General features: G+C 41.6%; 1 protein-coding gene across 1 annotated transcript; it reads right to left on the reverse strand.

The window, feature by feature from the left end:
* Positions 1–24,812: 24,812 nt before the first annotated feature.
* On the reverse strand, positions 24,813–43,227 carry URH1 (uridine-ribohydrolase 1). Its single transcript, XM_087397619.1, has 9 exons — positions 42,384–43,227; positions 42,018–42,133; positions 41,870–41,929; positions 41,444–41,626; positions 41,004–41,108; positions 26,332–26,428; positions 26,079–26,186; positions 25,800–25,935; positions 24,813–25,499 (listed from the first exon to the last, which is right to left on the reverse strand). Exons 1-9 carry the CDS (start codon positions 42,514–42,516, stop codon positions 25,391–25,393), a joined length of 1,047 nt encoding a protein of 348 aa, XP_087253745.1. The 5' UTR covers positions 42,517–43,227; the 3' UTR covers positions 24,813–25,390.
* Between the last annotated feature and the right edge of the window lie 28,862 nt (positions 43,228–72,089).

Raw genomic sequence — 72,089 nt, forward strand, 5'->3', positions numbered from 1 at the left:
ACCATGTAAATTTCCTCATGCAAATCCCCATGCAAGAAAGCTGTCTTGAAATCCATCTGCATAAGCTCCATATCCTCTACTGCCACTAGTCCAAGCATGCATCTAAGTGTGGTCATCTTCACAACCGAAGAGAATATCTCATCAAAGTACACACCCTTCTCTTGCTTGAACCCTTTAGCAACCAAACGGGCCTTGTACCTAGGCACATCATCAACTGTGACCTTCATTTTGTAGACCCATTTACATGGCAATGCTTTCTTTCCATGTGGCAAAGAAACCAAGTCCCAAGTCTTATTCTTCATAAGTGAACTCATCTCTGATTGCATAGCATACTCCCACTTGCGTTGATCCTCACACATCATAGCCTCTCTGTAGCAAGAAGGCTCCCCGCAATCAGTAAGCATCACATAGTCTACCCAACAAACTTATCAGGTGGTCTAGACACTCTAGATGATCTTCTCAAGGGCATTTCAGCTTGCTGTCCCACCTGCATATCAGCCACATTTGGCTCGTCATTTCCACCAATAGATGATCCATCATCTACCCTTGATTGTATACCTGTGGGAGTACATGGTGGTACCATTTCTTGCACATTTGGTGCATGGACAGCTTGCTCTCTATCAACATATGTAGGTGGATTCACATCCTCGAAAGTGATTCTCCTCATTTCCACATCCCTCTGTTGAGATATCAAGCTCTACCCCCGATATATCTCCTGGATGACTATCATTTATGTCACCGCCTATGTTAGTTGTACTCGTGGTGTAGTTAGACTACCACGTATGTTTTTGGTTTGGGTTCACATATGAACCATGTATTCTAGGGTTTGACATATAGGGTATTTCCCTCTTCTATTGTATCGTTGTTGTGTGCAAAAGTGAAGAAAGGCTTCACCCTCCAACCTTGTGTCCTCTCTCTTTTGTGTGTTGTGAAGAAAGCTGAACTTGAGTCTCCTATCTCTCTCCCTTATTCTTTACATGGTATCAGAGCCTTGTTCGTGGTAAGGAGCTCAAGAAAGCAAGCCAAGTTTGTGGTGTCCTGGTAAGAGGACCAGTGTTGCTTTCCTATTTCGAGTTTGGGGAGCAAATCTCTGCAGGTAGCACAGCCAGAAGTGCAGGAGTGCACTGTTTCAGATTGAGAGGCCCTTCGCGGTGTGGCGAGAGCGCAAAGCCCTTGGTGACTTTATTTTTTTGATTTGAGGCCGTTTCGGGGCCCGTTTTGAAGGCGGAAGTTCTTCGCAGGCACTCAGAAAAAGGCCCTGTTTTTCGCTGTGCGACCACTGCGCGGCTAGTCGGTGGAAAGGTGCCACAGAAATTGCATCGTATGCCTGTGTGTAGAGATATTGGGAGTTGCAGATTCATGCCTGTTGCCTGTTGATGCAAAATCGTCACTAGGAAGTGACTGTGTGGTGAAATACCACTTTCGTCAGTGTTGCAGATCTGCCCCTGTGAGGCTTTTTGCAGAAGTTTTGCTATTTGCCCTTGTGAGGCATTTGCTGTGTTTACAGGTTGTTGTTGCAATTCGTGATTTGTAAAATGTCTGAGAATCTGTCTACCATTGTCAGTGAGAAGCTTGACAAGAACAACTTCCAAGCATGGAAGTTCAGGATGACAAACTTCCTTATGGGAAAGGGAGTTTGGGAGTACATCAGTGGTGAAACTGCAGAACCAGTTTTGGGTGCTGCTCCCACTCCTGCTGAATTGAAGGCCTTTAAAGAATGGCATGAAAAAGCCAGAAAATGCCTGTATTGGCTGTCTGTTAGCATTTCAGATTCTATGATTAAGATCACAATTGTGTCTAGAAACTCCTCTGCTAAATCTAATTGAACACAAATCTTGGGGTTACCTTAGGATTAATGAACTGCCCCCTTTCTACACTGAGTACCTCCCCTAAGCTACTACAAATTGAAGCTGCTTGGTTACACAAAGAGAAGGGCAAATCAAGGAGCTCTACCCAAACTGGAAGAATAGTTGACCGTGGGTTATCAGGGCTGAAGTAGGGAGACCACCTATCCAGATAAAGTGGTTGGTTGTAGACTGTCCAGAGACCATGAAGAAGCACTCTCGCTAAACAATTGCAACCGTCACTGATTGAAGGGTTGCAGGCCACTTGCGCCCCTTGGGATCTACGTTAACCCCAAAGGCTATTAGTGCCTTAACACATGGCACTTATGGTGGACTGTACAAATCCAATCTAACAACTAAGCTTAATAGAAGTTAGATTAGTGCGATGCAAATTGCATAACAATCATTTCGGGCCTATGCCAAGCAGAGAACCTATGCAAGTAGACATCCGTTGAATCCATAAACCATAGTTGATGATCCATCCCAAATAAGAAAGTATGTTCATTTTATCTGGATCCAAATAAGAAAGTACATTCATTTGATGATTGCATCAGGATTGGCACTCCCTGGTTCTGATACCCCCACTGCAACCAATAAAACAATGGTTATATTGTCTCCACTTATAGGCTTGACCTATAGAAATTCGTCATTTCCTTCACCACTCGCACCACATACTGCTTTCCTCTATCTCTCACCATCTTAATCGGATAGCCAAACCATCCAAACACTTCCTTGTATAAACACTTGGTTGTGGAGCATGCGGTGTTGTCCTGTAGTGCCCAGGATTCCACCCATTTGGTGCAGTAATCTATGGTGGCTACCAACACATAGCAATTTCGAGTTCATGCAGTTGTAGGCTTAAAAGGACCCATGAAGTCCAAACCCCATTTTTGGAAAAGGACCAAAGAAAGCACTAGTTGCATCAGCACATGCGGTCCCAGTTCAAAGGCTATCCTAGCCATTGACATAGATCGCACCGCAGCATGAACAGGCAGGCATCCTTTTGTAATGTCGGCCAACACAACCCTGCTTGCAGCACCTTCTTGGTTGTAATAGCTCCCGCAAAGTGACCACTTGCCACTCTACAATGCGCCTTTGTGAGGACCGATGCTTGGCACATATTGGAACAGAACATTGGTCAAGTGTCTCCGGTAGAGTTGATCGACCACTACCTCAAATAAGTGGCTTCTAAGTGATAACCGCTTTTGTTGATCCCTATGTTGAGAGTTCACGCTCAACATCATGTGATCATGTGTGCATAGCACCATCACGTGATCATATGTGCATAGCCCTAACCTTATAGAGTGCTATAAAATAAAGGGTTAGATCCCCTAACCCTAACCCTTAAAGGGTTTGTATATATTCTCTTTTTTCAACTAAATCTAGTGTACAGTTAGTCATTTGTGGTGTTGCTCTCTAGCTATGCCCTCTCTCCTCATCTCTACTCTTCTCCTCTCCCTCTTCATATTTTATCATGGTATCAAAGCTCCCTTGCCTTCCGCTGAGGCATTGTGATTCTTGAGAGTTTGAGAGAGATTGAGTGATTCATTCTCTTCCATTGAGAGAAAATTCCATCCATTGGAAGAAGATTCTCGTTCATTCTTCCATAAGAGCATGATTGAGTCATTATCCATATTATAAGAGAGAGATGTCTAGTGTTCTTCTTCTTCAAGAGAAAGAGAGAAAGATTTCAATTGTTGTGAGGATTGAGAATTCATTTCTTTTGAGTGATTGTGAGATCTTCGACTCCTTGTGAGAGTTTTTCTGAAGACCTCGAGATCTGTTTTCTGAGAGAGATAGATAGACAGCTTTGATTATTCCTATTCTTGTTTAAGAGAGAGAGACCCTTCACAAAGTAGGCTTGCCTAAAGCTCAAGAGGCAACCTCTACAATCCAAAGCCGACCAAACAAGCCCTTCAACGTCTTTAACCACACAACGGTGGCTCCTTCACGGCTGGCAATAGCCCTATAGCTCCCTTCAACACTCAGCTGTCGAGGTAGCTTCAATGAACGGCGGGTAGCTCCATTGCCAAGCTTCAGCCCACCATCACCACATGTAGAATTGACTATCTCCAAATTATCAACAACGATGACTAGTGAGCATCCAAGGCTCCAACTGTAGCTACCCTTTAATAGCGCAATACCACAACAGCTTTATCAAGTTCTACCTACGGCCAACGACCTTCTGTAGACTATCGGCCAATGACCTCCAACTGGCTGCATGCAACACACCACCGAGCTCCCAATGCCTCCATCAAACTGACAAAACAGCATTAACTTGTAGACTTCAAGGCATATACACATTTGAAGAAGTTATGGGAGCGAGAAGCGGGGTTTTTTGGGCCCAAGCGCCAGTGAGGGGAATAAGAATGTGCAAGCGAGGAGCGCAAGGGAAGGCTGAGTCTTGCTGTGCATAAGATGAAGCAGCCGTGCAACCTTCAAAAGCATCTACCGGCTCAGCAAGCCTACACAATGAGGGCTCCAACGGCTACAAGGCCAGCCAGCCTCAACGTCCATGACCCAAAGTGCAACTCTATGAGAAGACAATAGCCTCAGCTCAGGAGCTCTCTACATCCCTCGCCAGCACATGCCTCGCACCCAGTCGACTAGCCAGCAACAAGATGAGCTACAACCCATTAGCTGCAACACAACCTCTCCAATAGCTCCAAGCACATAGCCCACGAGTAAGCGACCTCCAAAAGAACGCTGCTCCAACACAGATAGAATCTTTGAAGATTTCATTGGAATCCCACAAAGATTTCAATCTATCTCCTCCTAACATGTGGTAGATTTGAGGATAGGGATAGTTAGAAAAACCTCGAGTTAGTTGAGTTAACCACAGTTTGGGCCACCACAGTCTAGCAAGACACACATGGCACATCCTGCTCATCTTATCCTCAGGGTCACCACTCACCCCAAGAGTGGTTTGCAAGTTAACACGTGGCAGCTTATCCACTGCCACATCAGTAAGTGCCACATCAGCCTCATCTGGCCCATCATCTGGCCACATCACTTGCCATATCACCAGTGACATGTACCTACCACATCATCAGGGACACATCATTAGTGCCACATCATCTACTGACATCATCATTTGGGCCACCTCAGCTGTCCAGTCAGCACTGACCTCTACATGCACACATAGTGCTCCACAGTCACTTCATGTGACCACTCCTACCACCTCAACATAGGCTTCACTAGCACACCTCTTGCTAGGCACAGTGCCACATCATCACTGCACGTGACTCACAGTGACCCATCATCATTGAGCACATTTGCACTCCTTTTGCCCCTCCACCTAGATCAAGACGTATCTCTTGATCCAGGAAGAATTTGAGGGCGCTCCAAAAAAAAAAATTGCTCATTTTTTTGTGCTCTATGCGCTCATCACATCATGCACACATTTCGGTGCAAGTTATACTCACATTTGAGCCTCACCGACAAAACCACTTCCTTCACGCACATTTGCCTCTACATCGATGCATCTGACCTAGCACTTAAAAAGAATAAAAGAAAAGGAATTATTTGATGTTCTTTCATTGATCGACATTTGGTATAGATCTAGATTAGAGTAGACTAGATCGCCATAGAGGGGATGCTTTGAATTTCCCCAAGTTGCCAATCTAAGCCATGCCCAAAATTCTTGACTAATACCTACTCGGAGTCAGTCCATATGCTCACATACGGTTTCACATCATTACATTACCTAAAACCTTACGTTCATCAGTTCAGTGAGTAGACTTCAGAGTTCAAAGGCATTGCAGATTGTTTCAGTGGGCAGATAGCATTTGATTTCACACACACGTGCCACCATTGTAAAGCCTATTTGGCTATCTCACGGCATCATGCACATCATTTCAACCTTGTAAACCCTCTTGGCTATTCCCGGCATCATTGCCACAAGCCTTGTAATACAGATCAGATTTTATATATTGCAGTTCTATCTTCACTGACGGTACAGAGATTTCACTTGGCATAGTCAATGTATTTGTAGTTGATTCATATAGAGATTTTCATGACACTTTTGAGTACATTTCTTGCACCATGTCGACTAGCAACCTCAATCTGGAGGCATATGCTAAGTTATACAACTCCAATTACGGTACATGGAAATACCAAATGGGGAGCATTCTTGTACTTCAAGACAAAGGGAGTATGTCGATGGGTCTACACCTAGACCATTGGACAATCCAAGCACTAGTAGCTCTACTCCATCTGTTGTCACAGCACCAGCAATGGGATCTACAATGGCATCTACAGCTACACAAACAGTTTTTGCACCAGTAGTAGATCCTGCCATTGCCCAAGCTCAAGCAGAATGGGATAAGAAAGACAAGTATGCCTATCCCCTGATCAAGCAGAATGTGCAAGATGTTATGCTAGGACAGCTCAACACAGTGAAGACATCGAAAGAAGCATGGGATATGTTCGCAACTCTCTACAAGTCCAAGAACACATCCAAGATTCTCACCTTGAGAAACCAGATCAACCAAAGTTTTCGCAACAACAGTGAAACCGGTCATGCTTATATACTCCACATAAAAGACTACAACAATTAACTTGCAGCAGCAGGAGAGACTATGAACCCGCAAAAATGGTTCAAGTCATTCTGAATGGACTAGGAGAGGGATACGAGAATCTAGTCTAGAGTATTGCCATTCGACAGCAAATTCCAACACTGGAAGAAATTTAGTAAGTGGAGAAGAACTCACGACTTAGGCCATTCAAGCACGTAAAGGTCATTCTAATGATCAGGCATTCACAGCTTCAGATAGAAGCAGAGGTAGAGGAAAAGGCAGAGGTAGAGCATATCAGAAAAGTGGTCATCATCAGCAACAAAATCAAAGGCCGCATCAACATCATCCTTAGCAACATCAGAATCAACAAAGAGGAAATTATTCCAACCTAGTAAGATTCCAAGGACGAGGGAATGCATCCACCAATGTGTAAAACATTCAGTGCAACTACTGTAACAAGTTTGGACACTATGAAAGAGATTGCCACAAGAAGCAGTATGACCAAGGCAGTCAATCCAGCAGAGGGAATTCTGAAGGTAGAGGAAATCATTGTGGTGGACACTCTAGTCACAGTCATTTTGCAAATGAACATGGTAATATGTTTCTTGCAAGCGAGAAAATGCATCAGACTAATACAGTGTACCTAGACAAGTGTACCTAGACACTGATTTCAATCCCAAAGAGGATTTTAGCTATCAAGTCGACCAATTGGAACAGGATCCTTGGTACATCAATAGCGGTGCATCATCTCCAAGACAAATCATCAAGAATGGTTCACAAAAATCAAACCATTAGAAGGACAAAAAAGTGTCATCTACACAGCAGATAATACATCGAATCTAATTCAAGGGATAGGCGTTATCCCTATGAACAATTTCACTGGTACGAAAGGATTAGTAAAATATGTGCTATATGTTCCGAAGCTCAACAAGAACCTTTTGTCAGTAGGTCAAATGACGGATCACAATTGCAAAGTCATCTTTGACGGTGATGAATGCACTATCAGAGATAAATCCAAAAGATGTCAGCTAGTAGCAAAAGGTGTTAAGGAAGGACACTTATACAGAATGCTAGCTACACTACCAGATAAGCATGCCATCTTAGCTCAACCGCAACAAATGCCACTATCTACAAAATGGCACAAGAGATATGGTCATGTCAACTTCAAGTACTTGTTAGATCTCAGGAATCATAATATGGTAATTGGGATTCCGAAGCTACAGTTTCTTGGAAAAGTTTGTGAAGCATGCTACTTCGGCAAACAAAAGCGAACCAACTTTGTCATAAGTACCTCTCGTGCATGAGGTATTCTTGATTTGATACATACAGATGTATGGGGTTATGCCCAGTCCTGTAGCATCAATGGTTCACTTTATTACTTAACTTTCATCGATGACTACAGCAGATATTGTTGGGTCTACTTTCTGAAAGAGAAATCTGAAGTGTTTTCTAGATTTCAAGAATTCAAAGCCATGGTAGAAAACCAAACAGGCAAAAAGATCAAGGTCATGAGATCAGATAGAGGAGGTGAATACATGTCTTTAGCATTCATGAACTTTTGCAAAAATCACGGCATTCGAAGACAATTCACATGTGTAAATACTCCTCAGCAGAATGCAAGAGCTGAAAGGAAGAATGGGACTTTAGCAGACAGTGCTAGAGCAATGCTTAGTGAAAAGCATCTTTCGAATTAGTATTGGGCAAAAGCAATAGCCATAGCAAACTATTTGCTTAATCGACTTCCTACCGAACCGATACAGGGTATGACTCCTTATGAAGCATTCACTGGACACAAGCCACACATTGGGCATCTCCACATATTTGGTTGCATAGCATATGCCCACATACATGATGATCATCGCAAGAAATTGGATGCGAAGTCATGCAAATGCATCATGGTTGGCTACAATGAAGAAAGCAAAGCATACAAATTGTATGATCCCATCAACCACAAAGTCATTATCTCCAGAGATGTAATCTTTGATGAGAAATTATAATGGAAAACCTCACCTACACAGGAGATAGAAGCATCGACTTCACACTCATCTACAGAACAGGTTGATGAAGAAGAGCAAGAATTGCCAGCAACACCCCAAGCAAAGCCACAACAGCTCAGACGGTCTACTAGGGAAAGCAAACCTCTGGTTACCTAGATGAGGAAGTCTACATGCAACAACCAGAAGGTTATGTTAAACCAGGAAAAGAGAATAAGGTTTGCCATCTCAAGAAAAGTCTCTACGGCTTAAAACAAGCACCCAAAAGTTGGTATAGCAGAATCAACGAGTATTTTGCTGATTTGGGATACATGAAGTCCAATGCAGATCATACTCTCTACTACAAAAAGTTCAAGGGGAAGACATTACTATTGCACTTTTGTACATAGATGATCTGATTGTGATAGGAAGCAAGGATAGCTTCATCAGAAAACTGAAACAAGACTTATCTACAGAGTTTGACATGAAAGATCTTGGACTTATGCACTATTGTCTTGGAATTGAGTTCTGGAGAGATTTAGATAGCACATTCATGAGTCAGCTCAAGTATGTTGACAGTCTCTTGAAGAAGTTTCATATGGCAGATTGCAAGATTGCAGCCACTCCCATGGAACGGAGTTTGAAACTTACTAAAGATTCAGAAAAGCCTATAGTCAATGACAGATACTATAGGCAGCTCATCGGATCTCTTATATATCTGATGATCACATGGCTAGATATTTGTTATGCAGTAAGCTCACTAGAACAGTTTATGGTAAATCCAAAATAGTCTCACTGGAATGCAGCCAAAAGAGTCTTGAGATACATCAGAGGTACAAGACAGTTTGGGATAGAAGACAGAGGAAGTCATCCACGTTTGCATGGATACTATGACACTGACTATGCCAGAGATCATGAGACCAGGAGATCGACACAGGAATATGCATTTTTCCTTGGTCAAGGTGCTATATCATGGTTGTCAAACAAACAGCCAACTGTTTCTTTGTCTTCAACTAAAGCAAAATATAGAGCACTCACTACAGGTGCATGTAAGGCTATATGGCTCAGAAGACTATTGTCAGAAACAGATAACTTTGATGAGTCAAAGCCAACAACAATATAGTGTGATAATCAATCGGCTCAAGCATTGGCCCAAAATCTAGTATATCACTCCAGGACAAAGCACATTGATGTCAGAGAGCACTTCATTAGAGAAAGAGTGTTACTTGGCAACATCACACTGTAGCATTGTGATAGCAAAGAAAATGCTGCAGACATCTTTATCAAACCACTCGGTAAAGAGCTTTTCGAGAAACATCGATTAGCTCTTGGTTTGACGTAGAGGAATGAAATTCCCATTAAAGGGGTATGATGGAATGTAATGCTCAGTCCTTCTTTGATTCCCCAGAATCACCATCTTGAGGGAAGGCCTACTTCATGATGTCGATCTTGAGGGAAGGTGTTGAGAGTTCACGCTCAACATCATGTGATCATGTGTGCATAGCACCATCACGTGATCATATGTGCATAGCACTAACCTTATAGAATGCTATAAAAGAAAGAGTTAGATCCCCTAACCCTAACCCTAAAAGGGTTTGTATATATTCTATTTTTTCAACTAAATCTAGTGTACAGTTAGTCATTTGTGGTGTGCTCTCTAGCTATGCCCTCTCTCCTCATCTCCACTCTTCTCCTCTCCCCTTTTCATATTTTATCACCTTGTGGAGATAATATGGCATCTATCCGGATGGCATGAACTGCATCATCTCATCCCTTGATCCTTGTTGAGATAATTCGGCATCTGTCGAAACGTCATGAACTGCATCATCTCACCATGACCATGGCATACCAGAGGCTACTAGCCCCATATTCAATTTGTGGTAATCCACACAAATCCATAGCCTCTTGCTTTTCTTAAGCACAATCATAATCAAGGAAATCCACTCTGGATCCTCGATTAGTGCAATGAATCCCACGTGTAATAGCCTCACTAGTTTTGTCTTGACCTACTTAGCCACATGTGGGTTCATGCGATAATGGTGCATTTTGGTGGGCATCCAGTGATGGTAAAGCTTCATGCTGATCTTCATGGGCTTGGAGCTCCCATCGGTGCTTAGGAACACCGTTTCCAGGGCATCTTCTGCACGTGTGTTACTTGTGCCATTTTCTCTTCAAATTCCCTTTCAAATTCTAGGACATCTTTCATATGTAGATCTATAGACAATAGGTCCTCCATTAGTCATAGTTGCGGTTGTGGTGACACTAGACACGGTCCCTGGTCCTAGCTAGTAGTATTGTGCTGACATTTCCATGACATCAATTGTAAGCCGCGGCACTAAGTCCAAGTTGTTGCATAGAAACTCCTCTTCATCATCATCCTCAAGGCCATCCGCCATGTTCACTGCTTTAGCCATGATTGGTCGCTCTGCCCCCTTGAGCGTATTGGCCATCCCCATTGGCATGTGGACCTTGTGTCTACCCCATCTCACAACAATGTATTGAGGGCCCAATTCTGCTTCAACTTTGCTGCCGTAACTAGGGTCATCCCAAAAGGAAACTGTACTCTGACCACGATGCCTCCATGCTGAACATGATGAAGGAAACTATGAAGTCAATTCTGGCAACCTCCATGCACACGTCTCGTAGCATGCCCAAAGGATGTATTCTCCATTGATCAGCCATTCGAACCAAAAAAGGCACCGGCTCCTAGTCATTTCAGCCCATTTCTTTGCACGTCAATAGGGTGATGATGTTAACCCCAGATCCACCATCGACCAATATCTGTGAAAAAGCTTTGTCCATTGATACTCGCAGAGATAACTGGTATCTGCATCTTAGTTACACCGTGCTGGTTTGAGCACAACCACATTGGCCTAACAATAGCATGAAACTTTTGCCTTGCCACCTATCATTACATAGCTTTGCCATCTATCGCTGTACAACACAATCTTTTGCTGCGTTGACCACCGTGCTAGTTCAAGTAATGATGTTGGCATGGAGAGACCACCATGTTGGCATGAAGACCACCGTGGCATGTCAATCTCTAACGGGACCCCTCAAGGTCCATATCTACAACCACCGCTCTAGATGTTGGAGCTATTGTAGTTCTACACCAAGGAAAATAGTGTTATTTTAGAGATATTTTAGTCATATTACTCCTTGTGCAACAATTTCTCAACCACCGCACATGTTCTTGGAGCTATTTTAGCTCCAAGCTAAGGAAAATGTAGACATTTACAATTTAGTATAGTTTTCTTGCAACCACCATGCTAGTCATTAGAGTTATCATAGTTCTAAAGCACCACACTAGTTATTGGAACCATTTTCGCTACATAAGAATAGTTTTTTCAACAATTTCTTATGTAACAGTCCCTATGGTTGTAGTAAAATGTAAACGAGGGCAAAAATATGCCATTTCTTCTTCATTAGCACCATTTTCACTACCGAAGTAACACAGGCAACAATAGTTTTGGTGATAATGGTACTACATTGAAATTGAAACAAAAGAAATTACATTAAGAAATGACATCCGATAGTTTTTGCGATAATAGTATTACATCAAAATTGAAACAAAGAAATTACATCTGAAGCAAACATTTAACAAAACACATTACATACAAAGATGCTAGCACTTTGTTTTTGTGACACTTCTTTAAGCACTTGTCAACACCACCATTGTGGTAGGACTAGGTGTCACTTTTTGCCCTTGTTAGCACTTTCTTACACTTTTGACCTAGTGCCTTGTATGCAAGGGACAATACGAGCACCTCGTAGTGCTATCGTAGGTAGGAATTTCTTATAATTTTGACCCAAAACTCGTTGTATGCAAGGGACAATACGAGCACCTCGTAATTGAAATAACCTTTTTCATAGCAACTTTAGAAGTCAAGGCACAGGAAAAGGGAACTCAACTTGAAGGTGAGCTCAATCGAGCACAACAATTCGATAGCGAACAAGGAACTCAATATGGTGGTGAGCTCTAGCACACAAACACATGCTCTCAGTGTGTTAGGGCTGATCACCAAGTTTAGTTCCTTACCCAGTGTGAAAGGTTGTGCGCAATTATGAGAGGCTCAACACCAAGTTGAGTTCTCACCCAGTGCCTCACGGAACAATGATGACCTGTTTCCTTTGGTTCCCCATCCTGCAACATGGTTAGTAACATGGTTAGTCATGAGGTTTTTCTTTAAGTCTTTCAAGGAATCACCATCATCATAGCAACTTCTTTCAAGGCACTGGTTATCAAAGAATTGCTTTTTTCAAGGCACCACTAGCAAAGAGAACTCAACATGACCCGTTTCCCTTAGCTCTGAATCTTGCAGCTCCCTTGGTCATGGTTATGGCTAGTGGAGTGTTGCAGGATGGAGAGCCAAGGCAAACAATGGATCCCATGACTTGGGCAGCATTATGAAGGGGCATTGAGGTTGCAGTAGAAGATTCATCATAGGGGTAGAAGGGGGCTTGGAGAGAGTGTGGAAGGGGCTAGGAGAGAAATTTTACTGGATGCAATGAATTGTTTCTCTACCCTTAAGGCCTTTATATAGCTAGACTTGCCGCCCTCCCACTCTTTCCACCTTTGTTTCTTGTGTTAGTTGTGTGACTTTGGGTGCCTATCATTGCTAAGAGCACACACTCCACCAGTTGGATTTTGTTGGTAGCCCAGCCTAGCATAGGCAGTCATCTATTTCTTTGGAAAAAAAAAACCAAGTTGTCTTTGTATTTATCCATAGTTAAATATGATGGTGGTCTCTTTTCAAAATGTAGAAGAGTAAAACTTGGTTGTATACTAAGTGGGTATATAACTTTAGGGGCTAAGTATACATTTGGCTTTTCTAGATAACTTCAATTTTAAAGCAGTAATTTGCCATTTATCCATCCTTGGATACGATTGCTTCACTCAGCTTGACCTTATAATTTGAAAATGTTGCATTTAGTTGGATTCAAAGGTTTTATCTTCTTATGACTGCTTCACTCATGACGTGCGATTAGATGGTAATTCTAATAGTGTGATATGTTCTTATAGTCTATCTCAGCTTAATGCTAGTTCTCATTCTAAACTATTGTTATTATAGCCTAATAAACCAGCTGAATGTTAATCTAAGCTTGTGAACTAGATGCAAAGTCATTATTATTACAGTCTAAATTTGGATGAATGCTAATCTGAACCTATGAATTAGATGGTCCCTCGCCGCCTCATGCACAATCATTGTCACGAAAACAATCTCAGTGGTTGTTTGGGATTAGTATACTGTTTGGGATTTACATTTTCCCTTGTTTGGGATTTATATATTGGGATTTATTGAAACAAGCGCAGTGGTTGTTTGGGATTTACTAAAGGTTATATTTTGTGGGGGTTGCAGATAATCCTAAACCAACACAAATGCATTTTGTTACTAGTGCCTATGTCCTCTAGCCTTAACTAGTGTTTGAGCTGACCCAATCACGATTGCATGATGTTTCAACCACCGAGCTAGATTAGGACAATCACATTAAGTCCAAGCCAGCTTGGCTCTGATGTTTGAGCTAAACTAGCCACACGGTTGCATGATATTCCAACCATCGGGCTGGTTTAGGACAATCACATAACTAGTGAATGAGCTGACCCAACCACAATTACATGATGTTCCAACCACCGAGCTGGTTTAGGATAATCACATTAAGTCCAACCCAGCCTGGTTCTAGTGTTTGAGCTGAACCAGCCACACTGTTGCATGATATTCCAACCACCGGGCTGGTTTAGGACAATCACATTAAGTGTAGGCCAACCTAGTAAACTATCCCAAAGCTCAATCACAAGCAACCATCAGGCCGGTTTAGGCAACCACTGACCTACGTTGTATCAAGAAATGAAACAAGTAAACTATCCCAAAGCTCAATCACAAGCAACCACTGAGATGGTTTAGGCAACCACTTACCTGCATTGTATCAAGCATGTGTATGATGTGCTCGTCAAACATCTTGTATCCCATCTTCTTTCTACAGATGTCCTTGTTATTTGGAGAAACTCAAGAGAGATGCACGAAGAGTGGAAGCAATGCTTGATCGTCCTGATCCGAGTAGTCTATGGGCTTCAACAAAATGCAAGAAAAGGAGAGACAGACTAAGTGCAGAAGTCATTGCAATAGTGGAGACGTTTTGGCACAAAAATACAAGGTGTTGGTAGGGTTGTCACTCTATGAACTTTAGAGTGCAGACTAAAGCTTGTGAAGACTAGAGAATGGTATTTACCTAAATGGCCTGATGTTTCCTCCTCGAATGCTACCTACCACCAATCATGACATCACATCTCCTTTTCTTCACTCTGATGGCAATGATTGAATGCATGCATCTACAACAACTGCTTCCTGCTATTGCTCTACAAGGAGTCTTCTGTTCCTTGTGCCCTGACCAAGCTTTTCAGCTTTTCTATCTCATAGCCTCAGTTTGCTTCTCTTGTAAGACATGGCAAGCTGCATGTTGCCATGGTGACAATCAATGAAAGATGACAATGCTAAACCAAAACAGAGAGAAGCTAGCTAGTGAGGCAAGCAAAGAATAGAAGACAACTTACCCGAAAGAAGACAATGGCAAACCAAAGTCTATGCAAGGTCACGTCAAGGTGCGTGCAGGTTGTAGGGCATTTGCAGGGTGGGGGTAGGTTGAAAGTACTTAATCTTCCAAGATTTGATGAGTGGGAGTTGTGAAAATTCAAAATTCGTGGGAGTAGCAAAATTTCAGCCATTGGTTTTCCCCCCTCCGACGATACACATCAGCAGAATTGGATATCCCAAACAAGTGCAATGTGGCCTAAAATGTTTCAAAACACAAATAGGCCAAAGGGCACGCTATCAGGTTTGGCGCTGTGTATTATTAAATACAATGACCTTTGGCATGCTTATGAGCCATATAGAAATCAAGTGCATGGAAAAAGAAACAATTCAAAATTGTAAATAGTGTTGGATTTATTAAAATACCCTTTCACATGCACAAATTACACTTTTCCAACTCCTTCAATTTTAGGGTGAATCTAAATACCAATACCAATAACTATCAATGTCCACCATGCACTAGTCCCAATATTTGGATTCCAAAATTTCAATCCGTTTTGGTTTTCAACAAATCAAAAAAAAGTTATGGAGCGTGCCCTCAAATGGATATGCATCACTTTAGCACAACATTGGAGGCCCATTAACCCATGCATAATGATCTCATTTAGGTGTGTCCTTGGGTTGAGGAGAAGCTCACGTAGTGTACTTTAGAATGATTACTTGGTTGCATGTATGTATAGAACAAAATTTTGATGTTTTTGAATAAATTGCTATATCCTATCATCTTCAGAATGCATGCTTCACATCCAACATAGCACTTGTAATGCTTTGACGGTCTTGTTCTAAATCCTTATTCCATAATCTTTTGCTCTCATGTTCAAGTTTGGAATGTGTACTACAACTTGAAGATAAAGTTTACTGAATTCCGTTGAGCAATGCTATGGGTCATGCAAGGTACCCATATATAGAAAAGTCCCTAAACCTCACCAAAAATGGTTACACCCAAATGACCCTTAGAGCATGATGAAGGTTGTCTCAGGTCACTCCACCTTCACTCTGAAGGGGGTTTTGCTAGGTGTGTCAAGTTACCCTTGGGAGTGTATAAGGTCATGGTAGGTGTTGACATCTTAGATCCTATTTTCTTACAATCCGAACGCGCAAATTTCGGTACAGTGCAAATCCCCTTTTCACTTGATGTACAATTTCCATTTGGATGCAATGATCTTGAATGCATCTGGGTGCCCTTTTGACTTGGGGGGTGCACTACTAAGAAACCCTTTGTATCACGAGTATTGAAGGGGTATTTAAAAAACCCCTCAACTAAAATTTCCCTCCAATAAAAACACCCCTCTTTACTAATGAACTAAGCGATTTTTTTCTAAAGTTGAATTTAAAAACCCCTCCTGTTATTGTAATCCTGTCAAATTTTTTCAAGAAGTTCAATTAAATTACCCCTCCTTTTGACTACATGTGGTACACTAAAATTTTGTGAGGTGAACCCCCCGAGCCCTTTGAGTCCAATAATTTTCATTGGACTCATTTGGCCAGATCCACTGCTGGATTTTGTTGGGCCAATCAATTGCATTGATTATCTTTCTCCCTCTATCTGCAACTCGTCATACATCTTCCTACAGTCTACAAAGTCTTAGCGAATGCCACCCTCCCACCAGTACGTGTCCAAATGGGCATATAATCGATGTGCATGGAAACATGCTCATAGATGATGTCAATACGCTAAGCCTATAGCTACAAAGTGCCCAGCACATGGGCTGCTGATGCAATCCATAGGCCCCTCCCAAATCTTCTCCATGAGGCTCCTAGAAGGTCGTGACACTCTTCCCTTTGTTACGGGGTTCCAGCCAGGTAGGTTCTTTGCTCCCCTATTCCCCTATAGTCTCCTACCCCCTTGTCCCCTCAAAACAAGGGCTCACAGGTGGGCCCGTGACTTTTTCTAACAAGCCCTCTCAATGACAACTGTGGGTTGATCCCCATGTGTCGAATGAGACATTCCATCTGCTCCCTAGGAAGTGCCTTTGTGAAGACATCTAAGATGTTGTCATTGGTCAGGCAGTACATCAACTCTATGACTTCTTCGTCGATGAGTTCTTGAACTAGGAGTGGACCTCGATGTGCTTCATCCATGTGTGAAACACGAGGTTGTTGATATCTCTATGAAACTCTGGTTGTTGCACATAACCACAGTCGAATCTTCTTGGGCCATATTCATGTCCTCCAAGATCCACCTAAGCCACAATGCTTGGCAACCTTGTACTCCGTCTGTGTAGATGAAAGGGTGACAATAGGTTGTTTCTTACTCATCCATGACACAGCTCCTAATGAGAGTAAGAAACAATATCCAGAGGTCGGATCTCTGGGTATCAATGTTACCTGCCCAATCACTATCACAGAAACCTCCCAAAGCAATGCCTCTTGTATAAGTGATGCCATAGGTGCACGTACCCTTCAAATACCTTAGCATAATACTTGTGTCCCAATGAGCCTTCTTGGGTGTCGGAGAACTGACAAAGCAATCCAACTTCATAGGAAGTATTTAGTCGAGTATTGGTGAGGTAAATCAAACTCCCCACCAAGCGTCAATACAGTGATGAATCAACCAGCTGAGATGGATCACGCACACTCAGCTTCAAACCAATTTCCATGGGAGTCACTGCTGCTTTGCAATTTTCCATTTGAAAGCATTTGAGCAGTTCCCTGCAATATTTCTCCTGTGAAATACAGATACTACTCTTTCCTTGCTTCACCTCAATCCCAAGAAAGTAGTGAAGGTTGCCTAAGTTAATCATCTCGAACTCCTCCATGAGAAGTCTCTTGACTTGAGCAATCTTCTTCATATGATCCCAAGTAATGATGAGGTCATCCACATATAGAATCAATACCAGCTACAAATCCCCCTCTGTGTCGATATAAAGATTTGCCTCTATTTGACTCCAGTAGATAGATGTCCTCTTTTGAAAGAGGACATCTATCTACTGGTACCAAGCTATGGTGGCCTGTTTTAGCCCGTATAAGGCCTTCTTCAGTTTTCAGACTTTTAATGTGGATCCTGGAATCTGAAATCCTAGTGGTTGTGCCACATATACCTCCTCCTCCAAGGTACCATTCAAAAATGCAGACTTGATGTCCATCTAAAAAATAGGCCAACTGTGATGAGCAGCCAAGGCAATGATTGTCTGAATAGTCACCATCCTAGCTGTGGAGGTGAAGGTATCATCGAAGTCAAGTCCTTTTGACTGTGCATAGCCTTTCACCCCCAATCTTGCTTTGTACTTGTCCAAGCTCCCATCTAACTTGAACTTAAGCTTGTACACCCATTTAGTCCCAAAGACCTTCCGCGTGGTTGGTTTGGGCACTAAATCTCAGGTGTCATTTTTCAAAGCATCCATCTCTGCCTGGATGGCTTCCTACCATTCTAGAATATCCTTTGCTTCTTGGAAGGAACGGGGCTCTACAAGCTAAGGCACCAAAGCGTAGTTCACAGAGGGAATCTTCATGTTACGTTGAGACTGCTACGCTCCAAAACTTCTCTCAGGACTATTCATGACCCATGAGTTTGCTAAGGTCTTCAAATACCATTGAGGTAGCTTCTTCTCTGATGGAGGTGCTTTTGATGGAGTTACCTTGGGAGCTGGCTCTAGAATGGCATGCTCCTCCTCCTCAAGGTCTTCAGTCGGCTCCACCTCTCGGATGGTGACCTTGGGTGGGGTTAATGCCGGAAGTTCAGGAACCTCTTCTACTGCAAGCTGTGGCTCAGACTCCTCAAAGATCACATCCATGTTGATAAGGATCTTCCAGTCTTATCATCAATAGCCTTGGTCTTGGTTCTATTGAGGATGTGAATGGCAGTGTTCACGGCTTCACCCCCATAGGCTTTCGAGAGATTCCTCCCTCGCAACATGGTCAACCCTATCTCTGTGATGGTCCTGTGCTTCCTCTCAGCAACTACATTCTACTGGGATGTGCGAGCTGTAGTGAGTTGTCTCTTGATCCAGTGCTTCTTGCAGAATCCATTGAACTCGGTAGAAGTGAACTCTCCCCCTCTATTGATGTAGAAGGCTTTGATTACCTCCCTGCTCTCCTTCTCTACATAAGCCTTGTAGTCTTTGAATTTCTCAAAAGCCTAAGATTTCTTGGCCAGGTAGAATACCCACGTCATGCGACTGAAATCATCCACTAATAAAATGGAATACCATGAACTTGTGAATGAATTTGTTGACATTGGGCCGCAGATGTCGGCGTGAACCAACTCGAGCGACTTCTTGGCCCATGATGAGGCCTCCTATGGGAACTTGTCCTTGTGTTTCTTGCCTTCCACACAAGCCCTGCAAACACGATCATTGCCTACAATCGATGGAAGCTCATTCAACATCTTTGTCTTCTACATCTCGATGAGAGTGCCATAGTTGATGTGACCGAACTGCTAATGCCACATCTTCCATGGTCCCCGTGCACCAACATAGAGTTGAGCCGATATAGTCGATGCTCCTTGACACCTTGAGCGACCACCTATCTATTTGCCTTGGATGTGACAGTGACTTTGCGATTAAATAAGGCCAACATATTGTGCTTCTCCACTGACAGACAGACAAAAGGTTCTTGCATAAATTTGGTACATATAGTACACCGAAAGTCAGCTCCGTGTTTCCTACAGTCATCGTGATGAATGGAATACTACCAACACCCTTCATAGGGCATGACCGGTTATCCCCTACAGTGACCTTGGAATCGGGTTGTGTACCTTCCATGGTTTTGAACTACTCCTTGTTGGACATGTGCTTTGAAGCTCCACTATCCACATACCAATCTTCCTCTCCTTCACTAACTACACAAGCGAAGTAGTACTCAGTGATGATGAAGGGAGCGTCGGTCGTGACATTTGCCAATTCGGTCTTTGGCTCCTCCTTGGACTTAGACTCCTTCTTCTTGAGATCCGCCTTCTTCTTGCAGTGCTCTTTAGCGGAATGACCAAGGTTCTCACAATAGAAGCACTTCATCTGCCTCTTTTTCTCTGCATCCTTGGTCTTGCTTTTGTTCTTTGAGTCTTTGAACTTACCCTTGCCGGGCTTGTCCCTTGCCGCGAGAGCCTTCTCGTCCGATTGAGTAAACTGTTTTTCCCGGGCCTCTTCCTGCAATAGTAAAGGGCCAAGCTCCTCGAAGGTGAGAGGCTTGGTCCTCTATCCTACAGTGACCATGGTCACAAAAATCTTAAAACTGTGAGGTAGCTTGTGTAAAGTCAAACATGCTAGATGACTTGAGTCTACCTTCTGACCAATTGCCGCGAGCTGGACCCTTACCACCGACTTTTGTCAGATGGTCATGAACATTGTCTGCCTTAGTCATGTCCATATTGTACAGTTGATGTTGGAGCATCATAATTCAAGAAGTGTTGTATGTTTCATACAGATCCTTCAAGATAGTCCACGCCTCTACAGACATCTCGGCCATCTAGATGTGCAGAAGATTAGAGTCCGCCGTGGTCCCAATGATTAATGCTAGGGAGTGGGCATCTCTCTCCTCCCAATTCTCAATCTCTTCTCCATCTACTAGAATGAGAATCTTCCCCTTGCTATCCAGCATATCATATCTTCTGGTTTTTCCTCCACCCTCATTGTCAACTTCCACAACTTCCGAGCCACTAAATGGCTCTGGATTTTCACCTTCCAGATCGGGTAGTTCAACCCATCTAGTTTCCCTGACTCTCCAAAGTTTGGGATGTTGAATGAGAGGAATATGGAGGAGAAGGAAGAGAAGGGGCTGAAGAGGCAATAGTAGAATCTTTGTTCTCCATCCTTGCTGTAATAAAGAATAGCAAACATGACCATGCAGCAAACATGAGTGTCGATTGGAGTCACCTACTTGTTGAGGTGCTCTGATCTAGAGCTATAAACCTGGCTCTGATACCATGTTGGAAATAGAGGATAGAATCACTCACACCTCACTCTCGATCTAGCTCATACAACACTCAGAGAGACAAAGAGAGAGATAGCAAAAACTCAGATATATTCCTCCACAATCGTGGGCAGACAAAAGCTCAAAAGATGAGCATGTACAACAACCAATAGGAGCTGTCAAGATGCTGAGCCTACTCCTCTCCTGAGCAAGGCATACATAGGCCCATGTGCCAGTACATGGGCTGCTAATACAATTCCTAGGCCCCGTCCAAATCCACTCCATGAGGTGCCTATAAGGCCGTGCCACTCTTCCCTTTGTTGTGCGGGTTCCAGCTAGGTAGGTTCTCTGCTCCCCTACCCCCCTAGGGTCTCCTGCCCCCTTGTCCCCTTAAAATGGGGGCTCACACGTGGGGCAGTGACTTTTTCTAACAACATATATTGATTTTTTCCCATGGATACTTATAACCCTTTCAAATTCACAGATGACCCTTAATACATTGTCCAAAATTACAGATTGAATGCACAAACATGAAGAGCATGAAATTTTAATCATTTCCTTTTTTGAAACACTTTGATCTAATGTGTCTACAAAAAGATGTAAGTAGTTGAATCCTAACTAGATTAGAACATTATAGCTACTATATAGCACATTGTAGGTGCTATAAATTAAAGTGTATGTTTTTGGGACATTATATGTGCACATCTCTCAAAGACAACTGACTTTCAAAGCAATGCTCGAACAAGCACCCTCTACTACACAACCCTCTTATGCAGGCACGATCCAAACAAATAAAAAGGGCTTTTTCGCACTCCTCTCTAATCATTCAAGACGTGCTCAAAGATCAGCATACCTTTATGGGATTTTTTTTTGGAAAAATTGAAAGAGAATTTGCTTCATTCTGAACCATTATTTGGAAACCCATTAACTATGGAGTTAAGTTTCATTGGGTGTATGTTTGACACCCTCAAGGCTCTAGAAATGGAACTATCATAATTATTTAATATTGTTTCTAATCTAGTTTGTATGCTTAGCATCACAAAGGGTTTCATTCCTATTCGAGATTTTTTAGTTCGTGCAATGAACTCTTAGTTAAAAAACAACCAAAACTTAGTGCACATGTTCATCCCTAATTTATGTCACAATGTGTTCATCCTTCAATACTGTCTCCAGGATTTCAGACATTTGTTTCTTGCAAAAACAACGTGATAACTGCAAAATGGTGTCCACTTTGTTTTCTATAGCATCCTTCTTCTTTGCATCAATGTCAAAGCTTTCAATGGTTTCTTTTGTTTCCTTCCCTCTTGGTTCTCAGAGGCTTCATAATACCTTGCGTTCTGTGATCTAGATGAAGCACATTGCAACTCTAAATATTACACTTGAGATCATTGCAAAATTCCATGTTATGGTTGTAGGGAAGTTGGGAGGTAGGCTCTTAAGAGAGGAAGAAGAGGGTGAGCAAGAAAAGTTGACCTCCGACCATAGAGAAAGATGTGCAAGCAAAAGAAGTTGATAGAAGAATGTGCTCCTAGATATGGATGAAGCACATTGCCTTCAAATAAGTTCTTTACCTCTTAACCTCAAGTTGTTGCCTATATGTTGCAAGGTTCTTGCATTTTACAGATCATGTGCAAATAGAGATCACTAAGAAGTTCCAAATTGTGGTTACATGAAAGTTGGAAGGCAAACTATTGAGTGACAAAGAAGAGAGTAAGCAAGAAAGCCTAACCTTATACCAGAGAGAAAGACATCATGCAAAATCAATTGCTAAAAGAGGGAGAAAGATACAAATCGTGTTGAGCTCAAAGGGAAAGAGAAAGAGATCACAACAAAGAAAGAACGTGTGCCCCTGTAGTGGGTAGATCCTATCGCATGTAAATAAAAAAATCAACGCCTATAAACTACCCTCTTTGCACATAACTTTGAAATTAGTTAGTATTTGGATTGTCTTTTTGATACTAAAACTGTCAATGGGGCAAGTCTTGTCAATAAGAAAAGCTCCCCTCTTACTAGAATTACAGATGCCATGTTGAACTAGTCCTCTTTTGCTTGATCAGCCTTTTACTTCTTTTTTTGATTTCTTGGCAGCATCTTTTTCCTTGGCTTATCCTACTTTTGGCCATGAGAACCTTTTTTGTAAGTTCATCTAGGCTTCTTCCTGGGGGTTTCCATTTTCCGAGCAAAAATCCCCAAGTGACGAGCGGACAAAAGATGGGAGGGGTCAAAATATATAGGCTCAAGTCATTTTTGGGGAGCAAAATTTTTCAAATTATTTCAAGGAATATGTAAGTAAATATTAAACATTGATAAATAGATAGAGATATAAATATACCTTTATATAATCTACATATATAATGTCCAAGTGATGACTTATTTTATGACTTTCAAAAATCCTTTCTTTTCCTTTTACCATTGGTTGGATCATGAAATTTTGAGCAAATATCCTCTTTACACTTCCTCAGAATGACCTAAGAAAAGTATATAATACCTTTTTAATAGACCCTCCAAGTATATTTTTTCAAAGAAATATGGTTTGAAGAGCTTGCCCCAACCCTATTTCGCTGACGGAATACCATTGGAGAGCCTACGTAAAAAATAACTTTTGCTCCTTAACTCAGATTGAGGAGGTGTAAAAAGGAAAAATGTTCAAATTTTTATTATCTATGCAATGGTAGGCTTAAAATTATACTTTTTATAGTTATAAAAGAGAAATTTTTTTAAATTCAAGATGTATATGAGAGTTACAACTTCTCCCTAATTCATATTATAATAAGGAGTTTAGTAGAGACCGCGTTTCCTTAAAAGTACTTAGGTTTGGAGAATTGGGAATATTTTAAAAATCCCTCCCTTGCCTTCCTATATTTGATAATGTATTAGAGATTAATTTGTGATTTTTTATAATGGCTTCAAGTATGAGATTTCCAATATCTTTTTCCTACTCACCCAAGGAATATGATATGCATTGTTATATGAGAGCTTCAAATATGAAATTGCTAAATATTAGAAAAACTCTTTTAAATTTATTGAATTACCATAATCCTCAAAAGAAAGTATGGTTATAAGAGTTTCTGAAGTGTTCACTATTTGTTTATATATAGATGATGTTCTCTAAAATGAGGGTTATAATGAAAAATAAATAAGTATATGGTTCCATAAATGAGAAATTAAGAAAGAATTATATATTCCTTTGAGAAATATACAAGCATGGTTGGTGTCAAAAATTATTGCTCATACTTTTCTGATCATAGGTTTTTGCTCTAAAGCAATAGTAGGTTCACTGCCTCGAATATGATTAGCCTTGTCTGCTCTATGGCGACATGAGAGTCATCTCCAAACATCAATAGCTCTTTGGAAGGTTATTGACCAAACCATGGCCAACTTTGTGATCAACTATTGTGAGTTGATCCCTAAGAATATTCATCCATGGGTTGTCTGTCCTTCCCTCTTAATTATAACAAAGAGAAATATCCTTAAATATCGTGAGCTTCTAGACTACCAACGTTTCAAATCAGAGAGGGAAACTCTTTAAATTCAAGCAAGAGAGGACGGGTTACATCCTACCTAAAATTTTGAAAGAAAGGTGGAGAGTGGAGGGACTCACAATAAAGAAGAGATTGGCAAGACCATGACATGAAAAGCCATCCAAAGGTGAGGGAGGACAAAGAAAAGAGCTTTCTTGTCAAAAGAACTCAAAGGACTTGAGATTAACATTTCAAGGCGAGAGAGAGAGATAAAAGATACCCAAAAAAGAAGGTAGATGAAAAAGGATAAGTATGGGGAGGAATTTATAAGTTAGTTATGATTCCTAATAAGTATTCAAAATTCTAGCGTTTTTAGAAAATTGCTAAATTCCACATTAAGGGAGCTTTCTTGTCAAACGAAGTGAAAGGATTTGAGATTAGTGTTTCAAGACAAGTGCTAAAGGGACAACAAAAAGGGAGGTACTAGTTGAACAAGAACAAGTTTTAGAAAAAAAACATTTACTTAGCATATTCTTCCATGTCCCCATATAATGAAGGGATCTCTTATAGGGCCCTTTTTTAGTCCAACATTTTTGTAGTGACAAAGGCAAATCGTTTCAAGAGAGCCATGTCAAGGCGAGAAGGATACCATTATCTATATCAACTATTCCAAATTAGTTAGATTGCATGCTTCTCTCTTGTATTTTGACACTTGTTAAGAGTATAACTTCGCTACAGCCACTTCCCCATGCCAAGTTTCATATCCTCAGCAAATCTAAGAATTCATGCTGCCTCTTTTAATGAATGCATCCAGTATTACTTGCAGCTTCTTTTCTTTCTTCCCATATACATAGTGAAGTAAATATTCTGTGGGGTATAAAAATATTTATGCACTCTTTCTCTGTCTTACACTGTGATACAATTGCTTTGTTGCTTCCCTATACGTCATTAGTCCCTCTAGTACTACCTGTGATTCCTATTTATTCTTCCCAAAAAATCATCGATCAATGCAATCTAAAAGTTGGGAACATTTTTTGGCTTTTCTAGGTTCCATTGAAACAGAATTCCTTTGTAGCACCCCTTTCTACATAACCCATCAAATAGATGGCATGAGGCAATGGCCAATTTTCCTGTGCTTCATTGCTGTGTTTATGCAATCCATCAGGGCCTTTTCAAACACTCTCTCACAAGTGCAGCCACACCCTGAGCATCCACCGTCCAACCAACACTGACAGGTGGCTGATTGGTCCAAGGATTACTCCCATTCCAGCTGTTATTACAAGAGAAACAAATTTTCAATGGTTGCTCACTTTCAAGCTGTTACAAGAGAACCAAAGAAACAAACCTATGAAAGAGCCCAAAGAACTGAAAAAAGAACAATGGCAGTAAGTCTGTCAAAATGTAAATTCTCTTCTGCACTCTTACAACTATTCCACATCTTGCAGTATAAGATTGCCCATAATCCAATGCCTCAACTTTAATCCCTGAATAAGTCCTAAATTTGAGCACCACAAAACTAGGAAACGCGAAGAGATGAGAGAAAAAATAAAATATATGCATCATCACATACATTTTAAGACCAAGATCAAGCAATGTATGTCCTTTGCAAATCCCTAGTGTTTCAACTCGAAGGGCTCCCTTCTTGTAGGTGAAAAGACTGGGTTCTAGAACTGCGGCGAGGCAAGCAGGATCATGGAGAAAAATACCTGCAGTGCAGACAACTAGGTGAATCAACGTGCAGTGCTTTATAACCAAAAACTTTGGAAGCCATGGACTTAAGAGAACATCAAAGGTAATGCAGCCTTCACAGTACCAGCCATTGTCAAATACATAAAGAGAGAAATAAAACCTTCAAAACCATCAGACCGAGAGTGCCAGTTTCTGTAGAAGATGCACATTTCATATATGTATTTTCCATGTCTTCCTTTGGAGTCTCTTATTTCTATCAAGTCTGCCTCTGAAACATGTAACTCAAAATCTAAGAAAGTAAAATAAATTTAAAAAGAACCATACATAGACTAACAAAAGAACCGTACATAGACTAGCTCCAATATACAGTGCTCTTCTAGTCCTCATCAAATGGCAAACTAGCGGTCCTTTACCTGTGAAGACAATTTGTGTGGTCAAATTGATACCAATGACAACAGCATCTGCCCCACTAGTAAATACCAAATCAGCAGCCTCTGGGTCACCATAAATCTGAAAGAGAAAACAATTTTGCAGATAACTTCAGCATAACACATATGTGATATATAAGTCCAAACCATGCGTACTAAATCATAATATGAAGCAATTGTAAACCATTTCATTTTGTACTTAACTGTTCATTTTTTTAATGCACCACTCGCATTGTGTGCACATAATGGATTTATGTTTCTGTCTTGCTGTACAAAGAGAAGAATTGGAAGCATTGCTAGAAGAATGCAAAAGCCTCAGACATCACATTTTGCACAAGAGCTATGATACTCGAAATAACACAGCAGGAAGCACATGTAGCAGTGTCTAATAGTCGCAGTGCAAGGCGTTGGGGTCAGATGCAATCTGTCAAAAAATATTGTCTGCTGTCATGGACCTTGCAGTGTGGGTCTCTTCATGAGGTGAAGCTATGTTACCTTTTTATGTTGGTGAAAACAGGAAGCTAACCATCTGAAACTTTTATCATGTAGCCCTCATGGATCCAGCGCACTTTTAGATAGCAGCATATATGAATCAGCCCAGACCATTTTACTAATGGACCCATATTGTTTAGAGTGGAATAAAAGCGTGACATTCTTATTGCTAAAATCCATGATGCTAGCCTTCCATCTGATTGTATTTTCTGGAGTGTTAAGCTTATATTATCCCAGTGAAGTGGTATCTTCATGTGCAAATTTTCATATGGTAGCTTCGGGGCATGCCTTCGAGCAAATGGCATAAATTTCCAGACTAGCATCGCAATTTCCCCTTTCTGTTTTACCCTCTAGGCTTGACAATCTTTTCAAGCATATTTTTCTGAAAATTACAATCAATAAGGGTTTGGTATCAAATAATGAGGTTGGATGCTTATGATGCTGCAGTTTTTGCAGGGTTCTCAACCTCGGGCTGCTATGATACGCCACTTGCTTTTACAGCTCACCACTCCCGCTTTTGGATATTGGCAGCCTACACAATGGGATTTCATTTTGGGTAGTATTGATGGCAAAATCAAAGGCTGTCCTTTAGTCTCTCATATGTTACTAGATTGGAAGCTGTAGAAAAGGGGGAGGGACACATTTGGAGAAAGGGGGATAGAGGAGCAAAAGGGAGAGGGAGATAGGGGAAGGAGGAGGAAATGGGGTAGGAGAGAGAGAGAGAGAGAGAGGGGAAGAAGGGAGGAAAAGGGGTAGGAGAGAGAGAGAGAGAGAGAGAGAGAGAGAGAGAGAGAGGTAGGGAGGAGAGAGAATGAGTAGGGAAGAGAGGGAGAGTGAATGAGCATAGGTAGCAGGTATCAGGAAGGAGGAGCGAGAGTAGATAGGATTAGATGTCACATCAAAAGTTGTACAATGAGTGGTGGATGGAGACTTATATAGTCCCCCCACATGTCCCACCTAAAATCCCTCTAAAGGGCCTCTAAATTAGCCCATTTCCCCCCTTCATTACAGCCATCCCTTCCGATAGAATTTTGCCCACAAAATTTTACATCTTGGCCGTCCAAACTGTGCAGCAACAGCAACTACTAATCAGCCCGGAAGGAGATAGGGGTAGTCCTGGACAATGCTTTCTGCCTGCCATGAATTTTCATCCTCAGGGAGACCTTGCCATTTGATAAGATACTCTACGTAGATCTTGTTTCTGAGCACATGGTCTCTGAAACCCACAATGCGCTCCGGGGCATAGAGGATGTGACCCTCCTCATCCATAGGAGATAGCTAAGGAAGAACTTGGACATGCTGTCCTACATGCGGCTTCAACAAGGACACATGGAAAACATTGTGAATCTTGGAGCTATTGGGTAGCTCCAACTCATATGCCACCTCTCCAACTTTGTGGATGATCTTGTAGGGTCCGTGATACCTATGACCAAGCTTCGTATTGGTGTTACCTTTCAGTGAGGCATAACGGTTCTTATGGAGGTGTAAATGCACATAATCCCTTTCTTCAAAAGACAAATGCCTCCTGCGTTCATTTGCATACTCCTTCTACTTGGATTGGGCATCGTGCATATTCTTCTTAGCCAATAGTAGAAGGGCCTCCATTCTTTCCGAGTCACTCCTTGCTTGCTCATTTTTCACAACTATGTTTGCCATTAAAGGCGGCACCCCAACCTTGCATCCATACATTGCTTCAAAAGGGCTCATGCCAATGGGAAAGGTGTTTGGTACTATTGTATCAAAATTCAGCCAAAGCCAACCACTTATCCAAAGACTTCTATGTATCATGACAAAAGTCCCTCAAGTATTCCTCCACCCATTTGTTCGCCCTCTCTAACTATCCATCTGTCTCTGGGTGGTAAGCAGTGCTAGATGTGAGGAGAGTACCCATCGTTGTGAATAACTCTTGCCAAAAGTGACCCATAAACTATGCATCTCTATCATTGACAATATCTTGAGGGAAGCCATGATGCTTAAAAACATGCTCAATAAATTGCCAAGCAGACTGTGATGCTGAATACCGGGTCTTAGTGGGTATGAAATGAGCCTGTTTTGTCATTTTGTCCACCACCGCATTAATGCTATCCCATCAATTCTCTATAGAAGGCAACCCTATGATGAAATCCATAACGATATGAGTCCATTTGCCTTCTGGAATAGGGAGAGGCTGTAAGAGACCTGCGGGTAGTTGGCTGTCCACCTTATTCTGTCGGCAAGGCAAGCATTCAGTGACATATTTAACCACATGCCATCCCATATGAAACTTTGTCTGATTCTTTTATATGTCTTATTTATACAAGCATGTCCTGCTGTGGGAGATGAGTGCATTTCCTGCAAAACCAGCCGTTTATGCTTTGAATATGGCACAAGATAAATTCTGTCCTTGCAGTACAACAGCCTATATGAAGCTTAAATTCAGCATGCCCTTGGTTTGAAGGCTCCTGTGACTCCAGAAATATGGGAGATGCCTTACTCTTCCTGAAACCCATGAATCCAATCTTGATAGATGGTGGAAATGGTAGACAGATTGCAAGCCCACAATCTAGACAAAGCATAGGCGACCACATTTTCTTTCCCCTTCCTGTACTCAATGTCAAAATTGTAGGACTGGACTACAGCCAACCACCTCTTCTGCTTCATGGAAAAATTGTGTTGCGTAAGGAAGTACTTGAGTGTCCTACAATCCGTCTTAACCTTAATCCTGCTACCGTACAGGTAGTGGTGCCATTTCTCAAAAGCATGTAGTATGGCCAGCATTTCCTAATCATAAATATGATAGGACCCAATTCCTTGGCTGTAAATTTTCTGCTCTCGAAACCTATAACTCCAAGTTGCTGTCTCAAAACAGCCCCCAAGCCTTTGCCACTTGCATCTGCCTCTACAATGAAAGGGCGTGAAAAATCAGGGCACACTATACAGGTGCATTACTCAAGGCATGTTTGAGGTCCTCAAAACTGAGTTGTGCTTCTCCTGACCATTTGAAAGCAACCTTTTTCAACAAGTCAGTGAGAGGGGCTGCCCTCTTGGCAAAATGTTTAATAAATCTCCTGTAGAAGGAAGCCAAACCCAAAAAGCCTTTGAGTTGGGTGGGATTTTGCAGCAGTGGCCAGCAGTTCCTTATGCATTTTACCTTGGCTGGATCCACCCGAATTCCCTCCTTGCTCACAATGTGGCCAAGATATTCAACCTCTTCCGCCAAGAAGTGCATTTGTTGGCTTTAGCATAAAGCTGATGCAATCTCAAGATTTCCAGGACTCGTTTCACATGTCTGATATGTTCCTGCTTGTCCTTGCAGTAAGTGAGGATGTCTTTAAAAAAAACCAGCAAATATTTGTAAAGAAGAGGCTGCAAAATCGTATTCATGAGTGCCTGGAAGTAGCCGGTGCATTGATCAATCCAAAAGGCATAACTTTGAACTCATATAAACCTCTTTCAGTGCAGAAGGCTGTCTTGTGCTCAAATTTTTCTCAAGCAACTCTCACACATGTGTGGCCACTTCTTCTCATTCTACCTTCGAGAGACGGTACGGAGCCTTGTTAATTGGCTTGCTACCAAGCTCAAGCACTATGGCATGATCAACATCTCTTCGTGGAGGCAACTGTGAAGGCATATCAGCAAACACATCTGTATATTCTGAGAGCAATTTCTGCATATCACAATCCTCAACATGGGAGTGCTACCCTCCTGAGAAACTGACACATTTAGTGCATAGATGGCACACTCCCTCTTGAGCTCTCTGGCCAGCTGCTTCGCTGAAATGACCTGCAATTTAGGGGTTGCAATACCATGCAATGTTATAGATCTTCCCATGTTAACAAAGCTTAGTGACAAGGCATTTAAGTCCATGCTGATTTTGCCCAAGGATTTCAGCCAATTACAACCCAGGACAGCATCGATTGGGCCCATATCCAATGCAAAGAGATCACCTGCAAATTTGTAATCATCCAAGAACTTGATCCTTGCATCCTGGTGTCACCACAATGTAAATATCCTAAGTCAAAGTACAGTTGACCATTTATTTGATCATAATTAAAGAGTTTTATGTGTTAATTATGGTCAAAGAGTTCTTTTAATGGTCAAAGAATTGACTACGGTCAAAGATACTTGACTCTGGTCAAGTAAACCTGACTTCAGTCAAGAGACTTGGTTTATTACCAAGAGGGTTAACGGCAGTTAACCAGAGAACCACAGAGCTGACTACGGTCAGAGAGTGTTGACTTCGGTCAACAAGACTTAGCATGCGCCAAGAGGGTTAACACCGGTTAACCAAGATGTGCCAACTTCGGTTGGAGAGTTGTGCCAACTTCGATTGGAGAGACTTGGCTATAATTAAGGCGCCTCGACCCTTGGTCAAAGCTCCTTAATTATAATCAAGAGTGTTGACTCCAGTCAACCGAAGAATAAATATATATTTTTATATTTATTTAGGTGTGCACATGTATTCAATGGGGACGCCCACCGTGACTAGAATTAGTCCACAGTGTGTTATTTGCATGCAAAGCGCTAACAATTAATGGGTGCCATGGTGGTGCGCTTTAATTAATTGTTGCAGATACTGGGAAGAGTAATTTCCTAAGCGCTACGGAAGCCTAATCAAAGTCTAGGAGGCGGTTCGTGTGACCAAGTGCTTCGAAGACTCCAGAGTTGCCCTTAGTGGCATGTAATTAGGAAAGTAGTGTAGGAAATTGACAAGTGGCTTGTTGCCAAGAAAGGGAGCCTGAGAGCTCATGTATGATTTGGATTCACGTTTTGATATTGTACGGATAACAGACAGCTTCCACGCTGAAAACTCTTGCACCTTGATTTCTTCATAAATAAAGACCTTCAGGGGGGTCCAGCCCGACATGTTGTCCTGGGCCCTAGTGTCTCTGTTGAGAGAGGGGGAGAGGGAGAGCAAAGGAGAGTGTTTTTGCTATCTTTTACGAGAGCTAGTATTGCATTGGTATCAGAGCTTAAGGTCTCATTTTCTTCCTACGAAGTGACGATCCAAGATTGAAGAGTGCAGGCTTTGGCATAGAACGCCTGACAGAAAGTAAGCCTTCAGGGAAGGTCGTCATCGATGGTCAGTTAGGCAGAAAGCAAAGACCTACCGTGACCAAGTAAAGCGTCAAGGTGAGCGTGACGTGCAGGCGCACGTGTACTTGAGTAAAGGAGGTAGTCACTAAATTGATGAGGCCTATTACCACAACGACGCATAGCCTGTTGGCGAATGCAAAGTGTGGTGTTTAAGCGTCTACAAACAGAGAGGCAAGACGGAGAGCCAATGCTAGGAGTCTAAGTGGCGTAAAGGAGCACCGCCCTTACGCACGTGTTTACATCAGGTGACGGGGTGCCTTTTGCTAGACCCCGACCGAATTTTCGATGGCGAAGCTTCCACAACGACTATTAGCGTTGTGAGACCTGACGAGGGGAGATTGGACCGAACGGTTGCTGTGGGAGTAGAAGCAAGTTGTGATGCTTCGTAGCGCCTGACAAACGACGGTCTTCGATGGAAGGTTATGGTGGTGGCCATTTCTGCGTAGGGTGTCACACCGCTGAGTGCTTGCGGATGCCCAGGATGGTTAGATGCACGCAGAAGGTCCCACGACGACGGATGGTCTCCAAAAGGCTTGATGCGCGACGTCAACCAATTCACAGCCAAGGTTTGGAACCTTAGGCACCTGCTTACGTGACATAGGCGATGACATTGTGCTTACACATGGCACACAGATGACGTGGCAACCACACGTGCGAGCTGACGTGGCAGCCAACAGGTCCAGCTGACGTGGCAGTGACACGTGGCATGCTAACATGGCACAAGCATGTGCAGAGAGCAGACACATGGCAGCCAGCCTGGCAGGCCAGTGGTTACGTTAACCCTGGTACAGTTAATCCTGGTTGGTTGACCTGTGGTTAGTGAAACCCTGGTTAAGTTAACTACAGCTAGTTAACTCTGGTTAGTTGAACCAGTATCTAGTTAGTTCAACTTTGGTCCAGTTAATCTGGCCTAACCAGACCAGTTTGGTTGGTGTAACCAGTCCAGTTAGTCTAGTTGCAGACTAACCAGACCAGAACCAATCAGTCTGGTTAGAGTAACTAGCCAGTTACTCCATCTGGTTACTGTTCTTTCAACAAAAAAAAAAAGGACAGTTCCAGACGCTGTTTCTGCTAGCAGATTTCACCTGCCTGTCAGACTTTTACTGTCAGAAAAGCAGCAGAAACACAGTAAAATCAGAGATTTGCAAAAAAAGAATATGCATGCCTTTGAGCAGAGAAAAGAGGGAAAAACAGATGCATTTTGAAGTCATTTGCAGTAGCCAGAAAAGGTGCACATAGCTTTGAGTTTATGCCTTGAGTTGATAGACAGCCTGGCACTAGCATAAGTTGTGAATGCAAGACACCTCTTGTTGAGGTATTTTTCTGTCGGAAAAGCAAAGGTAGTTGTGCATCAGTTACCTACACGGTGTGTGAAAAACTTGCAGATCTCAGAATATGGATCAATCACCTATCCAGTGGGATTCACAAGATAGGGATGTACATCCAAGACAGAGAAGTGTGCAGCAAACTCAACAAGAATTTGAACAGATGGTACGTGCTCGTATGCAAGAGATGGAAAATCTCAGAAAAGATCCAAGGGCTCAGCATTTGTTTCAAGCAGAAGCTATGCCTAATATAGCATATGACGTGCCAATGCCAAAGGCACACTCTCGCGTACAACCAAAGAGAGAGAGATCTCATAGGGGACGGTCCCATAGCAGGAACGGCATCATCACCAATCTCCTAGTCCATCACCGTCTACCTCGAGTTTGACTTCTGTATCTTCTTCTTCCTTATCAGATAAACCATCCAGGAAAAGAAGGAAACACAAGAAGTCTAGGAAGAGAAAGTCTTCCACAGAGACCAAGGAATTCAAAGAGGGAGGTAAATCTGTCAAGTTTATGACCTACAATGGACAGTATGGTCATACAGACAAAGCATTGCAGTTCATCAGGCAGTTTGATGCTGCATTCGGCACAGAAAAGTTTTCAGAATCCTCCAAGTTAAGAATGGTCAGTTTGCACTTGACAGCGACAACTAGTGCATGGTGGAGTGCACAGACCACAGATGGGTCAGCCCCAAAGAAGTGGAAGGACTTCAAGAAAGCCTTCTACCAGCAGTTTATGCCTAAACAGTTTAAAGACCATGTTCTTCAAGATTGGGACAGTTTGCATATGGATGTAGGAGATACAATGGATGTGTACAACCAAAAGTTTTGGGATGCTTATTTGCAGGTTGCACCTTTCAAAAAGATCTCCAAAGGGACCCAAATGAGAAAGTACAGAGCAGGTCTCACTCCAAGAATCCAGGCAGTAGTGAATGCTTTGGGAGCAAAGAACATTCAAGACCTTATGCATTCAGCTTCAGTAGCTAGTCTTGTGCCGTTACAAGATCCATCCACGGTACTATCCTTGCATGCAGAACGTGCCGAAAGAAAGAAAACTGATTTTTTAAAATCAGAAAAGAAAGAGTATCCCAAGGTTGAAAAGAAAGGGTTTCAGCCTCAGAAGCCGAGGGGTACTCAGTTTTCAAAGGCTTATAAAGGCAAATCCCTATTCACCCCTGAACAGATAGCTGAATTCCGTAGAGATGGGAAATGCTTCAAGTGCGGCAAAGAGGGGCATGTGACTGCCCAGTGCCCAGAAAAGCCTTCAACTTCGAAGGGAAAAGAGGCAGAGAAGCCACGAGGACCGCAAAAGCCAATAGCAGGAGGAATTACTGACATACTGGGTCATGTTTCAAACCGCTATCATGGGGCAAAGTCAGAGACCAGCAAGCGCTAATTTTATTTGATCTAGGGGCTACTGATAATTTCATATCAGAGGATCTAGCCATGAGGCTGGGAATAAAGACGGAGGAGTTGGGCAGGGCTTTGGATGCCGATCAGATGTTCTGTGGGAATCCTGTGCCAGTCACTCCCTTGATAGGGAAGCTCCGTCTTCATGTTCAGAGTTATGTGGATCAGGAAGACTTCTTCATTTCTCCACTGAAACATCATGATTTAGTCTTGGGAATGCCTTGGTTTCATCGCAAGGCAGTGAAGTTGACTCTTCCTGAAAGAGTGCTGGAGTTTGTGCATAGGGGGAAAAATCAGCGTTTAGTTGCCAGGAATAAAGGGGACACTATCCCCATTGTATCTCATGTTACATGTGGTAAAGCAATAAAGTCTGCAATTTATACGTACATGGTTTTTGTAAAAGAAAAAGAGAATGATATGCATGCTGAAATGAATGATGCAGACAAAGATAAGTTTCAGTTTCTTGTAAACTTTAAAAATTGCTTTTCCGATGCTTTACCAGGGGAGTTACCCCCAGAGAGACCAGAAGATCATCAGATAGAGTTAATGCCTCGTAGTGAGCCACCAAACAGACCACCTTATAGAGTCAGTGCGACTTAGAGAGAGGAGATTATGGCTCAGGTACAGGACTTGCTGTCCAAAGGGTTGATTCAGCCCAGCTCGTCTTCTTTTTGTTCTCCTATATTGCTAGTACAGAAGAAAGATGGTTCATTTCGTATGTGCGTTGATTACCGTGCACTGAACAAAATGACCATCAAGAATAGATTCCCTATTCCGCGCATTGATGATGTGCTGGATCAGTTAAATGGAGCTTCAATTTTCAACAAGATAGACTTAAAGAGTGGCTATCACCAAGTGAGGATACAGCCTCAGGATGTGCACAAGACAGCATTCCGCACTACATTCAGGTTGTATGAATACTTAGTGATGCCTTTTGGGTTGACAAATACTCCAGCCACATTCAATAGAATGATGGATCGCATCTTCCGAAAGTACACGCATTTCACGGGTACTTTCTTTGATGATATCCTAGTCTTTTCAAAGACAGAAGAAGAGCACAAGGAACATCTTGCTATAGTGTTTCAAGAGCTGAGAAATCATCAGCTCTACGCAAACAGCAAAAAAAGTGAATTCTTCTTGGAAGAAATCCATTATCTGGGGCATATAATATCCAAGAATGGGATACAAATGGATCCAGCAAAGATCCATGCCATTCAGGAATGGCCAGAGCTGAAAACTGTGCATGAAGTTCGAAGTTTCCTAGGCCTGTGTTCTTACTACAGAAGGTTTATCATGCATTTTGCTGATATCGCAGCTCCATTACATGACCTTACTAAGAAAAATGCAGCCTTCACATGGGGAATATCACAAAAGAAAGCATTCAATACACTCAAGGAGAAGTTGACTACAGAGCCTATTCTAGTAGTCCCGGATCTTTATCAATCTTTTGATGTTGATTGCGATGCTTGTGGAGAATGTGTTGGGGCTGCATTGCATCAGAATGGTCATGTAGTGGCCTATGAAAGCTGGAGACTTCGGGATGCAGAGAGATATCTAGGAATCTATGAGAAAGAGTTATTGGCTGTAATTCATGCCATCCATACATGGAAGCACTATCTTTTGGGTGCAGATTTTACTGTTAAGACAGATCACCTAAGTCTGAGATACTTTTTGACTCAGACCAAGCTTTCCGAGAAGCATATGAAATGGGCAAACATGCTGTCAATGTATCATTTTCAGATTGTCCATACCCCAGGAATTCGGAACAGAGTGGCAGATGCCTTGTCCCGAAGACCCCAGGTCAATAATGTGACTATTGCTTATCATCAGGACCTGGAAGGCATGAGGGAGCAATATGCTCGTGATGCAGATTTTGGTGAAATTTTACAGCAAATGCAAGGGGGGCAATCCACCAGTCACTATTCCCTGAAAGATGGGTATCTAATGAAAGATGATTGCCTATGCATCACCCAGGAGATGAGGAAAAAGATTTTGGAGGAATGCTATGCACCTCCCTATGCTGGACATAGAGGAATTACAGCAACAACTCTAGCACTAGGGAGGTATTTCTTTTGGCCAGGGATGCGGAAAGATATATATCAGTTTGTTACTGAATGCCTTACGTGTCAGAAAGTGAAGTATGATAGACCGAAGGCACCTAGCCTACTTATGCCTCTTCTCGTGCCTCAGGCACCATGGGAAAGTATTACAATGGACTTTATTTTTGATTTGCCAAGATCAAAGTTAGGGAATGATGGGATTTGGACTATCATTGATAGATTCAGCAAGCAAGCTCATTTCATTCCGGTTCGCAAAACCATAAAGGCAAATCATATGGCTAAGCTTTTCATGGCACACATCTTTAAGCATCATGGTATGCCTAAGTCCATTGTTAGTGATTGAGATCCCAGAATGACCAATCTATTCTAGAGAGCTTTATTTGATAACATGGGGACGAATCTGAATTTTTCTTCTTTCCATCCCCAAACAGATGGTCAAAGTGAAGTAGCAAATTCTACAGTTTTGGATATGCTGAAATGCTACGTGGGTGACCAAAGTTCAGACTGGGAAAAGTACCTACCGTTGGGAGAGTTTGCTTACAATAATACAGTACATAGCTCTACAAGGAAAGCCCCTTTTGAGGTCATATATGGGAAGGTGATTTTGCCACCTATATTGAGGACCAAAGATGAAATATTTGCAGCTGATCAGTTTGTGAGAGACCTCCAAACAGCTTACAGCCAAGTCCGGACAGCAATCGAAAGGTCTCAAGAGAAACATAAAAGAGCTGCAGATAAGCATAGGAGACAGTTAGATCTCAAGGAAGGGGACTGGGTACTTTTGAAGTTTGAAAAAGCTAGGCTCCGCAAGTTTAAAGGCAAACAGAAAGTGTATGCAAAGTTATCTCCTAGATACTATGGCCCTTTCAGGGTTACAGAAAGAATAAATGAGGTTGCATACAGGTTAGCATTGCCCGAGCATTGGAGGATTCACAATGCATTCCATGTGAGTCTTCTAAAGAAATTCCAAGGACCAGAGCCCTACTAAACCAGTATCAGAGGATCCACCAGAAGTGGATGAGCTGGAGAAGGTCCTTCAGCCAGAGCAAATTGTGTACCATACTGTACGCGAAGGCCCTCAGGGTAAGGAGTTTTACAGGTATCTTGTAAAATTCAAGAACTATACGGCATTAGATGCCAAGTGGATGGACGAAGACATGTTATCCGATCATCCACACCTTTTGGATGTTTACAAGGAAGCTTTTCAGTTGAGGTCAATTGAATAGAAGCCGAGGGGATGTCACCACAATGTAAATATCCTAAGTCAAAGTACAGTTGACCATTTATTTGATCATAATTAAAGAGTTTTATATGTGTTAATTATGGTCAAAGAGTTCTTTTAATGGTCAAAGAATTGACTAAGGTCAAAGATACTTGACTCTGGTCAAGTCGGTCAAGAGACTTGGTTTATTACCAAGAGGGTTCCAGCTAGGCTTAGTTCCTGGCTTGGAATCTGATGGCCTGTATGGCTTGGCATAGGGCATTTTACTACCTGAAACAGTAGGAAACCTTGGGAAGGGCGCTGCTGCAAATTTTTTATCATGCCAGTCACCCATCTTAGGCTTCTTCTCAGCCTCATATGCAGCACCATGTATGCTGCCCGTTCCACTCTTGTACTTGCTGGAATATTTCGGCTCAGATACCTCTGCCAGCTGGGCTGCCCTCTCAATAGTTTGAGGGTTATGCGCCTTCACATCTGCAGCCAGAGAAGGACTTAACCCCTAGATGAAACGCAGCGGCATAGGGCATTTTACTACCTGAAACAGTAGGAATCCTTGGGAACGCTGCTGCAAATTTTTTATCATGCCAGTCACCCATCTTAGGCTTCCTCTCAGCCTCATATGCAGCACCATGTATGCTGCCCGTTCCACTCTTGTACTTGCTGGAATATTTCGGCTCAGATACCTCTGCCAGCTGGGCTGCCCTCTCAATAGTTTGAGGGTTATTCGCCTTCACATCTGCAGCCAGAGAAGGACTTAACCGCTGGATGAAACGCAGCAGCCTTCCCCTTTTCAGATACGTCCTGCACAAATAGGAAAAGCCTCCAAAAGCGCTGCAAATACTCTTGGACCGTACCGGTCTGCGACAAGCAATAAAATTCAGCTAAGTACTGACCCAAGACAGTGGGGATACAAATGTTGTGACCATCAATTCTTTGAAACCCCTCAAGGTGGTTGGTCTCTGAGGCGAATCCCTCATGTATTGCCACCATGTGTGGGCATAGTCCTGCATACGCATACCTGCAAAAATGATGTGCTCCTCATCAAACAAGCCGAAAAAGTCTTCCAGCTTCGTGAGCCACTCCTCCAACTCATTGGGAGTGCGAGTGTCCCCTTTGAACTTATGCACCGAGAGCTTATCCTTCACATCCTTGGCTCAATACTGCTTATTGTACCCCCCAGAATGTCAGGCATCCTCACGCTTAAGGCTCACATACTGAGGAAAGGGCATCTCATCCCGCTCAGGCAAGGCTCTCTAAGAGCGTAAGGCATCTGAGAGCATATTGTTTGCGGTCACTTGTTGCCCATTTACAGCATTCTGATGCGTAGTAACACCATCATTCATGATAATGGGATTCCCCTTGCTTTTCCTTTGGCTGCTGCAAAATTTGGTCGTTGTATGCATTATCGATTCATATGGCAAATTATTATTGACATGCTTCAGCCTTTTCAGCCCATTCCGCCTTTGAAGCTTGAGGATCGTTTCTAGGACTAGACTCTTTCTTCTCCAGGGTCCTTTTCTCGCCCTTTGCGGCTGTCACATATTACTGTCTCTTCTTTATACAAGGAGCTTTTGCCTCACCATGGGTTTCTCACAAGGCAAACCAGCTTTGGCAAATGAATCGCAGTGTCAAATGGTGGCAGAAGAGATTGAGACATATTTGGAATTCAAAAATTCCACCCCGACAACAGGTCTTTTTGTGGCGAGTTTTATTGGGAGTTCTTCCATCTAGGCAACTTTTGGCACGCAGGAATATCGCTCTCGCTGTTTGTCGTAGATGTTTGGCTCCACAGAAGTCTCTGCCTCATCTTTTTTGGCATTGCTCCCATACTCGTGATTTTTTGGGATTCCTTGGCAGCGTTTGAGAGCAAATTTGCTATTTTTGGAAAATCTTTATGGCTTTTTGGGATATACCCGCCTAGACACGAGTTTGATTTTTCACTTGGGTTAGTTATTGGGCACTTTGGACTCTATGATTTCTGTCTGGACTCTATGAAAGGACAGAAATCATAGAGTATTTGGTGATCCAACTTTTTCACTTTTCTCTTTTTTTCAGGCGCTCTTTGCAGCAATCCTTTTATGATTGTCTGCAAACTCGTGCATAGACTATGATGTATATTTGCCATATCTTGAGATCTTCTCTTGATGTATTTGAGGACTATCCCACCCTTTTTTTTGGGATAGTAGCTCTGTAATATAATGCAAAAGAAATTTCACTATTACAAAAAAGTGTGTGTGTGTGTGTGTGTAAAACACTCACATAGTTGGAAACCATAGACCCCATCATGCATAGCAAGGGCTAGCTACTATGACATCCCCAGCAATGCCATCAGCAATACAATGGTGGGTGTGGACCACAATATAAACATGTGCTCTCACATGAACATAGCCATGCACCCACACACTCAAGAGTCCATTTATACAAAGGCCTTCTTACTGAGATTCTGTCAGCACTCTAGAGGTCAAGGGAAAACTCAGCCACTAGCATAAGAGGACGCTAATAAAAAATAAGTCCACTATCTCTTGTTCAAGCATACTACTGCTTATGACAACTAGCATTTCCAAGCAAATAAATTTAGAAAATGTAGCTGATAGGGCAATGCATCGCTATGCGTGTGTGCGTGCGAGTGTGTGTGTGCGTGCGTGAAGAAGGATGAAAAGCCCTCTTATTGATAAAGTAATCAAGAAGAAGTTTATCTAGGGTTTCATTTGTCCATTATGCCAAATAAGTCTATCTCTAGTTACATCATCAGCGCCCACCGGTGGGTGTAGATATAAAATAAGCATATGTCTCACTCATACATATCACACACCCAACATACCCTGATGATCTGATGAAGTTTGTGAATCTTGATAATCATTGGAATGGCTACCAAGGTTGTGTAAATAGTTTCCTCTAGATGTGTCTTGAAGTCGAATTCTAAAGATATCAATTTGAACCATAAACATAATAAGTAAAGTGTGCAATACATCTTGTCTTTGTAGGAAATACAGAGAGAGTCCCTTTTGATGTGGCACTTGAGAGTTAGTCTAACAGATCAATCCGCACAGGAAGATATTTAAATACTTACATTAGCTTCTGCAGCAGGGCTCACATTTCCACTTGCAAAAAACGATCCCCCAAGCACAAATAACTTCTGTATATTGCTTGCAAAAGATTTGTCTTTTTGCATTGCCTGTAGAAAAGAATCTCCATTTAGATTTTCTAAAATTCCCAGCTATGGTTTCATCTTATAGATGCCATCAAAATACTCCTGTTTTTAGGTAACAATGCATGAACCTTTAAGGCCAAAACGGTGCAGACTAGGTGGTAATCATCACAATAAGCACCCAGCAACACTTTTAATTATTTTCTGATAGCATGCTCAAGATAACTGTGTCAATATTTATGTATGACGACATGGAACCACATGAGCTTATACCAAAAGAGCAGCCTAGAGACAAGAGAATCATATTAAGGTTTGGATCATAAACTTTAACAGACACATATACATAAAAACTAGTAGCTTACTTCTGCAATGTTCGTCAAAGGTCCCAATGCCACAACAGTAATTTCCTTAGGAAACTCTTTCACTTTCTCTACCAGAAAATCTGCAGCACTCATCTCAATCTTCTTTTTTTTAGGCTCTGCTGGGAAGGTATTTCCCAGTCCATCAGTTCCATGTATGAAATCTGCAATTCCAGGATGGCCACCCTGTGCGAGCAACAAATTAAGAAATGTATTCAAACAGAGAGTTTATAAAAGCCTCTCTAAGAATAACTGGGACAATTGAAAACCCATATGAAAATACTGAACTGGAATAGTTTTTGAAAATGAAGAACCAATTAAATTGTAGGAAGGTTACCTTGAAAGGCATAGTTAAGCTACACAAAATTCATACCGCTTTAAAGAATGCGTAAGGCCTGATCATAGGCATGCATGAGACTCAGCAAATACCTTCAAAGGTTCAGAACGTCCCTCTGCAACTGGCACGTCTGGAAATCCTGCAACTTCACACTGATAATCATAGATGAGCAAATTAATACTGCACTTAAAATCATATCATTGCATCCATAAATCGTAGAGCACTGTGAACAATACAGACCAAGTGTAAAGCATTTCGTGTTGCTATTGGCGTTGTAGAATTCCCAAAAGTAGTCGTAAGGCCTATAATCTCAAGCTCGGGTGATTGAAAGGCCATAAAAATGGCCATAGCATCATCTGTCAAAAACCGAGACGAAAGAAAATTGGGAAGTTAAACAGCCGCTACAACGGATAGTCCTGAGTTCTTCTGTCAGCAACAAAATAAGCATGTGCCAGCAACGTTAGGCCCTTTTCATAAAATGCACTTTTTAACCAGTAAAAACTTGGAGGAACCGTGTTGAAATATGTTTACTTTCCAATCCACACGTCAGAAGAAAGACATGCAAATCCTGCATTGCACCAGAGGACAAAGGACACTCGTATTCACCAATGCCGGGATCCGTATCAATTATAACTTTTCGACGACTCAAGATCTTCGGAGCAATCTGAACTTCAGATGATCCGTTTGCTATTTCCCCAGAGTTCGATATAACGTCGAGGTCATTGCCATCGAGCACCATACTTTCCTCCTCTTTGGAAACAAACGGAGCTACTACGGAGTCAACAACGAAATAAGGTTGCAAACATCCGAATGCTTTACATAAACGCGCGTTATTGCTCTTCCGGGGGAACCAAAGGAATTTTTCTACGGCCCAAGAATCTTTTCGGGGTAACCAATCTCTGTGCAAGAATCTTTCCGGGAACAATTCTCCGGCTACCTCGTGTTTATCTTGGAAAACTACGTGTCGATCTTGAACTGGGTCGATCGAAATCCAATCTCTCTCTCTCTCTCTCTCTCTCCCCACACACACACGTCTCTCTCTCTCTCTCTCTCTCTCTCCACACCACACACAGTCTTTGCCTCTCTCTCTCTCTCTCTCTCTCTCCACACACACACTTCTCTTTGCCCCTTTCCGAATTGTGTCTCTGTGGCTATGAGGTGTCCGTAAAAGGCGTCTCCAGAGCTCTCTTCTCCTCCGTGCTCTGCGCTCACTCTGCGAAAACACCCACGTGAAGGGGATGCCTGCGGGGAGAATTGACGGGGGCAAGGGAGACCCAAATCCGGATTTGAGTCGAGGTGGATGGCGACTGTGGTGCGAGATGAGGCACCCACAACCAAAAAGCGCAGCTCAACTACCCCCAAATAGCGCGTCTGATTCGACGTCTTGTTTTGAGTGTTGTTCCCACTTCTGATCATTTCTGATTGTCCCCCTTCCAGTAATGGTTTCCCCACTCATCCACACCTTTCTTGCCCCTTAGCATCATCCTCATTCATGATTCTAACGGGTATGGGAAGGCCTTCCCGGCTGGCCATCCACTCACATTCCGACCGGATAGGCCGACACTTGTCATTTCCCAGATGTCACGGAAAGCATAGAGGGGACGCACTGTCACCACGTGGCATCTCATCTGTCGGTTTTTGTGTGATGCACTTTTGAGTTTTGGGCTCCCCTGATCAGACACTGAAGATTTCATCTCCATGACCTTGATGGGTTTACAAACTACCAAGACCTCCCCCCCCCCCCCCCCCCGCCCAGGCCTCAATAAGGGATTCTGGCAAGCGGATGTGCATACACACACACCTGACACAATTTTGACTATGTGGCAAGGAGTCATGTGTTTGAACCCCATCAACCTTACACGCATTTATTTTTCATAAAGAAAAAAAATCCCCTGTCGGGTAGCCAGTCTGAGTCGAGTCAGTAGGATTCATAGAGCAAATTGTGTTCTGCCATGTGGCACCTCGCCCTTGCGTTTTTCGCTTAGCAGACTAGCCAACCTCCAACATGTAACCTATTTACAGAGTGACGCACACACAACCCACGGATCGTAGACATGCAAGAATGCTCACCCACATCCAAACCATGGTCCAAATGCATTCAATGCACCATGGGCAGGCATGGGTGTCTCTAGTCTCTAAACACCCTATGGCTGGGTTCTCTTTTTGGGAGTACTGCCACCCTTATGTGACATTCAGTGGGTGAACATCATTTACTTATAACAAGTCCCTCTAGAAGATCATTGGCCATTGCAGCCCACCACACCCTCTAATTGGTTCAGTGTATCTTGACCATTGCTTGGGTGGGGAAGGTGTCCAAATTGTCCTTTTCTTGGACATGTTCCAACTCAAACGCTCTTTTGCTACATTAATTAATGCCCCTTTGAGATGGATGGCCTCCACCTCATCTAAACCCACCTAAGTCTTAGTACACGCCCAATGTGTGGTCGACAAGAGGTGGCTTTTCAATGGACTGACACTATCCAAGCAAGAATCTTTGAAAATTTTAGTATTGAAAGCATTGTTGACAATTTTATACGGAGAGCTGAAACTCTACTTGAATTCGATTGGTTGGTAAGTGGGTGCCCCAGTTTGGGCAGCCAACTCTAGCCGCTCAAGAAATTCCTTATCATGGACACTAGGCAGTCGGCACCTCAACATAAGAAATGGAAAGAGGTTTGCTGATGTATGGAGGGTTCTACTTGCCAATTAAGGTTTTAAATACTTTTATTGGGCCACAACGCAATTGGCAACTAGCAATCACTAAACACTACTTTAGCTATTATTGCAACTGTCAAGATCTTCTTTATTCCAACATTTTCTATTGAATGAAATCACTAATGATTATCATTGCTTGACAACAACAAATCTCCAAGTTTTATTAGCATTGCCTCCTTAGAGCTAGTGCTATATTGGAGGATTGAAACTCTTTTGTGCGTTTCCACATGTAATTTATAAAGAAAATAATTAAGCACTATGTTTCAAATTGGAGATCATCCTAGCCAAACACCCTTTAAAAAATCATTGAAAGTGTTTGTTTTATCACTATACTCAGAGGCAATGCCCATGTGCACTTGTGCACTCTTGTTCTTTGATCAATGCCAGAGTGTTTTCCTTTATTTTATAGATATCATTGTGGGGGTTAAAGGTCACTGTGCCTTAACCCCGGTTATGTACAATACTCAAACACATATATAAATGAATGAAAAAGAAGATTAGGGTGGTTCTGCACCCACCAAACTTGTGTGGCTCTCTGTCTCTCTCCCTCCTTCTTCCATTCTTGCTTCCGTTGAGAGCACTCTCAACTGGTATCAGAGCCCGAGTGATCTAGCTGAGAGTGCATGAATGCTTGAAGCTCAGCAGCTCTGTGGGAGGAAGGAGAAGCTTTGTGGGAAGCTTTGTGGGTGACTTTACTTGCATCCGAGTGTGCAGAGACCTTGGAGGAACCTTTGGAAAAGTCACTTTGGCTTTGCGAAGTGGTTTTGAGAGCCTGTTAAGTGTTTTCAAAGAAAAAGTCGTTTTTTGAGCTTTTCCCTGTTCCGTTCGATGACAGAGACTCCGTATTGACTTATAGAGGCAACTATTGCTTGCTTTTGGTGTCCACTTCACTTCAGGAGCTTGGAAACACCTTCATTCTTGAATCTGGGATCATTTGGACATATGAGAAAATAAGTTTTCTCTCAAAGAGGTGTTGTACGTATACACCGCCTTGGTGTTATATTCATCATTAAATTTAAACATGAAGCCAAAATAATTGAGCAAAATATTACTTGAAACTACAAATGGCATGCAAGAATAACTAAGCTACACACCCACTTGCATAGATTAATTTGATCCTTTGACACATGAGAAAAGAGTTCTCTCATAGCCATGTTGTACATATACACCACCTTGGTGTTATATTTAGTATTAAAATATGAAGCCAAGATAATTGAGAAAATTACTTTACATATTCACTTGCATAGAGTAATTTTGATCCTTGAACACATGAGAACATAAGTGTTCTCTCAAAGAGATGGTGTACATATACACCTTCTTGGTGTTTATATCTACTGTTAAAATAGTAAAACAAACTATTTAATGGTCTTGTACCTATATTCCATGTTGGTGTTTGTATTCACTAGTAAAATGTTAAAGCAAACTATTCAGCAATATTCATATACATAATTGGAAAAAGCTAAATGACTTATGTATTTCAAAACCAGCTTTACATATATGAAAGTCCCTCTATTTTTCATTCTCTTCTTCTCATCACTTTTTCTCAACCCGTCTTCTTGACTTTCAATGGCATGTGGTCATCAAAGTTTCATTGCAAGTTCACTACCTAGTACTACATCTGGTTCCTTGGTTGGTACTACATCTGATTCATTGGCTAGTACTACATCTGGTTTTGCTCCCTTCGGACCTTCTCTACTTATGTCTCCCTTGAAAATTACCTTTGTTTGGGGCTTGATGCTCTAGATTTGGGCTTTCACTGACTTTCCTTTGCCTTCCACTACAACACTTTTAGTTGTTTCCTTGTTGGCGCCTTCCCTTATGAGAAGTGGAACCTCAATGGTCCTTGTTGTCACCTTCCCTTATGAGAAGTGTAACCTTAATGGTCCTTTGCAACCTTTCATCCGTTTGCATCTTTGTGTGTTATTCCAAATGTGTGCTCTCCAACGTAGAGCTGCCATCCTCAAATTTAGGAGATGTTGAGTTCTCTGTAATATTATTGCTCTAGTCCATGTCTAAGCTCGCTTCCTCTTCATCATTTATTAGATATGCAGCTGAAGTATGCATTAGGGCACTCAATTCGATGTGGAGTATGAATGATAATCACATCGATACCCATTATGTAGTATGTTAGCCGCCCCCACACGATTAATAGTTCATGTACTATGATAAGCAAGCAAAGATGTAGAAGAGAGCTTGAGGATTAGGATATGACATTTGCCCTGGAGTCGTATGGGCCCAAGTGGTTGTAACGTGAGAATGAGAGAGGTGCATGAGAGTACAAGGGTTAGCTCTCCCTTCAAAAGGTGGAATGTATTTTGGGCCAAAAGTTTGACTTTGGCCTTCATTGTGTACTTGCAAGTTTTGGTATAGAAGCTCTCTCTTTCTCTACATTCTCTGGCATTGATTCTTTTTTTTCCCTCTTGATAAGTTGTCTTGTGATTGCCACTAACCCCCTCCTCCATTCTTCGCTTCCTCTTGCTCTCATTGCCCTTCTTCCCTCTCCCCTCACGTCTCCTCTATCTCCTTTCCCCCTTGTGGAATCACTTGCACACAATCCGATAGATGCTTGGGTGACATAAGTGTGAGGCTTACTCATATGAAGATCCCAAAGGGAGTTTCTTGGGAGAAGATGCTTCGACGATACTCTTCCAAGGTCACCATGACACATGAGTCATTGCCAAACTACACATTTTTGGCGTCGGTGCCAGGGAGTTCGAGGTATGCTTTTGTATTCCACAAGATCTCTATTGTTACGCACTCATTGCACAATGCTCCTAGCATATCTAGAAGTGTTGTTAGTGATCTATAGGATGGGATTGAAGGAGGAAAGTGTGAGTTAACGTAGTGACTCAATCTTTATAACGCAGTGCGATTGACACGTGGATTGCCAATTGGCCACCCAACCCAACCTGCCTCACCTAACACCACATGGCATTTAATGAGCTCACAACTATCACTTCATAGGTCAAACCCGCTTTAAGGTTAACACGATGACTTACAACCCGCTGCATTATCAGTCGTCGATGTTACATTTGACCTATTGCGTTAAGTAGTCATTGCTATATCAATCGTTGCTTTAGTCACTCATTACTTTACCAGTCACTACTTTAAGAACCCATTGTGTTAAGAGTCAGTGCTATATTGCTAATATAGATAATACTGCTATATTGCTAATGTAGTGACGACTGACAATGTAGCAACTCCTTGAGTTGCTGCTTTAAGGCTAACATAGCGACTGCTATTTTAAGGGCCAGAAAGACATTGAGACTAATTCTGATTACGCATCTAGGCTAAGGGGGCGAGACATGCACCTGAGGTCTGGGAGGGTGTCAGGTACTGAACCTGAGCCAGAGTATAGTGCTTCAAACAACGTCCTAACTAGTCCATCTAACTATAATGTCACACTTGTTAGTTCCATCCGAGATCTCAACCTTAAGTTCATATTCAGGTACACGGTCCCACACACACGGAGTCCTCAAGTTCAGAGGATGCCATGAGCTTCGAGGCTAAAATGGGAAAAAACTTGAACCCGAATCTTGGGGCTCCATAGCTCGTAATTCTAGCTCTATAAGGCCCCAATTCCCCACCCCTTCCACCACAGCCTCACGTTTGAGGGAGTCATTCTCCAATCTCATGGGATGGTTTGGCTTGTCTGACCTCGACTGTGTGAAATGATTCTTTCCCCAAGCTATCTCCATATTCCGGCTAAAGTCATTCACAGCATTGACGAAACACTGTGCATCATCTTCTTCGAATCTTTTCTTTTGTAGTAAAGGTACCTTATTCTTCATGAGTGAACTCATCTCTGACTGCATAGCATACTCCCACTTGCACTGATCCTCGTGCATCATAGCCTCTTTATAGCAAGAAGGCTCCCCGCAATCAGTAAACATCACATAGTCTGCCCCTGGAACAAATCTCTCAAGCGGCCTAGACACTCTAGTTGATCTTCTCAAGGGCATTTGATCTTGTTGTACCGCCTGCATATATTAGCCACATTTGGCTCATCATTTCCACCAATATATGATTCATCATCTGCCCTTGATTGTGTACCTGTGGGAGTACCATTTCCTGCACATTCAATGCATGGACATGTTGTTGTCTATCAACATATGCAGGTGGATTCACATCCTCGAAAGTGATTCTCCTCATTTCCACAATCCTCATGGGTGTCTTATGAATCTTCTTCTCAATGAAGACCATTATCAAGAGCTAACCATACTCGCACCTTTTCCAGTCTTTTTTGTCCCTTCCCCCCTCGTTCACAATAGGCATTGTGTAACTTTCTCCATACATCAAACTCATTAGCACATTTGAGCCAATTACAACATCCCTATCTAGGCTAGAAACATTATGCAATGGGTTTGTAACAAGAGAAGTAAGGTTCAAATACAAAAGCATACCTCTTAATCCCTAGCAACAACGGTGCCAAAAATGTAAAGTCCTAGCGGTGACTAATGTGTTGTGGGGTAGCTTTGAGTGTATGTCGAGGGAAACCTCCTCCTATGACTCCTTGTGGGAGCAATGCAAAACACAATTTGGCCACTTGTGTCACTCAGATAGCTCTTAGATTGTGGTAGTGTGAAGTGAAGAGAAGGGAAAGGGAGAAAGGGAAGGGAGGAGAGACGGGAGAGGAAAGGGAATGAGAGAAGGGAGAGGGCAATGAAAGGGGGAGGGGATGGCAACACAAAGGATCTTCAATAGAGCACAAGAGACTCAAGACTCAATGAGAAGAAGAGAGCTTGTATTTCAAGAGTGATCATACAACAATGAGGACAAAGTCAAACCTTTGTCATGGCCTTTTATACATGCCACCTTTTGAAGGGAAGGCCTACCCTATTCCTTGAATCTCTCTCTCTCTCTCTCTCTCTCTCTCTCTCTCTCTCTCTCTCTCTCTCATTTTACAAGGCTTTGGGGCCCATTTGGCACCAAGGCATATTCTCTATCTATCCTCTCATCCAATTCCTACTCTTGTGCCTTGAGTATACTGTATGCACTATTAACTGTGGTGGTTAGCACAAAATAAATGGGAAATAATGTTACATGCTATGGCCCTTGAAATACACAGATTGCAGCTTTGAATAAATCCAACACTATTTATAGCTTTGCATTTATTATTTTTCCATGCACTTTTCTATGAGGCCCATAAGCATTTCAAAAGTCATTTCATTTCATAATCCACGTCATTAAACATGCTAGCATGCCCTTCGGCCTACCTTTTATTTTTTAATATTTTAGACCACATTGCACTTGCTTTGGAAAAACTAGTATATGATATCCGATTCATTGATGTGTATCATCAAAGGAGGAAAACCAGGGCAATTGAAATTTCACATCTCTCACATGGTATTTTCAATTTCACACCTCGGCCTCTAGGAAATATTGAATATGGTGCATATCATGTCATGTGTCCCTACAAACAATTGTAGTGTAGTGTACCTCTTTCCAATACACACATTCATTTAGCACCTAATTGAGAATCTTAGGTATGGTTTAAGGGGCCTCCAGGCTCCAATGTTGTGCTAAAATTATGCACATCCATTCAAGAACACACTCCATAGTTTTTTCTCGATTTGTTAAAAACCAAAATGGATTGAAAATTTAGAATCCAAAGTAGTGGAACTATTGCATGGTGATCTTAAAACATTGATAGTTGGTGACATTGGTATCTAGATTCACCCTAGAATGGAAGAATTTGAAAATGTGTAATTTGTGCATGTGCAAAGATCTTTTAATAAATCCAACACTATTTACAATTTTTGTATTGGTTCTTTTTCCATGCACTTGCTTGCTATATGGCTCATAAGCATTCCAAATATCATTGCATTTTATAATACATAGCATCAAACCTGATAGCGTGCCCTTTGACCTATTTGTATTTTGAAGCAATTTAAGCCACATTGCACTTGCTTGGAATATCCAATTTTGCTACCATGTATCATTAGAGGAGGGAAACCCTGGTGGCTAAAAACTTTGCTACTCTCGTGAAATTTAAATTTTCACACCTCCTACTTGCAAATATTTGAATATAGCAACTTGCACCGCCGTGCAACCTGCATTGTATCTTGTGCACACACTAGTTGTTCTTTACTTGGGTAAGTTGTCTTTTATTCTTTGCTCAACTCACAAGCTAGCTGGTCTGTATTTTGGAGGTCTATTCTGGCATTTCATTGATTATGCCATTGTATCAATGGTAGCTCGTCATAGCTTGCAAGAGAAGCAAATAGAGGTTGCGAGTTAGGAAAGTTGAAAAGCTTGGTCAAGGCACAAGGAACGTATTGTAGGTTGAGGAAAGTGATGGCATGGTATCAAAATGGCAACGGAAGAAACTTTCGCAATGTTTGTGAAGAGAGAAACAACGAGAAGAAAGAAGATTCCTTGCAAAGCTGTAGCAAGAAGTGATTATAGATGCCTGCCATCAGAGGGAAGAACATGAGATTAGATCAACTAGCTATAAATAGGGTGACATTAACTATGTTGGTGTCCCCTGAAACATAAGAGAAACTGCTTGGGTGCACAATGTCAATGATGTTGTCAATTTGAAGGACAAACGTGGCTCCAATTGTTGGACAGAGAGCGGAAGCTATGTATGATCATCCCATAAGAAAGACATCTATAGGAAGCGGAGAGGACACCAAAAGTTTGACGAGCACATCATGTTAGATATCAGTGCTCCACTCTCGTGTAACTATGCAGGAACCAACTAACTCTACTTGTAAGCCTCCCATATGAGGAGAAGGCATTTGAGTAGCTCGGTTATCCGATAGGTCCTGGTTTGGACACCAGATGGGGGCCATGTGTGGCCTGATGGCTGGAGGGCTTCAAATAGAGTTCGCACACTACCAACTAGGCTACATGCAAGTGCGGGAAGGCATCCCATGACTGACCATATTGAGGGTAGATGGAGAATTTCTCGGGGCAGCCCACTCTCAGGTTGCGGGGCCCGTTTGGAGCCCCAGATGATCCCAGATGGCTTTGGACCAAATGGTCACCATAGGTGAGTTGCTCTATTTTGCGCCACGGTTCTTTCGTGTGGTTGATGGCCTATTTCGAGACTGACATCTAGTTGGCCATTTTGGGCGGGGTCTGGTCACCCAATTGGGTCTAACTGACTTCGATTGGTGGCTATATAAGAGCAATCCCGTGAAGCCCATCATCATCATTGGCTATAGCAACCCTGATTCCTTAGCATCCAACCTCCGTCCTCTACTGTTTCCAGCATGCCATCGAAGCTTATCACACAGGAGTGCACGGTTGGGAGGCAGCACCATCTATTGTATTAGTTTTATAGTAATCAAATTTTTTATTCTCCATACTATCAGTCTTTTCTTTCTTGCATACGAGATCTTGTTATCTATTGAGCACAGACGTTGTATTGTTTTCTTACAAATCATACATGTATAGGACATGCTAGATATAATGCAGGTCAGTGGTTGTTTAAACCAGCCTGGTGGTTATCTATGATTGAGTTTTAGAATAGTTTAATTGTTTAGTTTTGAAATTAGGCTGGCTTGCACTTAATGTGATTGTCTTAAACCAGCCTGGTGGTTGGAATGTGATTCTCCTAGACCATCTTAGTGATTGTCTACAATTCAATTTTAGAATAGTTTAATTGTTTACTTTCTACACAAGGCTGGCTCAAACTAACTGTAATTGTCCTAAACTAGCCCGGTGGTTGGAACATCATGCAACCATGGCTGGTTCAAGTGAAACGCCAGTTATGTGATTGTCCTAAACTAGTGTGGTTGAACAAAAATTAACAATATATTTTGCAATAAAACATCAATATATTGTTATTGTCTAATTGACGACTAGACCGATGGTTGAAATTGCTGTGTTTCCTAGTAATTAAATTATTTAAATTTAATTTTTCATTGGTTCATGCCAAATACCAATTAATTTCTAAATCGGGCTGGCTTGGACTTAATGTCATTGCCCTAATCTAGCTCAGTGGTTGGAACATCACCAAGCTAGTTTAAGTCAAGCAGCACTTACGTGATTGAAATTGTGGTTGAACAAAAATACAAAAATGAATAACAATATATCTAATTGTTATATATCACAAAGCCCTTTCCAGGTCACACACTAGTTACATTAGGGGAGAATCGGGGTCTCAAAAGGGCCTCATAAGGAATTGATTAAGAAATGGATTAAGCTATTTACAAGTGAACCACTATGGTAACCCATGGGCTAAGGGCCCCTTGGCATTTACTCAACTGACATGGTTTGAAATTGATCAACCGTGGCCTTTATATGAAGATGGGTGGTGAATGGATCAAAGGCCTAGGATGGCTTTGGTGGGCTCCAAGTGGCAAGATCTGACAAGGGGAGGTTAAGGTTTGACTTGGTGGAGGCCTCATTAAGAGGGAAAATGTGCCGTTTCATGTGCACCCTTGATCTAGATCCAAGATCAATGGCCAAGATGGAGGAAGTTGTTTGGAGGGCTAGGATGAAGGCACATTTTGGATGGTGGAGATGAAGATGCAAGATCAAGGGCCCGGATTGAAGCGCCATTTGCTCTACCCATAGCGCCATAGTGTTCATCATGGATAGACATGAGTTCTAAAACACTCCTACAAGCTCTCACTCGATGCTTCCAGTGACCACTTTTCTTGGATATTTCATCCATTGGACGCAATTTCCTCTTACGTAGTCTTGGACCCATTGGAGTATCCTTCATGAATGATAATGTTTTCTCTAACTTCTTGATCTCATCCTTCAGAGTTGTGCTTTGCATCTGTAAGTGAATTGCATTTATAGTGTTCTCTCCCAATTGAGCATCTAAAGTTTAAACCTTTACCTATAATTCTTGATTTTTCTTATGTATGGCATCATATGCAGACATTTGAACACTTGTAGCTTGCATAGATGATACCAAATGTTGATTCCAAGCCTCCAACATATTGCGATCCTTTTATCTCTTTCATTAAGCAAAGATTGATATTGGCTGTGAAAGCTACTTGCTCCATGACCAATCAACCTTCGACAATATCCTAACAAACCATTCTCACCCTTACATAAGAACTTTATTAAGCTGGTCAATCCATGGAATTGAGAAGTCTGATAAGTTTGTGGATCTACTGGATATATTTTCCCTTCTAACCACAAATCCATATGTGCTTTTCCTTGATTTCGAAGAGCTACTAAATCACTTTCACTTGCTAAGGAGGATTCATTCCTATTTAAAAATGGTGCATTCTCTGCATCTATTTGAAATGGATATCCGCCTTTTGTTTATTCCGAGCGGCTTGCATGATTTCATGCACTTTCCACCTAATATAATATAACATTGACATCAATAAATAATAACAAACATGACATGTTTCAAAAAAGTATCAAACTAAGCAAAAATGAAAACCGCAATTGCATGCAAAATCTAACGATTGAAATCTATAAATTTAAAAAAACATTTACTTATCATCAAATACTATTAAACTATGTGAATTAACAATACCTCATAGGGATCTTTGAAGAAAAAACGTGATCAAACTTGTCCTCCTCAATGGTCCCTCTTGTAATCCAAGATGCTGAAATTGATGGATTTTTCTCTAATACTAATTATATGCTTCCAAAAAACTCCAAATCTATTTCTAACCATCTTCTGTAAAAAAACTCAATAGTAAGAGTGTATCTTTTAAAACAAAAAATCTTTCTTCCTCTTTAAATCATGTATTAAAAGAAAACAACAAAATTACCAAAACAAACTACAAATTAACTGGTTCTTCAAAGTTGCATCATAAAATCTCATTATTTTTATTGTCTTGCATTGTTCTAAAGGTTTTTTCACCTGAATCTCCATGCAAGTTGCTCTGATAGACCCTGATTTGAGTTGAAAACTAAAAACATTCTAAAACTACATGAATGAACATTACTTGATTCTTGGAGCAAGATTCTTTGAAAGAAAGATGTGATCAAACTTATCCCTCCCAGTGCTCCCAAATGTGTTCCACGATTAATGAAGTTGATGGTTCTTTCTTCAAAACAAATTATATGCTCCCAAACGTCTCAAAATCTATTTCAAGCAATATTCTATAGAAAACCATTGATAACAAGAGTGAAAAAGACTCATTTCTCATGGAATTTCTTACAAAAAAAACAAAATTTTCAATGTTTCCAAACCATGAAATAAAACAAAACAACACAACTACACAAAATGAACTACGAACTAACTGTCTCTTCAAAGTTACATCATTAACAAACAAATCTCGTCACATAATCACTATGTTGCATTGTTCCAAATATTATCTCACCTAAACCTCCATACAAGGTGCGTGGATGGACCCCAAACCTTCACAAATGGTTTGAAATCATGCACCCTTAGAGATTGTAGCAGGGAAAGTAACTAGTATTGAGAGATGGGCAAAAGAAAGATTGATTCTCTCAACAACTGCAATGTCTGAAAGTCAATCTTCTTTGATCCTTTCTCTAAGAATCTCGTCCAGTAGCTCCTTCTAAGCTCTAAACACCTTGCATCATTCATGGCTCGCTCAAAACATTGATTGCCTTATCTTCCTAAATGAAATGATTTCAAATCGTGGGAGAATCTTAGATGAGAGAGAAAGTGGCGAGATTTGAAGGAGAAGCACCCAAAATAGAGAAAGAAGAAGGTAAGTTGAATCTCATTCAAAAATCTTGAGCGTTTTGAAAGAATGAGAGTGAAATGGGAGGGAAATACAGGTGGAGAAGAGAAGTAAAGAGATTTTGGCATGAGAGTCCATCCCATGAGAGGGAGAATAGAGAAAGAAGCTTCCCACTCGAGCCAGCAGGAAATTTGAAAAGAGAGCTGGAGCAAAGAAAAATTCGAAATGGTGCTCAGAAATGAGGGGAAAGCAAGAGGAATGAGAGAATGAAAGGAGTGTGGTAGTTGGATGGGAGGATTTGGTTTCAGGTCAAATGGTCCAACTTTGATTGAGAAACTAGGTTTCTCAGTTTAGTTATAGTTAAATTTGGGCCATTGAATAAAGAAATAAAGAAGTCTGACTGCCCTCCACCAGCCAATATTCTATTGGGTTTTGTTCACCTTATTCTTCCATGTCACCAGCGAAGGGCTCCCTTACAAGGCCCTTTTTGAGTCCAAATTTTTTGTAATGCCTTAATTTGCAGCCTCACCTTAACCGCCAACACTCTCGATGCCCAAGAGTTCTATCTTTGCTCCGGTGGTGAGCTGCCACTCTCCAGACGTGCTATCTTAGTGGATATAAGCAACCATAGCCTCGTTATTAGCAGCTATGGTATTTCTCCCTCCATGCTAGAATCATGGCAAAGGGTTTAACGGCTTGGTGAAGAGACCAAGACGAAGGTCTGCTCTTCACCATGAAAAGCCGGGTGCAGGCATTCGATGAGGCATTCATGTCCCACATGGTCAAGATCTAAAGTACATCATGATAATATGGCTATTTAGTCTTGTCTTATGAAGGAGAAGTCATATTTTTCATATGTGCATCCATTATAAGCTGCAAGCCACCCATTATTGCATCCTGCAGCTCCACGACTTTTGCCAGCATATAATGTTTGGGTGCATTTGTCAAATTAGTCGCCCACTCAGAGTACACAGAATTGCTTGCTGCCACACAGGTATACCTTCATAGATTAATTTCATAAGGTTTTTCATTCATTCCCTAAGGTTTTGGTTAATGATTTCATAATGTTTTCAATCACTTGTGAATATTGTCTTCAAGCTGCTCATCACAATCAAAAGATATGAACTCACTACTTGTCCCAGTTGTCTTTCATGGAATCATAATGACCTATCAAATAACAAGTAGATCAAATAGAGAAGGATAGTTGTTTATCTTGAAATTTGAGTGACCAAATTGTCACATGAGAAGAATTGAAGAAAAATAAACCTATGGTTTTTCTCAAATTTGGACACGAACTAGACTCTTACATCAATTTGCAAGTAAGTCATTAGACAGGCAATCTTGTTTCAAATTTGGATAGGAAGTATACTAGGATGTTAAGGGAAAAAATGGGTCTCCCTTTTTGTATATCTATCTAATAGTGCAATCCAACATTGGTCTATCTTTTGCCACATATTTTAATAGATGGCCAATGGCCGATTTCTTCCTTCCCATGTTACATGGCTGCCCTTTAATTGGTTTCATCCTAGGCACCTATCAAAATGCTACCCTTTTGGACTATCCTTTGAGACCACTATTCTTCTAATGTCTTTGAAAACCTCCTGTAGTATCCTTTCACCCAATGCCCTCTAAAGTGTGAGGTAAAGGCCTAAGATCAACATTTAACAAAACTTTCTAGGAGATTGAAAGAAATCTAGTTTGAGATGCCCATAATGGTGTAGTCTCTAAGCAATCTAGCCTTAAGAGCACTCCGTAATCTTGGCATGGTCTACAATTTCCCTGGCAGAATGTTTATGAGAGTTAGTCATATAATGTGTAGTCTCTAAGCAATCTAGCCTCAGGAGCACTCCGGCATCTTAGCATGGTCTACAATTCCCCTGGCAAAATGTTTATGAGAGTTAGTCATATAATGTGTAATCTCTAAGCAATCTAGCCTTGGGAGCACTCACTACTACACATGGATCCTATTGCAACGTTTACGTACTGACATTTAGCGTGTGCGGGGTGCTAATTGTCGGTATGAAAAGTGCATCCCGTAAAGCATCGCTATATAATGACGTTAGATAAACATCGCTATATAGTGACTATTACAAAAGTCGCTATATAGCGACTTATGAGTGTCGCTATATAGCGACTTATGAGTGTCGCTATATAGCGACACTGAGATACTATTTTATAGCGACGTTTTCCAATGAGGTTTTTTACTCATATAGGCCTTAAAAGTTAGTTTTTTCCAATGACAAATTTTTTTTAATTTTCATACATGTTTGATCTCATAGAGAATAAAAATATGAGAGCATGTACATCAAGCCTTTGAAGCTCATATATTCATGTCCAAGTTTGAGATGAAAAAAATCAATTAAGAGCATTTACATCAACTGTTTCATCTTGAGCAAGTCTAAGGTGCCAAACAAGTCTATCTCCAACTCTATACTGAGTTGATCTCCTATATCATCATCGTACTCTAGCATCGTACATTCACCTAAAAGTACTTGATCATCTTCTTCAATAAAGTGTGGTGATTCTTGATGATCGTTGTCTTCTTCCTCAATATCGTGATCTCCATCTTCCTCCTCTGCGATGTCATTATGCGCATCTTCCTCTTGGCTCATATTGTGATCTTCATCTTCTTCGCTAGATTCATTGGGATCAATTGGATCTGGCATTGGTAGTGGCATCTCCATATCCACATCTCTATCTTTAAAAATTTGCTTACTTCGCGGTGCAACTTGGATCACGTGCCACCATCTTGGATCAGAACGATGCAGATGAAAAACCACCTATATTTTTTGAAGATGGGTGCCAAATGTCGTCAATTATATATATGAAATTATGCTCAAGTACATGTATCAATGCATCTAGAAAAATGAAAGCTTCGATTAATTAAATCATTAGTATGCACCTACTCACAGTGCTCGAGAAGAACAAAAGTATCACTTTCATCGGTCCAATGTTTGGTGGAGTCTATTGCAAAGAAACCGCTACTATCTTTTCTCACTGTCGCATGGGGACTGTTGTAAATAGTTCTAAACCATTTTACATCTTCTTCAATAAAGTGTGGTGATTCTTGATGATCGTTGCCTTCTTCCTCAATATCATGATCTCCATCTTCCTCCCATGCGATGTCATTATGCGCATCTTCCTCTTGGCTCATATTGTGATCTTCATCTTCTTCGCTAGATTCATTGGGATCAATTGGATCTGGAATTGGTAGTGGCATCTCCATATCCACATCTCTATCTTCAAAAATTTGCTTACTTCGCGGTGCAACTTGGATCACGTGCCACCATCTTGGATCAGAACGATCCAGATGAAAAACCACCTATATTTTTTGAAGATGGGTGCCAAATGTCGTCAAATATATATATGAAATTATGCTCAAGTACATGTATCAATGCATCTAGAAAAATGAAAGCTTCGATTAATTAAATCATTAGTATGCACCTATTCACAGTGCTCGGGAAGAACAAAAGTATCACTTTCATCGGTCCAATGTTTGGTGGAGTCTATTGCAAAGAAACTGCTACTATCTTTTCTCACTGTCGCATGGGGACTGTTGTAAATAGTTCTAAACCATTTTACATCTTCTTCAATAAAGTGTGGTGATTCTTGATGATCGTTGCCTTCTTCCTCAATATCGTGATCTCCATCTTCCTCCCATGCGATGTCATTATGCGCATCTTCCTCTTGGCTCATATTGTGATCTTCATCTTCTTCGCTAGATTCATTGGGATCAACTGGATCCGGCATTGGTAGTGGCATCTCCATATCCACATCTCTATCTTCAAAAATTTGCTTACTTCGTGGTGAAACTTGGATCACGTACCACCATCTTGGATCAGAACGATCCGGATGAAAAACCACCTATATTTTTTGAAGATGGGCCGCCAAATGTCGTCAATTATATATATGAAATTATGCTCAAGTACATGTATCAATGCATCTTTAAAAATGAAAGCTTCGATTAATTAAATCATTAGTATGCGCCTACTCACAGTGCTAGGAAGAACAAAAGTATCACTTTCATCGATCCAATGTTTGGTGGAGTCTATTGCAAAGAAACCGCTACTATCTTTTCTCACTGTCGCATGGGGACTGTTGTAAATAGTTCTAAACCATTTTACATCTTCTTCAATAAAGTGTGGTGATTCTTGATGATCGTTGTCTTCTTCCTCAATATCGTGATCTCCATCTTCCTCCCATGCGATGTCATTATGCGCATCTTCCTCTTGGCTCATATTGTGATCTTCATCTTCTTCGCTAGATTCATTGGGATCAATTGGATCCGGCATTGGTAGTGGCATCTCCATATCCACATCTCTATCCTTAAAAATTTTCTTACTTTGTGGTGCAACTTGGATCACGTACCACCATCTTGGATCAGAACGATCCGGATGAAAAACCACCTATATTTTTTGAAGATGGGTGCCAAATGTCGTCAATTATATATATGAAATTATGCTCAAATACATGTATCAATGCATCTTTAAAAATGAAAGCTTCGATTAATTAAATCATTAGTATGCACCTACTCACAACGCTCGGGAAGAACAAAAGTATCACTTTCATCGGTCCAATGTTTGGTGGAGTCTATTGCAAAGAAACCACTACTATCTTTTCTCACTGTCGCATGGGGACTGTTGTAAATAGTTCTAAACCATTTTACATCAAGAATGAAAATACTAAATCGTCTGAAATCAACTTCATAAATGTTGTGTATGGTTCCACAATAATCCAACTGTGAGGAGAGAAGATTGGTATCCGAAGCACTTGCTCGGCTATCTTGTGTGAAGTTAGCCATGACTCCACAATCATATGTGACTCTCTTTGAATCGATGCGTTCCACGCAAAAATATCGTCCATATGACCATAATGCACTGTACTTTTTGTACTGTAAAAGAGCATCATTAAAACAATGAAGATGCATCTATTTTATAGCGTATATTGCCACAAATAATTACTTAATTATGTCAAGAGGTAAGAAACTTACATGCACCATACATCCAGATGATAACTCTCACTCACGCTCGTTTATTGTCTCTCCATCACGTTCGGCTTTACGTAGAGCTAGTTGTAGCCAATCAAGTGACATGTGAGTGGGGAGAAGAGCCAGATCTTGTGGATATGGTTGCGATCGCCTATACATTACTCTGAATCTCGTCCTTGCATTTATTCTTTTTGCTTTGGCCACTTCATATCTCTCAATCCACTTTTGCATCTCAGGGCTATTGAAGATACAAAACTTATTGAATTTCTCCATTTGCGCTTCGCTCATCTTTCTTTCAATCCCTTTTCCTTAGGGAACCTCGCCAACGATGCGATCATCATCCTTGTTATGCCAAGCTTGCGGCATATCGGGATCCGTGGATGCAAGAAACTTTGTGATATATGCTAATGACTCTTGCACAAGCCATCCCTCTTCCATGCTTGCTTCTGGACTTGCTCTTTGTCTTACAAATCCCTTTAAAGTTTTCATAAACCACTCGAGAAAAAACATCCATCGACTATGAACGGTACCTGCAATAGCCACCTCATCAACTATGTGCACAAGCAAGTGGACTTGAGTTGTCATAATGCTCAAGGGAAAGTGCTTCTCAAGCAAGCATACGGCTTTGATGGATTCCACCCTAGCCTTCTCGATGCTCGATATGGAGATCTCTTTTTGAGATATCCACCTATTTCACATGTCCATGTAAGATATTTTCATAATCAGTCTACAGATTTATCAGCTTAAATTGAAGAAAATGCAATCAATGCGATTTGATAGTAAGCATACCTCTAACACAGATCTTGAATATAGAATTTCTAACATCTTCTTGTAAGCACCCTTTTATTGTAATTGGGAGGATGAACTATCAAAGCAACAAAGAAGTCATGTCAACAATATAATGTAATCATAATTACGCTAACGCATCACGATTATCGGTACACTAATTCTACTTAGAATACCTGTAAGACCTTGTGCCAATCATGGGACTTGAGCCCACTAAGCTTATTGTCCTTTAAAAATGCTCCTTTCAAGCAACGCATGTACCCTATCGGTGTTTGAAAAGAGGCAATGTCTGCCTTAATCGCTGCCTCCTCCCTCGTAGAGAGGATCCACGTTGCCGTCGGGAGGATAAATTTTCCCGAAGCATGCACTTGGGGCCACAAACGAGACATCCTATTCATAGCACGCAAGTCTTCTCGCACTCCTCTCGAGTCTTTGGAAGCAACCAAGTGTGCCCAAATAGTAGCCCCCACATTCTTGAAGATATGCATGGGATCCAAGAGATGATTGATTTGTAACTGACCCCAATAAGGAAGCTCGTGAAAGATTGATAGCCTCTTCATACCAGGAGGGTTCCTCTCCATTCGCCCTCCAAGCTTGAATCCAGCCACTTGCCTTCAAATATGATGGTGGTGGATCAAGGTGACCTCCACATGCGAGATGGTCGAGCGGAAGGTATCGAGCATGACCTTCATAAACATTTTTCCTCATATGTTTGGAGTAGTGTGCAAGCGATTTCAAACTCGGTCCACAAATAAGACAAGCATGGTACCCACTTGTAACAAGTCCTGCACGCGTGCATGGATGTGTTAGTATAAGACATGCATGCGAAAGAGAGTCATAAAAGCATAATCCCTCATTATACATGTAGAGACACAACCACGTACCTGCGCACTCTCCATATCCTGGGTAGTCATGCATGGTCCACATCAAGACACCCCTAACCAAAATATCATTGGTATGTCTAGGAGCTCTGGAAATATCAAAGACCTACACTCCTCTCCATAATATCTGTAACTCCTCTATCAAAGGTGCCATGTGCACGTCCATATTTTTTGCCTTGTACTTTCCTGGCACAAGTAGTGCAAGCATGAGGTGTCCCTTTTTTATTGTTAGCCATGGTGGGATATTGTAATTCACCACGACTATGGGCCATGTCGTCCAAGATGTCGAGTGTAACCCGAAAGGATTCACGCCATCCATGGCAAGCCCAAGATGTAAGTTGTGTGGCTCCCTCGCAAAGTCCGACCATTGATTATCTATGTGCTTCCAAGCTGCACAATCTGCAGGAATCCTCAATGTGTCATTGTTGGACCAATGAGATGCATGCCATGTCATCAACTCCGCTATGGATTTGCATCGGAACATGTGTTGTATTCTTGCAATGATGGGAAAGTGTCTCAAGACCTTTACCGGTATCCGCTCACCCTGCAAGTCATCTCTGTATCATTGTTCCCCACACTTTGGACAACTAGACAAATCTCCATGCTCACGACGAAAGAGAATACAATCATTATGACAAGCATGGATGGTATCATAATCCATACCCACCATTGTTAGCATCTTTTTTGCTTCATCTTTTGATGCGGGCATGGTATTTGGTGCAGGCAACATCTTCTAGAGCAACCTATGACAATTCAAACATACATAGGCTTTGAACAATGATGATTCGATATACACTATCCAAATGATGTTTCTCAAAACAGACATGATGATTCTCAAAATAAACAATATCCAAATAATGAGTCAAATTAATGCAAGAGCTAACCTCATTAAGGCCGAGACACTTGTATCCGAACACCCATACTTTACTTGTAGATTCAAGATTGAGAGACAAGCACATAGTTTAGACATCCTAGCACCCTCGTACAATTGTGTTGATTGCAACTCTCGCATTGTGACCTCAAACTCTGACATCACATGTACCTGGGATGTAGTGCCCCTAAAAATAGAATCCATCATGTCGACCATACCCTCGTCATCATCTGAGAGACTATAGTCTTGCTCAAAGTGTGAAGGTATATGCGTACCCTCGTCAGCCTCCTCACCCTATTTTAAGATTTTGTGTAAATATAAGATCTTGTATTTCCTGGTATCCAATAAGACTGCGAACTTAAATAGCTTTGACTTACCGATAGTCCATCAACACGTGCAACACCAATGATGGGTACTGGTTTGGGCTCCTCCGTATACATCCGCAAGTGGCGCATGATAATACGACATTGATGTCGTACTTCTCACTTGCAATGAGTGCAATGATAGTATAATCTCTCCGTAAGCCACTTTGTGCTTCCAGGTGTTGGCACATCATCGGACGAGCTTCCACTTGTCCCTTCCATCTACACTTATAAAATCACAACATAAGTTGCAAGAAAATATATTAACAATTATAAAATAGCATCTACAAGCTTCCCTTCAACTTAGAACAAAAAGTGTCTTAAAGCGTCGCTATATAGCAACGTTTTGCTCTGTTCCATCGCTATATAGCGACACTTTAAATTAAAAATGTCGCTATATAGCAACGTTTTACTCTGTTCCATTGCTATATAGCGACGGAACAGAGTCGCTATATAGCAACGGAACAGAGTCGCTATATAGCAACGCTATGGGTTAAAACCGAAACCCGAAGCTACACACAGCGCTTTCTTTAGCACTCTCTAATCTTTCAAGTAAACAAGGCAATCTCTCCTCCCACCTATTTCCGGTGACCTCCCACCTATTTCCGACAACCTCCCACTCTATTCTCCACTCCTCACCCTTCTCCTAGCTCTTGTGCTCCCTCTCCACCCTTCTCCCTCTTTGGTTTTTTGAAAGGAAGTTTTTCAAGAGGTGAGTCTGTTTCAACAATGTAGGTTATTTGTTTGTTAGCTTTAGTTTTGTGAGTGCTTCTCCTTGTATTGCTAAAACTGTAAACTAGTTTTCATGCTTGTTTTCAAAGGATTGAAACAAAAAATGAGATTTCAAGAAAGAAAGAAGACTCACCTCTTCTTTCCCTTTTTTGTATTTCTCTTCCTTCTCTTTCTCCTTGTCTCCTCAATCTCCTCCTTTCAAGAAGTTACTTTTGTAATCTCCTCCTTCCTCTAACATCTTATTTGAAAAATGGTATGTTTCCTCTCTTTTGTAGGGCCAGTCCACAACATTGAGCAGGACGTACTATTTCAAGTAAGTGCTTCCTCTTTTTTCCATTTGTTATTTTTGTTATTTGCATTGGCCTGCAGCTAGCGCCTTAAGCACTAGCTGCAGTGATGGGCATAGGAACCCTCTCTTCCCCTCTCTTTCCTCTTCTTTCCCTCTTCTCTCCTCTTCTTTCCCTCCTTTCCTTCTTCTCTCCTTCAATCTTTCAATCTCTTTCCTCCTCTTTTCCCCTCTTTCCTTTCCCTCTTCTTCTCTCTTTCTTTCCCTCTTCTTCTCTCTTTTCCTCTTTTTACCTCTTTCCTTTCCCTCTTCTTCTCTCTTTCCCTCTTTCCTTTCCCTCTTCTTCTCTCTTTCTTTCCCTCTTTTTCCCTCTTTCCTTTCCCTCTTCTTCTCTCTTTCCCCCTTCTCTTATGCTCATGCATAAGCATAAGCATGAGCATGCATATGCTTATGCATGAGCAGAAGAGAAGTAGACATATGCTCATGCATAAGCATGAGCATATGTCTCTTTTTCCCTCTTTCCTTTCCCTCTTCTTCTCTCTTTCTTTCCCTCTTTCTCATTTTTCAATCTCTCTTTCCTTTCCCTCTTCTTCTCTCTTTTTCTCTTTTCCCCTCTTTCCTTTCCCTCTTCTTCTCTCTTTCCCTCTTTCCTTTCCCTCTTCTTCTCTCTTTCTTTCCCTCTTTCCTTTACCTCTTCTTCTCTCTTTCCCCCTTCCCTTATGCTCATGCATAAGCATAAGCATGAGCATATGCTCATGCTTATGCTTATGCATGAGCATAAGAGAAGTAGACATATGCTCATGCATAAGCATGAGCATATGTCTCTTTTTCCCTCTTTACTTTCCCTCTTCTTCTCTCTTTCTTTCCCTCTTTCTCATTTTTCAATCTCTCTTTCCTTTCCCTCTTCTTCTCTCTTTTCCTCTTTTCCCCTCTTTCCTTTCCCTCTTCTTCTCTCTTTCCCTCTTTTCGTTCCCTCTTCTTCTCTCTTTCTTTCCCTCCTTTTCCCTCTTTCCTTTCCCTCTTCTTCTCTCTTTCCCCCTTCTCTTATGCTCATGCATAAGCATAAGCATGAGCATATGCTCATGCTTATGCTTATGCATGAGCATAAGAGAAGTAGACATATGCTCATGCATAAGCATGAGCATATGTCTCCTTTTCCTCTTTACTTTTCCTCTTCTTCTTTCTTTCTTTCCCTCTTTCCTCTTTTCCAATCTCTCTTTCCTTTCCCTCTTCTTCTCTCTTCTCCTCTTTTCCTCCTCTTTTCCCTCTTTCATGCTTATGTTCTTATGCTTATGCATAAGCATAAGCATGAGCATATGCGTAAGAGAAGCAGACATATGCTCCTCTTTTCCCTCCTCTTTTCCTCTTCTTCCCCTTTTCTTCTTCCTCTTCTTTCTCTCTTCTTCCTCTTCTCTCCCTCTTCTTCCTCTTCTTTCCCTCTTCTTCTGTCTTTCTTTCCCTCTTTTTCCCTCTTTCCTTTCCCTCTTCTTCTCTCTTTCCCACTTCTCTTATGCTCATGCATAAGCATAAGCATGAGCATATGCTCATGCTTATGCTTATGCATGAGCATAAGAGAAGTGGGAAAGAGATAATATGCTCATGCTTATGCTTATGCATGAGCATAAGAGAAGTAGACATGTGCTCATGCATAAGTATAAGCATATGTCTCTTTTTCCCTCTTTCCTTTCCCTCTTCTTCTCTCTTTCTTTCCCTCTTTCCCCTTTTCCAATCTCTCTTTCCTTTCCCCCTTCTCTTATGCTCATGCATAAGCATAAGCATGAGCATATGTCTCTGTCTCTTATGCTTATGCTTATCATGCATATGTCTCCTCTTTTTCTTTCCCTCTTCTTTCTCTTTTCCTTTGCCTATGCCTATGCTTATGTTTGTTTTTTATTTTTTGTTTTCGTGTTTTTGACTATGTTAGACATGGGATCACATCGCACATCTGACGAGTACGGACAACCTCGCAGGAGGAGAGCTCACGATCTATATGCTCCAGAGGACTTTGATTCTTCTCAGGCGACTACCCCGAGGACTCCGACTCCTCTCGGACCTAGCACTGTGACTACCCTTGGTCTGACTCCTCTTGGACGTAGCACTGCGACTACCCCTCGGGGAACTCCTTTGCTAGCCGCGCATGGCTTTGTCGGGAGTCTCGACGAGTTTGTAGCACAGATGAGCAATGAGGAGGTAGCAAGATTCTTCTCTCTGCTATCTCAGAGGACCTCAGCAACTCCCTCCCCTACACCGACGGCTGGACGTACTGCCCAGTCGTCCCCTCGTGCCCCTTCGACCGAAGGGTCATCACCTGCGCGTGCCTCTCGTAAGGAAAGGAAGAGTAGGAAGGGCAGCTTATGTTGTGCTGACTCAGGAAATGTAGACGAGTCAGCACACTCACATTCCTACAGGTCTCCACTTGGTCCAGAGACACAGTATCAATTAGGTCCCTTGCCCTCTCCTACTCCCACTACTACTCCTCGCTCCGAAAGCGCTTGCACAGCTTCCACTCCTTCTGACTCTGCTACCATCAGTCCTCCTTACTCATCAAGGGATCTCTCCTATCAAATCACGACTGCCGGAGAGATAATAGAAGATAGAAAGGGCAAAGCAGTGATGGCCACCATGAGGCGGTTGATGAGCCATCACTTTAAGAGCGGCATTGCTACCGATTGGCGGTATCAAGATGACAAAAAGAAGTAGGCGGTCATCAATGAATTAAAACAAAAATACCCTAACCCGCTAAATTGGGAGTTTAATGAGGATTATATGCGAGAGCACATGGGTTTGGTCTTGAAGCATCGTAGATCAACCTTGCATTCTTCCATCACAAAGGGGTTGGCTAAACCCAGCTGGGCAGACAAAGCTGATTGGAAGTTCTTCAAGAAGCAGAATAGGGACCATCCCGAAATGTTCGAGGGTCAGAGGAGGGCTACGAAGAGACGGCTAGACATCGTAGGTACTTCGCACTTTGGTGCAGGCGGATGGTTGGCGTTCGAGGCAACCGTGGTAAGTCTACTTCTTCTTATTTAATGTATTGTTCTATTTGTTTTACTACATATTACATGCACTTTAGCTAACTCTAACTCTCGTGAATTGGATCCACAGCAAGCTGCAATGGGTCATCTTCCTACAGATGCAGAGACGCAATGCGCATTTTGCATAGGAACAAAGCCGTGTTTATTGAGCAAGAGGCAATGGGAGCGACGGTCGATTGGGCTGAGGTGGTTGCTCGCACGGTATAAGTCTACTCCTACTTGTAATCTCACTTTTTAAATTATTTTATTCTTTAAGTTCCAATCTAATTTTCAATTTATATGGTTCACTCTTAGGGTCAAAGCTCAAGCATCCCATCATCGGAGGCGAGCGATCACCAGGGCCAGGGATCAGACGCACGTGATGAGGATCAGGAAGAAGGCACAGCTCACGAGGACCAAGGATTAAGCCAACAAGATGAGGACGATTCGAATGAGGAGGAGGAGTAGTAGTAGTAGTAGTAGTAGCAGTTTGCATTTTCTTCGCCATGTATGTCATTTTGTATATCCGCTCATTTGAGCAATTTTGTATCACCCTTTCGAAAGGGTAATTTTGTAACAAACAATGTTGTATATGTTCGACATGTATATGCTTTTGTTGCTCGATCATTTCATTTGAGCGATTTTGTATCACCCTTTTCACAAGGGAAATTTTGTTATAAAAAACTTTTTTTTGTAATTACCAAAAAAAAAGGATTAGTGGGGCTAAACAGGGCCATAGCAAGCCCTGTTTAGCCCCACTAATCCTTTTTTTAAAGTTTTGTTAATCGTCACTATATAGCGACGTTTACCAGTGTCGCTATATAGCGACAATTATCAGTGTCGCTATATAGCGACATTTAACAGCGTCGCTATATAGCGACGCTTTATAGTGACGGTTCTTTTTCGACGCTTTTAACAACTTTAATAACGACGTTTGCGCTCGTTTAAAAAAAAAAATAATTTAAAAAGCATTGATATTTTCGTCGGAAAAGGGCCTATGCCTTGTAGTGACTCTGGCATCTTGGCACGGTCTTCAATCCCTTGACAGAATGTGTACAAGAGTTAGTCATATGATGTGTAGACTCTAAGCAATCAAGCCTTAGGAGCACTCCAACATCTTGGCATGGTCTACAATTACCTTGGCAAAATGTTTACGAGAGTTAGTCATATAATATTTAGTCTCTAAGCAATCTAGCCTTGGAAGCACTCTAGCATCTTGGCACAGTCTGCAATCCCTTAACAAAATGTGTACGAGAGCTAGTCATATGATGTGTAGTCTCTAAGAAATCTAGCCTTAGGAGCACTCCAGCATCTTGGCACGGTCTGCAATTCCCTTAGCATAATGTTTATGCGAGTTAGTTAAATAATGTGTAGTCTCGAAGCAATCTAGCCTTAGGAGCAATCCGGCACCTTGGCACAATCTAAGATTCCATTTGCATAATTTTTAAGAGAGCTAGTCAAATAATTTGTAGTCTCTAAGCAATCTAGCCTCAAGAGCACTCGGGCAGCTTGGCACAGTCTGCAATTCCCTTGGCAGAATGTTTACGAGAGTTAGTCAAATAATGTGTAGTCTCTAAGCAATCTAGCCTCAAGGGCGCTCTGACATCTTGGCATGGACTGTAATTCCAATCTAGCCTCAGCAGCACTCTGGCATCTTTGCACGTCTACAGCAATCTAGCCTCGGGAGCACTCTGGCATCTTGGCACGTCTACAATTCCCCTAACAGAATGTTTACAAGAGTGAGTTAAATAATGTGTAGTCTCTAAACAATCTAGCCTCAAGAGCACTCTGGCATCTTGGCACGGTCTACAATTTCCCTGGCAGAATGTTTATGACAGTTACTCATATAATGTGTAGTCTCTAAGCAATATGTTACTTGTTTTAGATTCTTTCTTTCTAAAGACTTTTTTTTTTTTAAAAGGGTGTGTATGTTTTGTAGTATTTTTATCTCATTGATTCGATTCATAACATATTACAAATGTAAGAATTATAATTTGAAAGTGAGTTTAATATTGATCCATTAAAGAATTACATTTTCAAACAAATATATTTTTTTGTGAGGGTATACAATTACTTGAATGATGGCTATCGTGATGACTAGCTCCCTCGCTAGTTATGTACTATGATGACCACCAATCACAACCATGCTCAAAAATATCATAAATGATTTTGCATTTATCCCCAGTTCTCTTGCACAAATATCAACATAAAAAATTTTTAGACTATAATAAATATATGCTAAAATCAATCCATATAGCTTTGATGATGCGCCAATTTAATATGGATATTTTGCATTTGAAAAATACATAAATACAGAACCAGATAACTTGAAAAAAAATCAAGAGAAACAAATTGAGAAAATGATATTGATAGAGTGATAGCAAGTGATTTAAGTGCTCTTTATATTTTAAGTATGATGATGTTCTAATGAGCTAATGAGTGTCAACAATGTAATGCTACTCTATGCATCATATTGGATATAAAGAGTCTCACTCAATCAACATATGAGGCTAAAAAATTATGTCTGTGTGCATCTTCCTATATGTTTGTTTCATTCTATCCATGTTCCAATTCAAGTTTCTTCATGCAAAATTATTATTAAGGACGAGTTTGGGATTGTAAAAGGGAGATAAAAAGGAAAATGGAGGAACAAATGCATGAGTTTGAGAATTAGTTAGCTACATAGTTGGAAATTTTTTCTATTGGGCATGTGTGTGTGTGTGTGTGTGTGTGTGTGTGCATGCATGTGCCCATGATATTAATACTAAAGTTTTTTATTTGGCTGCACAACACAACTTCTCATAGGTGGTGTCACTTCAACTTACACTAAAATATACAAGAGGAGGGCAAAAATTAAATGCTCTTCAAATTTCACATTTATAGAAATAAGAAGTCGACTATCTCTGTTATTGAGAGAGAACAACTCACAGTAGGGTTCTATAAAATGAGGGGAAAGGGGTTATAGAGGGGTTTTAAAAATACCTTTCAAATGCACGTATACATGGTGTACACAAGGTGGACCCCCCGAGGTCCAAGTACTAGCATGAATCTATATCAATACAACTTACATTGAACCATCCAAAGGCACACTCCTAAATTATTTGAGCCTTTTTTTGAATGTATGGAAATTGGAAGAATAAGGGGTTTGCTTTAAACCATGTGATTTTTTCCCTTTTCGTGAGCCCCTATCCAAAATGGCCAAGTTGACTCTCCTTGAGAGATGAAGTCTGTCGAGCATCACCCTCCTATTTCCACCCAATGCCTTTCATTGATTAGTGCATGTAAAAAATGTATTCTCGAATACATCTACTAGACCATCTATGTCCATGAATTTAGTCTAAGTAGCTAATTCACTTCCACCCAATGCCTTTCTTTGATTAGCCTATCTATCCTAGATTATGTCAACTAAAAGTACCTCCGCTTGCCTCCTTCTAACCACACACCTTCCCTTATATTTTTTTCACAAATTATCAAGCGCAAAAGAAACAATAAGCACACCTTCTAGGTAGTAAAAGAAAATAATATCGAGTAAACAGAAGATAATAGTATGTATTAAGGCATTGCACTCAATAAAGCTATTGGGACACCAAGATGACAAACATGTTGCACAATAACAATTAAAGATGGGATACTAATAGAGATATGTATTAGCAACATTGATCAACCTCATGGCTTTGTGAATGGTATAGGGGTAGTTTTCATAACTACGACATCATATAATAATAAGAGCATAGTATGCCAACATAAGACATAGGGTGCAAACTAGATTGTATGCAAACAAAAGAAATAGGGGTGCAAACTAAATATAAGAAAAAAACATATATCCTTCAACCATGAACCTTACAAGGCTTAACTTTCCCCCCACTTATATGGCTTGCATACACTTTGTCTAGATCCATGACAATTGAAAGAGCTATACCTACTGAAGCCACTTCTAAACAAGCATATTGAGATAGATGATAATGTCCAACAAAAAACACAATTGGTAGGAGATACATGCTTGAAACTTTACATGCCTCATCACGAATATAATGATGATATCAACATTGAAAACGAGACCCTTATTGGATATGACACCAAATGTGTTCACACGTGCGTGCATGCGTGAGAGTGTGTGTGTGTGCGTGCGTGTGCGTGTGCTCATGCACGTGTATGTGTGTGTGTCCACATGTGGGGGTGTGTGTGTGTGTGCATGCATGCGTGCATGTGTGTGCGTGCGTACATGCATGTGTGTGTGTGTGTGTGCGGGTGCTTGTGTGCGCACGTGCGCTTCTACGCCACCTCATGCATTGCGATGTTCATGAAAGCGCACCACCTCATGCACAACACAACATGAAGGAATAGACTTTACAATTAATACTTGTTATCCTCAACTATCGTCCACCCAAGATCTAACTACAAGGTCTTTCTTGAGTACATTGGCTTACAAGAATTCGCACATGTTAGTCCTTAGAGCGAGCAAAATGCATGGGATAACAAAAATCTTCGAGTGCAATTTCGATAAGTGCAATTACACACACCAGAATGCTTCCAGTTATATTAATGGATGTCAACACGTGTTGGAAAAGCTACAAAGCGAAGCCTGGTTTGTTTCTTTTTTAAGACCGCCAACGCCAAATTGACCAAACTGGTTTGTTGCGTTGACGACCTTGATTCACGGAGGACACACGCCAACATCGCCTCACCACAAGCGGCGACAATCCGAACGAGCTCTTGTGCAAGCAATTGGAAATTGCAAGTGAAGTTGCAATCGATGGCCGACCTTTTTTTTCCATTCAAAATGCGCAATGCTGGCAAGAAAACCTGTGCAGGTGTCCTCCCGCAGCAGTTTTAGCTTTCACAATTTAAGCCGACCTCTGCTGATTTGTGCGCGCGTATATGATCTGTCTCAGGAACGTGTTAACTGCTGATCAACCATGGAGCCCTCTGCCAACTTCGAATAAATTGTAGTGTATCCATGCATTGCTCGCACTGCCCCACAACCTTCAGCTTGAGCTTCACTCCTTCAACAGGCTGCTGCACCGCGCACGCGGATGTCTTGCGTGCATCTGTGCAACGTACTCTTTGGAAAGTTATCCCGGCTCTTCCTTTCTTGCTT

The sequence above is a fragment of the Dipteris shenzhenensis genome, chromosome 26 (assembly GCF_047967505.1).
Source record: "Dipteris shenzhenensis isolate YYH24624 ecotype China chromosome 26, Dip_SZ_1.0, whole genome shotgun sequence".
In the NCBI taxonomy this organism is placed as follows: Eukaryota; Viridiplantae; Streptophyta; class Polypodiopsida; order Gleicheniales; family Dipteridaceae; genus Dipteris; species Dipteris shenzhenensis.

Bases quoted from the DNA above. Each gene is read 5' to 3' on its own strand.
- URH1 (XM_087397619.1), bottom strand. From the start codon at position 42,516: ATGGTGCTCGATGGCAATGACCTCGACGTTATATCGAACTCTGGGGAA. The intron at 41,930-42,017 runs GTCTGTATTGTT...TATGATTATCAG, and splicing joins CACGAAATGCTTTACACTTG to TGTGAAGTTGCAGGATTTCC. The intron at 41,109-41,443 runs GTAAGCTACTAG...TCTTTTCTACAG, and splicing joins CTTTGACGAACATTGCAGAA to GCAATGCAAAAAGACAAATC.